This window comes from Gossypium arboreum, chromosome 3, assembly GCF_025698485.1.
Source record: "Gossypium arboreum isolate Shixiya-1 chromosome 3, ASM2569848v2, whole genome shotgun sequence".
In the NCBI taxonomy this organism is placed as follows: Eukaryota; Viridiplantae; Streptophyta; class Magnoliopsida; order Malvales; family Malvaceae; genus Gossypium; species Gossypium arboreum.
In genome coordinates, this window is record NC_069072.1 from 92,471,820 (window position 1) to 92,543,908 (window position 72,089).

Here is a 72,089-nt window from a genome sequence, read left to right on the forward strand (position 1 = left end):
GAAGATTAGATCCGTTTTTACTATTTTTATACTGAGGTAAGTTCATGTGTAAATAATGCAATATTGTATCATGTTTTAATACTTTATTAATGTATGAATTTCTATGTTTAATTGTTATAATGAGCGTATGAACGATATTATGGTCAATGAGAATGACATTGTGAACAATATTATGGTCAATGAGAATGACATTGTGAACGAGTTAGACGAAGATGTGACATCGAGAAAATCCCATTTGAACCTTTGGAATAGATTAGGATACGAGTTACATGTCACTAGGAACTATGTGATTTTGAGCTCATGATATTATGTGATATATGTAATGTTATCCGGGTGCTGGTCTTGTACGTCTACCAGTGGCTGGATAGCCCGGCATGTGTTGCAGGTACCTGTCAGCTTGTGTAAGCAGCCCATGTAGTTACGTCCTGACTGCCAGCTTGTGTGAGTAGGCCCGTGATTAACTCGGGAGCAAGCAATGTGTGATATGTGATATGAGGTAGCATATGGCTACATATGAAGCACTATGTGCAAGTTTTCCATGTATGCGATAGTATTCCAAGTGTTCAACGTGTAAATCAGTGGGTTATTCGACAAATAATTCAATGATGAGGAATTATGAGAATGCGTTACGAGTTGGTACAAGTATGTACGAAAAACACATATGAATGAGCTCGGTATGTGATGAACTTTTGGTAAGATTGAAAATGAATAAGTTATGCCTATGAAACTATAATGACATATATATAATTTATGTTACGTTAATTGTATAATATTCACAATTATACTGCTATTTATTTGCATGTGAACTTACTAAGCTTTATGCTTACTCCCTCTCTTTTCCATTTCTTATACTATCGCCAAGCTAGCTCAGGGATCGAAAGATGTCGGAGACTCAATCACACTATCAATTGGACATTTAGGTATAGTTAGTCTTAACATTTTGAGTATGGCATGTATAAGGACTTGGTCTTTTTGTTATATGTCATCTTGGTTTAGCCAAATGTGTTGGCTTATGATAATATTTGATTCATTTTGTATAAGGTCATGAGATATGACTTATAATGATTATTGGGTTGTTAGCTTATTTATTCAAGCATGCATGTGCCATGCAATTGTGATGTGGTTAGTGGTTGTGTGTATGTGATGAGATGTGTTGTGGCTATTAATGCTTGAAGATTTAATTGGGAATTGTTTAATATGATGATAACCATGACTTAAGTGAGAATTGGTAAGATGGGCTTGATAAAGTATGGTGTATTGTGCATGTATAAGCTAACATGATAATGCCATAATCATGTTTTGTTTGTGTATGTTTAAGTGCTCAATTATGCCATGTTAAGTGCCCTTGAAGGCATATATGTGTTTGTGCAAATAAGGGTGGCAATTGGCTTGGAAAATAGCCTCAAAGTTGTCCACATAGGTAGACACACGGGCATATGTCTAGGCCATGTGTGACACACGGTCTGCTCCATGGGCATGGATTTAACCGTGTGTCCCCTGCACCCTAATTAGGTAAAACAGAATGTCCAGTAGTAAACACACGGGCAAAGACACAGCTGCGTGTCTCAGCCGTGTGAAGGACACGGCCTCAGCACATGGGCGTGTGTGTTGGCTGTGTAAAGTCTGCACTTGATTTTGGAATTTAATTCACCACAAGGCCTAAGCACACGGGCGTGTGACTTGGCCGTGTGACCCTATTTTGTTGATGACGTCATAAAAAGAGAGTTACACGGGATGAGGACACGGGCGTGTCCCAAGTCACACGGGTGTGTCCCAAGTCACACGGGCCTACCCACACAGGCATGTAACCCTACAAAATAAGAAAATTTTCTAAGTGTTGTATTAGTTTCGAAAGTTCTCGGTTTAGTCCCGAGCCACACCCAATGTATGTTTTGGACCTCATAGGCCCATATAAGGGACGATATGTATGTTAATGAATGGTTTTAATTTGGGTGAAATTTTATGGCCCAATTTTGTATGAATATTTATGTTTGAATCCGACAACGCCTCAGACCCTGTCCTAGTGTTGGATACGAGTAAAAGGTGTTACAATGATCAAAAGGAAAATGATATTACTGCGAAGATGGGTGATAATCAAAATAATCAGCAGCTTCTTGCACCTCCTACTCCTCGTACTATGTATGATTATGCTAAGCCTACTTTGATTGGAGCTGAATTGAGTTTTATGAGAACCATCATTGCTATAAACAATTTTGAGCTACAGCCGAACACAATTTAGATGGTACAACAGTATGTTCAGTTTGATGGTTTGCAAGGTGAAGATTTGGATACTCATTTGGCTAACTTTTTAGAGATTTGTAACACTTTCAAGATCAATGGTGCTACTGATGATGCCATACACTTACGGTTGTTCCCATTCTCCTTGAGGATCAAGGTAAAATAGTGGTTAAATTTATTGCCACGAGGTTCTATCATGACTTAGGCTCAAATGACTGAAAATTTTTTGTTGAAGTACTTTCCCCTGACTAAAATAGCTAAGTTGAGGAACGACATCTCTTCTTTTGCTCAAATTCATTTTGAGACATCATATGATGCATGGGACAAATTTAAGGATCTGTTAAGAAGTGTCCTCATCATGAGTTACCTTTGTAGTTGCAAGTTCAAACCTTTTACAACAATTTCAATCCCTCGTCTAGGCAACTAATTGATGCAGGAGCTGGTGGAACACTAAATAATAAAACACCCGAGACAGCTCAAGGTAAGTAATAGAATTCAGATACTCAACCTGATAATGCCCAGAACTAATTCTATAGTATAGAAGCAAAGGAGAGATTTGAATCCATCTTCAAGGATCAACTGATGCTATCAGACAAAAGGCTTAGTTTAACGAATATTTATTGTACTACAGTGCTACCACTTATTCGGGAAACAGTGTATGAGTTGAAATGGAATTTATTTTGTGATGTTAGACCACTTTCAAAGGCTAAATTACTCCAGGAATTCCATTCAAACTTGACCTCATTCACTTTAACGAAGATTTATGTTTGAGAAAAAAAGGTATCTCTCACACCAAAAGTTATTAACGATATGTTTGAACTACACAATATCGACAACGATGATTATTCTACTATGTTGAAAAACGTTGATTGGGAGATGCTTAGAGAAGTCTTGTGGGAAGTTACAGTTCCTAGAACTAATTGGATAATCTCAAATTTTGGTACTCATACTTTTCAAAGGGAGTTTTTGAGCCCAACAGTAAAGGTATGGTGTAACACCCCAAACTCAGCCTGGAAGTTTGGCTCGAATCTGGCATGTCACATTGAAGTGTTTTTCGAAAACCATGTTTCCATTAAAAACCCTTCTTAATAATTAAAAACTTATACCCTTTTTAAACCTTGTTAGAAAACCTCAGCTGAATAACATTCTTAACAACTTTGTAAAAATTTCGGTAGTTGCGGAAGCTTAATTTAAAAACAATTACGGATACGTGATGTTTTGAACAACAGTAGTTGGTTTGGAAAACCGTGTTCTAATACTAGCAATTATAAGAACAATAAATAAAATTCCAAATTTCAAATCCAGAAAATTACAACGGCTTTACTACAACCCACATAAAAACATTTAAAAGTAATAATCAAAACTGTAACATAAACAATATGTATGGCTTCCTCCGAGCCCCTCGTAGCTCGATCCGTCTAAGGCTAGAAATTACCGAAGGTTAATAAACGGGTGAGTTTACGAAAACTCATGTGAAATCCCTACTATATAAAAGGAACAATCGGTCATATAAAAAATTAAAAGTTGGCCTGACCCTACTTACAGCCAAGATCAATTAAGCCTTAGCCCATTATAACGAGCATGCATGCAGATGGGCCTTAGCTATTACGAATAAGAAACATTATCGAACTAGAATCAAAATGAGAATTAGAATCGTAATCAAAATCGGTGTGACGTAATCAAAATCGTAATCGAATCGAATTAGGTAATGTAATCGAATCGATGTCGAATGTAATCGTAATCGAGCTAGAATCAGAATTAGGTAACAAAATCGTAATCGATGTCGATAATGTAATCGAATCGATGATCGCAATGTAATCGAATCGAATGTGAATGTAAACCCAACCCAATCCATCCGTATACACCTCTGTACCAACCTTACACCATGTGGGGAGACAACTCGAGCCACCCATCCGCTACACACCACAGAATTTGCAGCGGGGCTGCCAGATATTGTGACGAAGTCACCAAAACAAATATATGTGGCAAGGCCACCAGATTGCAGCGAGGCTGCCAGAACGCTTCCTCCATCAATATAACCCATATCCCATGCAACAGATATACATGTCATGGCATACAACATACAGAATCAGAATATCATGTCCATATTTGAATCAAACAATCACAGTCAAGTCATTCATATCACCAATATATATTCTCAATCAAACCACAACCACGCAATTAAGTCACCACTTGCCCACAAGGGCAAAAGCAATATTTAACACCCTAGGGGTAAAATGGTAATTTTACCCCACAAGGGTATCTCGGTAATTCTACCTTACAGGAATATTTCAGTAATTCTACCCTACAGGGGTATTTCGGTAATTCTACCTACAAGGGTATTTCGGTAATTCTACCCTACAAGGGTATTTTAGTAATTCTACCCTACAGGGGTATTTCAGTATTTCTACCCTACAGGGGTATTTCGGTATTTCTACCCTACAAGGGTATTTTGGCATTTCTACCCTACAAGGGTATTTCGATAATTTTGTAAATCGAGGGTAAAACGGTAATTCTATAAATCAATGGTACTTTGGTAATTTTACAAGTCAAGGGTACTTCAATAATTTTACAGGTCGAGGGTATTTCAGTAATTTCACAAATCAAGGGTATTTTGGTAATTTTACAAACTAGGGGTATTTTGATGATTTTACAAACTAGGGGTATTTTGGTAATTTTACAAACTAGGGGTATTTTGGTAATTTTACAAACCAGGGGTATTTTGGTAATTTTATAAACCAAGGGTATTTTGGTAATTTTATAAACTAGGGGTATTTTGGTAATTTTGTAAACCAAGGGTATTTTGGTAATTTTACAAACCAGGGGTATTTTGGTGATTTTATAAACCAAGGGTATTTTAGTAATTTTACAAACCAGGGGTATTTTGGTAATTTGGTAAACTAAAGTATTCTAAACAGCGATAACAATACGAATGGGCCTAAAGCCCTTTTTCGCCTAAATGGGCCCACAGTGCTCAGTATGGCCCTTTTAGCCAAATCTAGCCACGATATGAGATTCACCTAGCCTAGTCCAATATTTACTACACAATCAAACAACTTATCCAATTGGGCTCAGAGGCCCATTGGGCCCATATAGCCCCTTTCTACCATCGCGGCCAAGTAGCCATCCTACTGCCTAGAGTAGTGAGAAATACACACTTGATAGGAGACTGGAGTTAATCCGCGCTCCGAGCACTCTTAGCCGATGCCCAACCCAAACGAGCACGCCATAAAGCGAAAGGGATCAGCCAAGAAAGGTACCTTTACTCTCCTCATGGTTCTCTCTATTTAAAGCCAGCTTCGCATCCACTCTTATGTTAGCTTCTCGATGTGGGATCCCTCCATCATCAGAGTTTAAATTCAACACCAACTCTTGCCGCCACCTGTTAGCAAAATAAATGCTCTTTGATTGCCATGAGTTTGAACCACGGACCTCGTTGCCACCTCTATGACGCAACCTTCCCGCCTCTTATGTGGCGCTACTTTGCCACTAGACCACAAGGCTTTTGTGGCACAATTTCCCAACAATATTCTTAAGGCCTACATACTACACCTGTGGTTTGATTCACCTTAAACCAAAATTTTGCTAGAGTCCGATTTGAACCCGGACTTCTCCAACACTTCTCAAAGACACTTAACCACTAAAACAAGCCTTCATTAACAAAATTTACACCCACAACAAAATATTATAAGTCGCCTTCAACCGCTCCCATGCTCAAGGCCCAAAACTTCTAGGCCCAAATTCAGGGTGTTACAACTCTACCTCCCTTAAAGAAATTTCGTCCCTGAAATTTCCATCTAATAGGGTGGTCGTCTAACATCTACCCCACTACGCTATCATACAAGACTCTGATCCTACTATCACTATCACACTTCAACTAGAACTTGAAACATCTCATACATACAACACTTATTCACTGAAGCGGACACATATTTATCACACATATATACAATTTCTATATCCAAACATCATATGCACATAAAATAAATACCAAATTTAAATTCAGACCAATATCTAAAGAATCCACAGTATTTCAATTTTTAAACAGACAAAAGTATTCAGAAGACTTACGGATTCGGCACCGGAGACTCGGTGTGCCACACTTTTTTAGAGAAATACTTCAAACTGAGCACGTGGTTGAAAATAATTTTCTGAAATTCAACATTTGAAAACCCAATCCACAGCCGAGTTGTTGCAACCCAGGCTCTGATACCACTAAATGTAACACCCCAAACCCGGCCTGAAAGTTTGGCTCGAATCTGGCATGTCACATTGAAGTGTTTTTCGAAAACCATGTTTCCATTAAAAACCCTTCTTAATAATTAAAAACTTATACCCTTTTTAAACCTTGTTAGAAAACCTCAGTTGAATAACATTCTTAACAACTTTGTAAAAATTTTGGTAGTTGCGGAAGCTTAATTTAAAAACAATTATGGATACGTGATGTTTTGAACAACAGTAGTTGCTTTGGAAAACCTTGTTCTAATACTAGCAATTATAAGAACAATAATAAAATTCCAAATTTGAAATCCAGAAAATTACAACGGCTTTACTACAACCCACATAAAAACATTTAAAAGTAATAATCAAAACTATAACATAAACAATGTGTGTGGCTTCCTCCGAGCCCCTCGCAGCTCCGATCCGTCTAAGGCTGGAAATTACCTAAAAGGTTAATAAACGGGGTGAGTTTACGAAAACTCAGTGTGAAATCCCCTACTATATAAAAGGAATAGTCAGTCATATAGAAAAATTAAAAGTTGGCCCCAGCCCTATTTACAGTTTCAGTATCAATTAGGCCTTAGCCCATTATAACAGATAGTACCAGATGGGCCTTAGCCCATTACAGAATAAGAAACATTATTAGAACTAGAATCAAAATGAGAATCAGAATCAGGTAACAAAATCAAAATTAGAATCAGAATTAGAATTAGATAACAAAATCATAATCAAGATGTCGTAAGAGAATCGTAATCGTAATCGAGATTAGGTAATGTAATCGTAATCGTAATGTGAATGCAAACCCAACCCAATCCATCCGTATACACCCCCGTACCAACCTTACACCATGTGGGGAGACAACTCGAGCTACCCATCCGCTACACACCACAGAATTTGCAGCGAGGCTGCTAGATATTGTGACGAATCACCAGAACAGATATATGTGGCGAGGCCACCAGATTGCAGCGAGGCTGCTAGAACGCTTCCTCCATCAATATAACCCATATCCCATGCAACAGATATACATGTCATGGCATACAACATACAGAATCAGAATATCATGTCCATATTTGAATCAAACAATCACAGTCAAGTCATTCATACCACTAACATATATTCACAATCAAATCCGACAACCACACAGTCCAAGTCGGTCACTTGCCCACAAGGGCAAAACAGTCATTTAACACCCTAGGGGTAAAATGGTAATTTTACCCCATAAGGGTATCTTAGTAATTCTACCTTACAGGAGTATTTCAGTAATTCTACCCTACAGGGGTATTTCGGTATTTCTACCCTACAAGGGTATTTTGGTAATTCTACCCTATAAGGGTATTTCAGTAATTCTACCCTACAGGGGTATTTCAGTATTTCTACCCTACAGGGGTATTTCGGTATTTCTACCCTACAAGGGTATTTCGGCATTTCTACCCTACAAGGGTATTTCGGTAATTTTGTAAATCGAGGGTAAAACGGTAATTCTGTAAATCAATGGTACTTTGGTAATTTTAAAAGTCGAGGGTATTTTAATAATTTTACAAGTCGAGGGTATTTCAGTAATTTCACAAATCAGTGGTATTTTGGTAATTTTACAAACTAGGGGTATTTTGATAATTTTACAAACTAGGGGTATTTTGGTAATTTTACAAACTAGGGGTATTTAATAATTTTACAAACTAAGGGTATTTTGGTGATTTTGTAAACCAAGGGTACTTTGGTAATTTTACAAACTAGGGGTATTTTGGTGATTTTATAAACCAATGGTGTTTTAGTAATTTTACAAACCAAGGGTATTTTGGTAATTTTGTAAACCAATGGTATTTTGGTAATTTTACAAACTAGGGGTATTTTAGTGATTTTATAAACCAAGGGTATTTTAGTAATTTTACAAACCAGGGGTATTTTGGTGATTTTATAAACCAAGGGTATTTTAGTAATTTTACAAATCAGGGGTATTTTGGTAATTTTTGTGAACTAAAGTATTCTAAACAGGGATAACAATACGAATGGGCCTAAAGCCCTTTCTCCACCCAAATGGGCCCACACGCTCGTGTGGCCCTTTTAGCCGAAATCTAGCCACAGATATGAGATTCACTTAACCTAGTTTAATATTTACTACACAATCAAACAAATTATCCAATTGGGCCCGTAGGCCCATTGGGCCCACATGGCCCCTTTCGGCCCATCGCGGCCCAAAGTAGCCATCCTACAACTAGAGTAGTGAGAAATACACACCTGATAGGAGACTGGAGTTAATCCGCGCTCCGAGCACTCTTAGCCGATGCCCAACCCAAACGAGCACGCCATAAAGCGAAAGGGATCAGCCAAGAAAGGTGCCTTTACTCTTCTCATGGTTCTCTCTATTTAAAGCCAGCTTCGCATCCACTCTTATGTTAGCTTCCCGATGTGGGATCCCTCTATCATCAGAGTTTAAATTCAACACCAACTCTTGCCGCCACCTGTTAGCAAAATAAATGCTCTTCGATTGCCATGAGTTTCGAACCCTGGACCTCGTTGCCACCTCTATGACACAACCTTCCTACCTTTTATGTGGCGCTACTTTGCCACTAGACCACAAGGCTTTTTGTGGCACAATTTCCCCAACAATATTCTTAAGGCCTACCTACTACACCCAGGGTTTGATTCACCTTAAACTAAAATTTTTGCTAGAGTCCAGATTTGAACCCAGGACTTCTCCAACACTTCTCAGCACACTTAACCACTAAAACAAGCCTTCATTAACGAAATTTACACGCACAACAAAATATTATAAGCTGCCTTCAACCGCTCCCATGCTCAAGGCCCAAAACTTCTAGGCCCAAATTCAGGGTGTTACATATGGTACTATTTTATGCAATTTAGTCTTTTGCCCGTCTCACATAGTTCCACTATCATGATTGAAATGGTGCTTTTGTTATATGCTATTATGACAAAAAGGTCCATTAATGTGGGGAAAATTATCCTCAAAAAAATTTGAGAGTGTGCAACAAAGCGAGTTGGTTGCACTTATTTTCCATTATTAATCACTTTGTTATGCCTGCAATCTCACATCCCTCCAAAGATAGATGTTAAAGCGAGATACAACCAAGGATGTAACAGATGGAGATATTGCTAGAGAAGTGGGTGATGCTACTTGACAAAAGCAAACATAAATAGTTGATGACCCTTACAAAGCAAAGCAGCATAATTATCCTGACATTGCAGAACCAGTTTATAAGTCAAATACATAGCCATTTGACCTTCCAAACGTCATGATACTTAATGAACCAACTCCTTATCTTTGTTAGACCACTCCGACACCCACATTTCTATCATTTAGCACTGTTGCATAATTGGACCAATTTGTAATTATGGGCATGTTGCAGCACATGCAGTTACAATAGCAAGCTTACTAACGATATGCGAAAATACAGGACGACTCAATACAGGGTGCCTTTAAGAAACTTTCACGTAACCTTTTTGACTTTGTGCCTGAATTTCTAAATTTTATCTTTGCATCATATACTCCAACTTTGGATACTAGGCAAGAGGATTTTGTTACCCTAAATAGAGAAACGAGACATGAAGACGATCATATCAAACTGAAAATAATCTATGATAGTGACGGTTCTACCAATAAATTAGAGGGTTTGTTTTTCTTCTTTTATATCTTTAAGATTTTTAGACACTTTTTGAATTTAATTATTTTTTATTTTTCGCATAATAAATTTTTAAGTTGCAATTACGAATAAAATTGAACAAACTTGTAAATTATTTTCAAATGCTTCAAAGATGAAAAGTGTGATAATGCAAATGTTCATGACTAGGATAAGCTTTGGAAAGGGAAGGTTTGGTATTTAAGCAGTCAAATGATACTCACCTCCCTTTCTTGGGATCTAACCTGGTGCACAGTTCACATTCACTTCTTTGATATTTTCCCTTTTGTTGAATGCTTTTAAGCAATAAGGACATTGTTTCTCTTAGTAGAGGGACCATGCTATAATTTCTTTGATATTTTAATTTTCTTTTTTATATTTTTTGAAAATTGATTTTTCCATATAGGGGTGTTTTTGCGAAATTTGGCTCAAATTTTAGTTTTTACATAATTATGCTAACTCTGGTATGCATGAAATCCTTTTATTTTAAGTATTTCTCTGTTAACTAAGTTATGATAAGAATGCAAATCTCAGTGATTGTGTATAAGGTCAACCATGAAATTTATAATTTCTTAGAAGAACTAAGCATGCATGAAGGTTTTGAGTCTTTAGATTTGACTTAGTAATTCTCTTAAGGCAAAATCCTAGGAGGCATAGCAATTTTAAAATAATTTAAGCATATTTTTGTCTGGGTCATTTGAGCCTTTTCGAGCCTACCTAATTAAAATTATCCCTTGAAACCCACTTTTAAGTTTAATAGCCTATTCTTTTTAAACCTTACATTAACAAACCATCCCTTGTTTAAAATTACTCATCTTCATTTTTCTCACCAAATCTTATACTCAACTTGTTTTAGGGGATTTTTTGGGTTTAATTTTGGGGGAGTTAGAAAGAAGTATTGGGTGCTTACTTTATTGCTTAAAGTGTGTTTATAGTTGCATGCTCAGTAAAGTATCCTATGAAAAAAAAATTATTGCAAAGAAAAGGGTACTAGTGAGCACATACTTCCAAAGTAAGAAAAGGGGAAGAATTGAGTACTTTAGAGGCAAGGTTTATTTCAGAGGCCTAAAGTAAGCTGAGTTTGAGGTTGTCTAGCCTAAAAATAACCATATTTTTCCATACCTTGAACTAAGCCCCATTACAACATTGTTAAATACCTATTGACTTAAATTTTTATGTTTGCTACATTAGTAGAGAGGAAATACTAAGCTCAACATATGAAGACATAATTTAAACCTTAGGATTGTTGCTTAGCTTAATCAAGGGAAACAAAAATTGATTGAAAAGAACTTAGTGCACAATCATGAGGAGAAGGCATTCAATTCATGATCTTTGTTAGCACTTTAATACTTGAGAGAAATTGGATGATATATGTACTTAAGTTACATGTTCGCAAATTTTATTTGTTTTGCGCATAATTGTTTTGAAGTGTGGCCAAAATGGAGAATTAATTATACTAAGGGTGTTGGACTTATATGTTTTAGCATTTATCAAAGAGACATTGCTCAAAATGAGCAATGAATTAAGTTTGGGGGTGTGATAACTCTAAAATATATAGTCATAAAGGCCTTTTTACTTACAAATTCATGCAAGTCCAGGGTGTCTAATGATAAATTCTACTATAATTGTTCTAATTTCTGTTCATTGTTAAATTTGTTTGGAATAATTCACTTTGATAAATTTATGTGCTAAAACAGTTGATTTTCAAGCCATAAAAGTGTCTAATGGATTTAAAAGAGGGGAGGAATTGAAATGACATCCTAGAGAAAATAACCTCTCTCCATGTCGTCCGCCCTTTTTCCACAAAGCAAGGGTCGGTCACATTCCTAGAGAAAATCAAGGCATGCATTTGCTAAAAATAGATGGCCATAACAAGTATAAATAAGGGATATCTTTTCACTCATTTCGATCATCCCTCACTCATCATTCATTCTCCATTTCCACTCTTCTATTCCTTCCAACATTTCTTCACTTTCATAGAATTAAGAGAGTTTTTGAAAGCTTCCAATTTTTGACATTTTGAGAGTTTCAAGCTTAGTAGCCACGACAAGGAGAGAAGAGACAAGGAGGAGCAACAAGAGCAGTACTTCAGAGATCTACTGGAACCGACTTTAAATTTATCTTCCTTTTAATCTACTATTTTTATTCAATTTGATAAACATGATTGCAATTAAGTTTTATGCTTTCAATTTAACTAAAATGACTTAATTTAGTTTATACTAGAATGATTACAATTACTTAGCCTGTGTTGTTCATACTCTGCTAATGATGTTATATACATTAGTTGTTTTACTCATTCAATTAATATCATGATTATACTTTCTTATACATGCATAATTATAATAGCCCATTTTCAGTGAAATCGGAACAGTGGTTTCAGGACCACAAATCCGAGCCAGAAAAAAATTTATTTTAATATTATTGCATGATTTTCATTTTGGTAAGAATGTCATATGAAAATTCTGATAAGAAAATTTTATCGATTATGTGCTTAATTGTGGAATGGACCAAATTGCATAGAATGCAAAAGTTGAATTCTAATAGCTAGAAAGATTAAATAGCTATGGAATTCAAAATTTGAGGTCCTTATATGGCAATTAGACCATTAAAGAAAAGTTAGTAGATATTTTTGGTGATTCATCCATGAAAATTTTGAAAAGGATAAGGACTAAATTGGAAATGAGAAAAATTAAAAGATGATAACTAATTAATTAGAAAATATCATCTTATTTTCATCATCTTCATACCCAAATTCTATGAAAACCCTAGGAGAGAGAAATGAAACTAATCAAGCTTAATTAGGTATGTTTTCTTGTTCTGTTTTTAGTAATTTTTATATTTTTTGAGATCGGGATATATTAATTTATCTACTTTGGGGATTAATTTGAAAAGAACTCAAAGTACAGAAATTTTTCCATGGATGAATATGCTGAAATTTTGAAATTTATGGTAAAAAATGAAAGGTTGTTGATAGATAAACAACTTTTACAAAGAGAATTTTGATGAAATCGTGATTTAGGGACTAAACTGAAAAGTGGTAAAACCCATGGAAAAATTCTAAATTTTTTGAAATATAAGTGCTGTAAATGTTATATGAAAATTTCGGTTAGGCTTGGAATAAGGATTAAATTGTATGAATTTCAATTTTCCGAGCCTAGGGACAAAATTAGAATTTATGAAAAGTTTAGGAGCAAAATGATAATTTTGCCTAGGGTGTAAATTGAATTCAATTAAGTATGAAATGGATTAAATTGATGATTAAATTCATTTATATAGCTCAAGACAAATCAAATTCAAAGCTAGATCGAGGAAAAGAAAAATTTTGGATTAGTAGATTTTACACACAAACGATTGTTGAGGTAAGTTCGTGTAACCAAATTGTGTTTATTTTCATATTTGAAATGAATGTGGTATGTGATTGTATAAAATATATAAATGTTATAAATAAATGAAATAATCACATATTCAATCAAGTCCAGAAAATGTTAAGTTCCATTTGAATAATGAAATTCAATGGATATATGTAATTTCCTGTATTGAATATGGTCCTGCATATGTTGCGGACAAAATATAGCTCAGACGAGCAATCTTGTTATAGCCCTCTCGAGCATCTTGTTATATAGTTCATGCGAGCATCCTGATAGGTAGTGATTTTGCTTGTGTTGCACACTACCGCTTTGTGAGCATCCTGTTACGTGATTTGATTGGTTGTAATCCAGCATATAATGCGGACACAAACATAGCTCCACATGAGTGTCCTGATATAAGCTCTTATGGGCTTCTTGACATTGCTCAATTGAACTCCTTGTTACCTTATTCGAAGCTCCCTGATAATAACTCTTCGGAGTTACCTGTTAAGCTCAATGAGCTTCTTGTTATAAACTCTTTGAGTTTTCCTGTTTAGCCCGGATAAGTGTCCTGTTACATGGCTCAACTGAGAATCCTAATATGTGGCTCAAGAGTGTGCTCCCTGATTAAGTGCCCTAATGGGTACCCCTGATTATGAGTTGAAGGTTTACATTTTTGTACACCTTATGTGTACTACATAAGTATCCATCGCTATTTCAATAATTCAACGGACAACACTTCTAACATGAGAAATTATAAGATTAAAAGAGTTATATCTTGAATTCTTCTAAATATCTGAAAGAGTGTAGCATGATGGACTCATTCAAGTTTATTTGATGTACATATGAACTATGTAGCTAACTTGCTTATTTGAGTATATGTGATTAGGCAAATTGCAGATTTGTTGGGAATTATGTTATTGTATGCTTATTTGAATGAATATAATTGGTAAGTTTAATTCTTTTTATACGAACTTACTAAGCATTAAATGCTTACTAGGTTTTATTTTCCTCTGTTTTATAGTGCTAGGAAGCTCGAAAGGGTTAGAAATCGGTCGGAGTATCACCATAATATCCTTCAGCCGTTTTGGTATAAATAGCAATCTTTTTATGGTATAGTGGAATGTATAAGTTAGGCAAAATGATGAAATATTTTGGTTGTATCTAGCCATTGGAATGGGTGGTGTAAAGTATATTTTGATGCAATTATATATGGCCTAGTCATGTTTGATGAATGAATGGTTTTAAATTGCTATATATTATAACATAAATCTATAGTTATAATTATGTCGTTGGTAAGTTTAATCATATAAATAAATGAATTAATAAGTTATGCAAAAGACTTGTTTTTGACTGATTATTTTGTCTTGAATTGGTTGAAATGAGTATGTAAGCGTTGATGTAGGTTGTTGGAAAATTTGGGTGAGAAATAAAGCTAGGAAATGGCTCTATTTTGTCCACACGAGTAGACAAACGGCCGTGTGTCTTGACCGTGTGTGACACACAGCCTGACACATGAGCATGTGATTTGGCCGAATGTCCCCTACATCTTAAATTTGAGAAACAAAATGTTCAGAATTTGGCATACTGGCATGTGTCTCAGCCGTGTGTTATACATGGCCTAGAACACGGGCGTGTATCTTGGCCATGTGAACCCTGTACCTAATTTTTGAAAATTAAATTGATCACATGGCCTACTCACACGGGCGTGTGATTAGTCCTGTGGCACAAGTCAGAGAGTTACATGGGGTTGGACACGGCCTACAACACGGGTGTGTCTTATGGTCACACTGGTGTAACACCCCTTACCCGTACCAACTCCGGGATAGGGTTTGAGGCATTACTGGACTTAAACATTCACAAACATACAAAACTGGGTTACCAAATTTTCTCCCAAAATTAAAACTTTTCAAACACATGCATATTGTCCCTTATACAGGCCTTCAAAGCCTATAACATACATCGGGGTGGTTCGGGACTAAACTGAGAACTTTCGAAAGTCTTTGGGAAACTTAACAATTTTCTAGCTTTAGAGAGTCACACGCCCGTGTGGGTTGAGCCGTGTAGTCGCACATGTCCGTGTGGCTTGGGACATGCCCGTGTCTTCAGCCTGTGTAACTCTATGTTTATTACGCCAGCAACCGTTTAAGGGCACACGACCAAGGCACACATCCGTGGCCAAAGGCCGTGTCCTCTACACGGCTGAGACACACGACCATGTCTCTACCCGTGTGGTCAAGACTTAGGCTAATTTCCAAGCCTTTTTGTCATTTTTACATACACACACATACACGATTTAAGTGGCATTCATCATGTACATATGTCATATACTTCTTATACATACTGAACAAACACAATCACATAACCACATTATAAGACATTAACACATATCATGGATAAATAGGCTTACAAGCCAAAATCATTATAAGTCATATCTCATGGCTATAAACAACAAATCAATATAAACCAATACCTTTGGCTAATCACAACAATAGTCATCATAGAAAAACTAAGTCCCTATACATGTCACTCATTTGAAAACATTTAACATACACATATCAATACTCCACGGATAATGGCTCAATAGTGTGATGTTGCCTCTGATGATCTCCAACCCCAAGCTGACCTGAAAAAACTATAAGAAATGGAAAGGAGGGAGTAAGCTTTACGCTTAGTAAGCTCACGTGAAAATAATAAGCAATGCGATAACATGCTATTTTCATTATTTTTTCTATTTATTCAAATTCTAGATAAGTTATTTTCCTGAGTCACAGTCATTAAATTATTTATATCCAGAGCTACGGAACTCCAAATTAAGATCTGTTAATTTTTCCACAAATTAGACTCATATCTCTTCTTGTTATAAACTTTTTAGAATTTTTGGTCTAGCCAATAAGTATAGTTTATTATTCAAAGTCTCCCCTATTTTTCTATTTGATAGCTTTGACCATTCTTCACTAAACTTTATTTATCTCATAGTACGAGACTCAGATAATGTTACTGTCTCTTTTTCCTAGAAGTATACTAATTAAGGATTTCAGTCATATAAATTTTAACTCATAATTATTTTTTTACAATTTCTAGTGATTTTCCAAATTTGAGACAGGGGAGTCTGGAATCACTCCAACTCTGTCTCACAAGAACTAAAATATCTCATAATACAGAATTCTTTTGCTTTCATTGTTTCCTTTATGTGAAACTAGACTCATTAAGCTTTAATTTCATACTTTGTTAAGCTTCTAACTCAATTTCCACTATTTTTAGTGGATTTTCAAATTTAGACCAATGTTGCTGTCCAAATCTATTTTAGTACAATATAATGATCACTATCATAAGATCATTTCCAAACTATCATGAACTTACCATTTCATGGATCCCTTACTCATTTTTTCACAATGGAGCTCAATATAAAAGTTATTATTTCTCATGGGCACACTTAGTCATGCATTCCAAGTATAGGATAATTCCCTATCACATGTACTCAATCACCAAATTAGTCTCATGACAATGCACCATGTAAATTTGTCTTAGAAGAGCTCATCATTTATCATTTCATTGATATACATCATATTAATCCCGTTGAGTTTCTAGGAAATTTCGATGGATTATGCATTTACCGTTAATTCATAAGAATGATCATTTCATGTATGCACTCCCGCGAACCTTACATCTTACGGCGGGATTACTAGTCTAGGCTAAATCCCCCGTATCGTAAACTCATAAGGTGATGTCAGGATTACCAGTCCAAGCTAAATCCCTTATTGCGACAAACACCCTTACTGAGTTTGGATTTGAATTGCCAGTCCAAGCTAAATTCAGACCCTAACCGAATTACCCATCCGGGCTAAATCCAATGCACATATATTCTTCGAGAGGCTCGATCATCCAAAAGAACACCCGTCCAGGCTAGATCCTTTTCATAATTGAGATCAACGGATTACCCGTTCGGGCTAAATCCTTTCTGCAACACATACAGGATCTCCATTCTCTTGTAAATCATGGTTTATCCATCGAATTCCCTTTTTAACCTCAACTGAGACATTTTTCGACAAATCATTTTCAAAGATGCATTTTATGTTATTTCATGCCATCAATAAATGCACTTATTATGCACTCATAAATCATACAATTAGGCATGTTAGGAGTTTTCTTTAAGTTATCCAAACTTACTTGTCGAAATTTCATCAAGTACAATCGTGTAGCAATTCATACAACCCAGGTAATAGTAATTTAACACTCAATTCATGTAACAATAATTTGTCATTCAATTTCACATGACACAACAAGCATTACATTTTTCCATATCATACACACCATCCATCAACTTCTCTTAAACATATTAAATCATACAATTTATGTTATATCAATAGAGAATTACAATTCATGCATGGTATTGCATTATTATTAACACACAAACTTACCTCGATCTAAAAACGGCAATTTACCATTTTAGTCCAAAACCTTGTATTTTCCCGATTTAAGCCCGAATCTTGATTTCCTTGATCTATAATATCATATTTAGCCTAATAATTAGTCACATTAGTCATAAGGGTCCAAAAATCATATTTTTACAAATTTTCATTTTGACCCCTAAACTTTTGCATATTTTCACTTTTCCCCAAGGCTCGGAAATTAAATTTCATCCTATTTTCTTATGTTTTATGACATCTGATCATTTTTCCCTTCTATGGAAACATCAAATTCTCACTCTAACATGTACTTATGAACATTATGTATTTTTACCGATTATGTCATTTTACTTGTTTTCACGTAAAATTGCTTAGAAAAAGTTGTTTAACACAATTTCAAGCTTCATATTCTACCATTGAACATCAAAATACATGCATATCATTCATGGGTAAATTTTTAAACACAAACCCTAGCTCAAATAAATGGTAGAAATAGTTAAAACATGTTACCAGGACTTCAAAAATGTAAAGAACATTAAAAACGGGGCTCAGGATCACCTACAAATAAGCTTGGAAAGCTTGAAAACCCTATCCATGGTGTTTTTCATGATAAATTCGGCCATGAGGAAGAAGATGAGCAAATTTGGCTTATTTTGGCATTTTTAATTCATTTAATTACCAATTTACTAAAATGCCCTTAATGAAAACCTTTTAAAAACCTATCATACCATGTCCAATTTTGTCCACAAACTTCAAAATGGTCTAATTACCATTTAAGGACCTTTAAGTTAAAAACTCATAACAATTAGACACTTCTAATATGCAGAACTCAACTTTTGCACTTTTTACAATTTAGTCCTTTTGACCAAATTGAGTGCCCAAACGTCCAAATTTTCGAATGAAATTTTCACGAAATCATTCCATGAAGTAGTAGACCATAAAAATATAATAAAAATTAAATTTTCCTCATCGAATTTGTGGTCTTGAAACCACTATTCCTGACTAGGCCCAAAATCAGGATGTTACAACGGGCGTGTCCCTTGACCACACAGGCGTGTGTGCCTTGCATCTAGGAAAAATTTTAAAATTTCGTGAAAAATTTTCTGAGTTTCCAAATCATCCTTGATTCGATTCAAGTGTTTAAATTGGGCCTCGAGGGTCCATATAAGGGACAATATGATTAATTTCATATATGAACAGTAAATTACATGAATTGCATGAAATTATTCTGTAAAATCTAGTGATGCTCTGTAGCCCTATTCTAGCTACGAATACGGGTTATGGGTGTTACAATAATGTTGAAAAGTAATTTAATTAATTTATTAATCAAAACAAGATAATAATTAATGGACACAATACTTGAATTATGCATGTTTGGTTTCTTGGAAATTAAATTAGTAAGGGTATGTAGCAATATTGTTACATTGCATAGCTCCTAATTATGATGTTTTTTTTATGTAACTTCGGAGTTAATTGGACATAGAAGTATGCTAAAGAGACTTACGATTTAAATAGTATAACATTACAATTTATAAATTCTAAGTTACTAAAGATCCAAATTGCCACGGGAAAACCATAACATTTTCAACATTGTTCTTAATAATTCTAAGTTAAGTAAAAGTAATTGTTCTAGCTCATGCATGACATTGTGATCAAGTCTTATAAACTTGCTTGCTTATTATTCTGTATTACATTCTATCTTGCATATTTAGATTAATTTTAGGTAGATTAATTAGTTCACTCATCACACTCTTTATTTTTTCCTCACGTAACCAACTTGTTTAGTGTTAAGTTTACAACTTGTGATTCACATAATCAGTCCCTATGGAGATGATAATCTTCATTCACTACTTTGTTACTTGTTAACAACTGTGTACACTTGCACATCATTCAATAATTTTGCTATAGAGAGCCTTAATATTTTTTGTGAAAAAGAAAGGTAGAACCCTGAAATTGTGTATTGACTACTAGTAATTGAATAAAGTAACCATAAAAAACAAGTATTCACTTCCTTGAATTGATGATTTTTTTGATCAACTCAAAGGAGAAACCTTGTTTTCTAGAACTGATCTTCAATCGAGATATTATCAGCTCAGATTCAAGGAGTCAGAAGTGCCAAAAACTTATTTTTGAACACGATATAGAAACTAAGTTTTTGGTAATGTCATTCCGGTTTACCAATGCCCCTGTCACTTTTATAGATTTGATGAACATGATCGTTCAGCTGTATCTAGACCAGTTTGTTGTCATATTTATTGCTGATATCTTGATTTACTAGAAGAGTGAAAAAGATCATGATCAACATTTAAGGATTATGTTGCAAACTTTTCAGGAAAAGCAACTGTATGCCAAGTTTAGCAAATACAAATTCTGGTTACGAGAAGTAGGATTTCTAGGTTACGTGATATAAAGTGAAGGTATTTGAGTTAATTTGAGTAAAATCTCAGGCATCAATAATTAGAAGCCTGTAAAGAATGTCACTGAAGTAAGAAGTTTTCTGGATTTGGCAAGATACTATTGGTGATTCGTAAAAGGATTCTCAATGATAGCCCTTCCATTAACAAAATTGATATAGAAGAATGTTAGTTTCGTTTGGTCTGAAAAGTTCCAGTAGAGTTTTGAAAAGTTAAAGGCACTATTAGCTGAAGCTCCGATTTTAATCCAGCTTGAATCGGGGAAAGAATTTGTAGTGTTCAGCAACAGGACCTCAGTGGTTTAGGTTGTGTACTGATATAAGAAAAGAGAGTGATTACTTTTGTTTCCCAACAACCTAAGTTGCACGAGAAGAATTACCCTACTCATGACTTGGAACTTGCAGCTATAGTTTTTGCTCTGAAGATATGGAAACACTGCTTGTACGGAGAAAAATGTCACATTTTCAATGATCATAAAAGTATTAAGTACTTATTGACACAAAAAGAATTGAATTTGATACAACGTAGGCGGCTTGAGTTACTTAAAGACTACTATTTGATCATTGGCTATCACTTGGGAAAAGCTAATGTTGTGGCTAATGCTCTAATTCAAAAATCCCTGATTGCTTTAAAAGCGATGAATACTTGTTTAACTCTTGAGTGATATGGCTCTAATTTAGCTTTGTTGAGAGCTAAACATGTATCTCTTCAGAGAATTCGAGAGTTGTAAAAAGATGACATTAAGTTACAAGCGAAGCAGAAACTTGTTGAAAACAATCAAACCAATGAATTCAGCAAAGGTGATAACAGGAGTTTGTACTTTCAAAATCTTTTTTGTGTACCAAAAAATTAAAAATTGAAGCGAGATATTCTTCATGAAGCCCACACTAGTACTTATACAATGCATCCAAACAGCAATAAGATGTATAACGATTTGAAACTGTTATACTAGTTGCTAGGGATGAAAAGGGAGATCATTAAATACAGAACAAAATGTTTGGTATGTAAGCAAGTTAAAATAGAGCATTAGTTCCTGTCAGGATTATTACAATCTATAATGATTCATGAATAGAAATGCGACAAAATCACAATGGACTTCACGTAACATCCCGATTTAGGGCCTAGTTGGAATAGTGGTTTTGGGACCACAAAATTCGAGGTTGAGAAAATATTTTTATTATTATTTTAGTGTCATAGCTTGATTATTTTAGTGTATGAAAGTTTTGGTGAAGTAATTTTAGCGTTTGTGAGCCTAATTGTGAAAAAGGACTAAATCGCATTAAGTGCAAAAGTCCTATTTTAATAGCCAAAGGTGTCAAATTGCTAGAGAACCTAAATTGGGGGTATTTAAAGTGAAATTTGGCCATTAAACAAGTGATGGCTAGCCAAGGGAGACAAAGAAATAAGAAAGTCAACAATTTGGTGAAAGTAAGTGATAAGATTGACTAAAATAAGACAAATAGGAAAAAGTTGTAATTTTCTCATCTCTCCTTCTTTCTCCACCGATTTTCTTCAAGAAAATAGCCATGGAAGCTTAAAAATTTTTAGCAACCTTAAGCTCTTGCAAGTAAGTCTTCTTGGTTGTCTTTCTTGAAGTTTTTTTGTATTTTTGGAACCCCTAAAACTTAATCTAGCTATTAAGGGGACTATTTTGCAAAATGGTTGAGAGTCTAGAGTTTTACCATGAAAACATATGTGTTGATAACTAAAATTTTATGAAATAATATGAGTTATGGTTGTTAAATAAACAACCTTTGTGAAAGGATTTTTCATAAAAAAAAACCCTTAACAAGACCAATTTGTAAAAGTTATGAAATAGGTTGTAATGGTGTGAAATAGTAAAAATTTAGGATTTTTATAAGAGGAATAAATGGTCGGCTAGGCTTGGTTAATAAGGAAATTCGATAAAAATTGATTTCCGGACCCAAGGGTAAAATGGTCATTTTGCAAAAGTCTAGGGGCAAAATGGTCATTTTGCCCAAAATATGAAATGGTAGTGACTAGATTGATATGCTGATTTAAATGAATTAATTTTCTATATTTAGATCAAGAATTACAAAATTCGGGCCTAGACCGAGGAAAAGCCAAGCTAACGGACTAAACCGAAATAGTCGTTCACGTTTCGGTATGATAGGGTAAGTTCATGTGTAAGTAAATCAACATTATGTTATGTATTAAGTGCTTAATATTTCATGAATTGTATAATTGCTCTTGTAAGTATGAATAATATTATTCAATAAAGATTCGAAGTAATGAAAGTCTCGGTTGAACCTAGGGATGATTAGGATACATTGGTATGACATAGAGATATTGAAATTGCGTGTCAGACCATATCCGAGATATGGCATCACTATGAGACTCCATGTAAGACCATATCCTGGATATGGCATTGGTAAGGTGATATATATATATGAGATCCCCAAGTATCCTTTATGGATCCTGAAGGGTTCAATGGGTAAATAAAAAATGTGTATGAAAATGAAGTTATTTTGAGTAAACGGGCACATACGTAGCTCATAATTGTGAACTCCAGACCATAATGGTAATGATTGCATATTAACTATTGTGATTGATGGAACATATGTATATTGAGAAGTAGATGTGTGGCAATTATAGATGATGATTTCGTAGTAAGCCTCGGGCCAAATTGAGATGTGACCTAACGTATTTGCATGCTTAAAATTGTATTTCAATAGGCATGCCAAAGAATGAGCAAGTAAGTGATTATCTCACAAGATGGAAAAGGTATGTACGACAAAACTATGAGTAGTGAATTCAATGTATGATGAACATATGGTGATAATTATATAGGAATATGTTATGCTTATGCAATATAGATAACCTTGGGATTAATGATCCACCTTTATGATAAGATGATGTACTCTGAGATTCGGTAGAAATCATGTGTGATGTATACTAAGATTTGGTGAAGATCATGCATTAAGCTTTAGGGCCAAATTGAGTTATGGTGTAGTAAGACGCCTATAAATTACATGATAGACTATAGTGGGAGGGTTATGATTATTAACCCAATGCCAAGGCATGAAATCCGAGATTGTAAGATAAAAGAGTAAGCGCTTGGAATGAGTAAGAAGTAACCCTAAAGTTTAGTGAAAATTGTGTTAATAATATACTTATGAATGAATGGATAATAAATGAATGTAAATAGTTATTTAACATTTGCATACGACTTACCAAGTTTTAGAGCTTACTCCCCTTCCTTTCTTATCTCTTATAGGGTAATAGTGCTAGCTCGGGTTGGAGATCGCCGGAGATGCTATCACACTACCAAGCTACCATTTGAGGTATGAGTATTCAAGCACTTGAGTTTATGGCATGTATAGGGACTTGTATTTTGTAATTGTGTCATTGATAAAATGGTCAAGTGGACCAGCCTAGGATGGTTATGGTCCTAATTGTATATAGCCATGAATGATGGCTTATGTTAATTATTTGATTATGCAAGTGTCTACGCCATTGAGATGTAGCTTATAACTGCGTGTATATGATGAGTTATATTCATTGGGATGAATGCTCAATAGTTTAATTGAGGGGTGATGATATGATGTTTTAAGTATGTATGTTGTGTTATAAAGTTGCCATGATCTTGTCATGGTTGTGGATGATTAAGTGTCCAAAGGTGCCATGTTATTGGCCAAGGTAAGTAAGCTTGTGTGCATGATAACGAGGGCGGCAAAATAGCCTTGAAACATTTTTCCACACGAGTAGACATACAGGCGTGTGTCTAGGCCGTGTGTGACACACGGCCAACCCCATGAGCATGTTGTCTGGCCGTGTGTCCCTTGCACGTAAAAGGTGCAAGTTAGTATGCATGGTAGTAAACACGCGAGCAGAGACACGGCCGTGTGTCTCAGCCGTGTGAAGGGCACAGCCTAGTGCACTGGCGTGTGCCTTGGCTGTGTGCCCTAAATTGGATGCTGGCGTCAGAAACAGAATGTCAAAGTTTTTAGACACGGGCTAGGACACGGGCATGTCATGGCCGTATGAGGGACATAGGCCATAAACATGGGCGCGTGTCAAGCTGTGTGAAAACCCCTGTAAGTTCGAATTTAGAATTTGATTCACACGGGTATGGGACACGGGCATGTCCCTAGATGCTTAGACCGTGTATGTCACACGGGCCATCAACACGGTCATGTTATGATGACCACACAAGCATGTGCCCTGTTTCAAGGTTATTTTTCTAAAGTCGGTTAAGGACCCAAGCCAATCCCGAGTGGTTCTCAAGGGATGTTTGAGGCCTTGTAGGCCTTTGTTAAGGAGTTTAGTTAAAGTTTTAAATTTGATCAAGCCTTGGTGACTCGAAAATGATTGTATGCATGTGGTTAAGTATGGTAATGCCTCGTGCCCAGTCTCAGCCTCGGACTTAGGTAAGGGGTAAGGGGTGTTACACTTCATATCGGGATACCATCAATACCGAAAAAGAAAAATACAGTTTGGGTGATAGTTGATAAGTTGACCAAATTGAATCATTTCATTCCTATGAGAACCAACTATTCACTTGAGAAATTAGTTGAAATTTATATCTCTAAGACTGTGAGATTGCACGGTGTGCCTTTATCTATCATTTCAAACAAAGATCCAAGATTTACCTCCAGATTTTGGAATAAACTACATGCAGCTATGGCCATTAAGTTGATTTTTAGTATGACATTACACCTTCAGATCGATAGACAATCAAATTGAGTAATTCAAATACTCGAGGATATGCTTACATTGTGGTGTGATTGAATTTGAAGGAAGCTGGGAAAAACTTTTACCGTTGGTTGAGTTTGCCATAATAATAGCTATTAGTCGAGCATCAATATGACACCTTATTAAGCTTTGTATAGCTATAAATCTTGAACTCCTCTATGCTGGTCAAAGTTGAGTGAAAGAAAGTTGGCGAGAACAAATTTGAAATGTAAGACAAAAAAGAAAGCTAAGATTATTTGAGACTACTCGAAAGCTACTTCCGATCGATAAAAGACCTATGCTGATTTGAAAAGAAAAGACATTGAATTCAAGATTGGTGATAAGGTCTTATCGAAATTTTTTCATTGGAAATAAGGTTTTGCATTTTGGATGAAGAGGAAGCTCAGTCTGAGGTTTGTTGGACTATATGAAATTCTTGAGAGATTGGGTCTGTAACTTACCTACTAGCTCTACCTTCTGAACTGGATAAGATTCATAATTTTTTCTTGTATCACTATTATAAAGATATAGATATGATCCATTTCATGTGTTAACTCTCAACGAAATTGAGTTGCAGCCTGATTTGAAGTATGGTAAAGAACCGATTAAGATTTTAGCTCGAGAAAAAAAAGAGTTAAGACATAAACGTGTGGCATTAGTGAAAGTATTATGACATCATCACAGTATAGAAGAGGTTACTTGGGAGTCGGAGGAAACTATGAAATCTCAATACCCTCATCTTTTCTCAAGTAAATTTTGAGGATGAAATTTGTTCAGGGTAGAGAATTGTAAAAGCCCAATTCTCAATGGTATCGAAAAATATGATTCCGGAGTCCTATTTTCATAACCCAATTTCGTAAATATTAAATATGAATATTTATGGGATTAGTATAAAAGTATATTGATTTTCAGTCCATCGTTTTGTCAACTAAATAGTTAATTTAGGTGCAAGGGCTAAATTGTAAAACTCCTATCGCTATAGATTTTTAATTGGCCAAAGACTTAGGACTTAAATTGAAATTAGTCAAAGGTTCAAAATGGTAGATAAATCATTTTGTTATTTAAGATAGTGGATGATCATGTTCTCCACTAATAAGGTTAATTATAATTAAAGTAAACTAATAAAGTATTAGGTTAATTAATGTTTAATCAAGGTATAAAAGTTAAATTTAGTAGAGCAAAGTTTTTCATCTTCTTCATTTTTTCTTCTTGTTGCCAATGGAAGAAAAACCTAAGGAAAAATACTAAAGAAATTTGGCCATTGATTTTAAGGTAAATTCAAATCATTTTCTTATGATTTTTATGAATTTAGGGTAATAAGAGCTTAATTTAGCTATCCCATATACTAATTTGTAAAATTGTTAAAGTTTTAGAAAGTTTCCATTATTGATTTCTTGAAGAATTAGGCTTGAAATTGATAGATTTTTAGCATAGATTATGAAAGGATTATATTGTAATGTTCAATTATTAGTTTTGTACATAGGAAAGTGAATAAAATGTATAATTTGTGTTAAATTTAGTATAAATAGAAAATATAGGGTCCCTAATGAATGTATGCAAAGTCGGATTTTAAACTGAAGCTAAGAATTGGAAGTTATGGCTATTTTGAATTCAAGGACTAAATTGAATAAAATGTAAACTTTTAGGGTATCAAAAATGAGGTTATATAGGTTCATTCATGTCATGACATAATATGAAAATTTTTGGTATTGATGGATTGTATAAAATAATTGTTTAGATCAAGAACCGAATCAAAGCGGAGTTAATAGAGGAAAAGCTAAAATTGTTGATTAGTCCTTGAAGAATCAACTTGTTTGGTGTTTTGATTAGGTAAGTTCATATGGAATTTATTTACTTAGGTTGTTATGAATTTGATTTGTATATATATTTGTGTGTATGTGTGTGTTTGATTATGGATTAATTAGTTGTGAATTGGTATGAAGGGCTAGAATTGGACTTAATTGAAATGTAACATTTATATGTGTAAAAGATGCCTGTGTAAAATTAGTAAAGGTTAAGATACAATTGTCATTCTAATAGGGTATTATGTGTGCTTGCAAGAGATTTATTATAGATGTTATCGAGGTCCATCATTTGTAGTAGATTCTCAAGTATTATGTGACACAAGTTTAGCTCGAGCGAGTAACCTAATATGTCATTATAAAGGTTTAGCCTAAACAAGTAACCTGATATGTATATATTCAACTCAAACGAGCAAATGGTGTGGTGTAGATACTTGTGTATCCAAGCCTGTTTACTAGGGTTCATCGGGCGAAACGGTTTATATGAAATTGAGAAATTGAAATGGGATGAAATGAACTTGATATTTAGATGGAAAAAATGAATTAAGCATGAAAATTTGATTGGAGTAATGCCTTCGACATGTATGGGAATGACATAGATTGAGGTAGAAATGGTAGCTTTATATTTAAATGTATGAGATGTCATGAATTGATTTTGATTAGATTAAGATTATATTTAGTATTGGCAAAATCTAAGGTGAAGCTTGGATGTATGTTTAATATATGCTTTATGTAGTTTCATAATAAGGTTATTTAGTTTTAAATGGTACGAAGGAAATGATAGGTAAAGTGGTGGTAAACTTGCATGGTATAGTTGTTATGTTTTAGTGTCATTTGAATTTTTTAAGTTTAATTGATGAATAGGGATTGAATATCATGATAAGAGGTTGAATTTTCTTGTTTGAACTTGCTTGGCATGTTTTGATATGTTTAAATCAAGTAGAAATGGTCTTTGGGTGAACATGTTGAAAGGTTTTTTGTTGGAGACCACGGAGTAGGTACCAAAATGTGCATTTTGCCAAAAAAAATAGTGGCCACATCTCGACAACTAACATCCCTCGCTGCAATGATATATGACAATAAGTGATGTAGTGACAAAAAAAGGTAGTAATTCCCGACATGACATATTGGTTGCCATCATCACGTCGTGGAATTGTTGAAGTCGCGATGTCGACTCTAAATTTTTAAAAATTTATAATTTTGTCCTAATTCATGTACATTTTAACAAAAGAGCTTTTGTAAGCCCATAAAAACTCAGAAATGATTATAATATATATTTAGAATGAGAATGACACCTTGTTTGCATATATGATTGATTGAATTTTGCTAAATTGTCTGAAATTGCTTCGGTAATGTTTGTAATATTTTGTTGCTCAGATCTACCGATCGAGTCAGCCCAGGGGTGTTACATGTTTACTAAGGGAAAAGTATTTAAATTAATAACAATTGGACTTATAAATTACAATATGTGTGTCAAATGAACATGAATAAAGTGGGAAATTAAAAGAAGAGTAACGAAGTGTATCATTAACTAAGAATGGACTTAAGTGTGAATGTAAAGTTAAATGAGAAGTTTATAAGTCCTATTTATAAGTCCTAATCTGACTAAAGGGGTTAATGATTTAGAGATTCTAGTAGGAATACTTAATAATTGAGAAAATGATCTATTACATAGTAGTTACCTTAAATACCTTGGTTATACCAAAAAAATTTGAAATTACCTTAATAGTGTAAAGTGATTAAATGAACAAATATACCCTTGCATCTTAATGTACAAATCAATAAGTGAAAAGAACTATACTCTCATTAATAAGCATTAGCTTATACAAAGTAAAGATATTGATTTACATAAGACTGAACACTAAATGTAAGAGATGGTAAAGTAGGATATCCTAGTGTATTTTCTAAGATATTCTAGCTTAATGCATTAGTGGTTTAAACTCATAAGTGAAAGATCTTTTCGTGAAGTTGTGACCATGTCATGGAGGATCATATTCCCATACGAGGTTTGAAGAATATAGAGAGTTTAGTTTTTTTTTTATCATTGTATTAGAAGAGTTTGCAATGAAATGTAATTAGGCTAAGTGTATCTTACAATAAATTTGTAAGCTTCACAAAATGTATGAATGTTTTTAATCATATCAAAGTAATCTTAAGTGTGTATATGATTTGATCATGTTTTCAAGTTGATTTTAAGCTCAAATGTATTTTTGATATTTCTCTAAAATCAATAGAAACTTAATGGTATGTTGTTGGAATGTTTGAGGAGTGTTTTGGTTTAGTTAAAAGTGTTTTTGGGTTGCTCTACTACAATTTCATGACATCGTCCTTGCAACATTACGACATTGAGCATACAGAGAGTGGTGTCATGGCATCACCCCTGTAACACCCATTACTCGTACCCGAGACCGAGACAAGGTACGGGGCATTACCGTACATAAACATGGTATTTTCAAAAAATAGGGCTATAAAATTTCATCTCCAATTTGAAACTAATCAAACAAAATCACATTGTCCCAAGTATGGACCTACAAGGTCTAAAACACGCATTAAAAGCGATCCGGGACTAAATCAAGAAATTTAGAAAACTTTAGGGAATTTCTAGGTTTAAGCCTCACACGCCCATGTGGAGGCAATGCACACGCCCATGTGCATACATGAATATATTATAATGCATACATGAATATACATTTTTTAGTACATTAAGAGTCTACTTCGAGTTACACGAACTTACCTGGTAATTGTTTCGGATTCGTATTTCAGAAATTCTGAAACCTTTCATTTTCCATGGTCAACCTCCGGAATTGGTTCCTCGAGGTCTGTATCAGTAAAAATAAATTATTAATACATCACACTATTCATTTTAGGCCTAAATTTCGCCCCCGGGCAAAATGACCAATTCGCCCCTAACCTTTCACACTTTTACAAATTAGTCCCTGGGCTCATATAATGAAATGCATGAAATTTCTAAGTCACCCAAGCCTAGAAAAATATTTTTCTTGCTTATACAAGCCCACATTTTCCTTCATTTCACATTTTTCTACCCATTTTTACAACTTTTACAACATGGTCCTTTAAGCCATTTCCATGAAAACTACTGAGTAAAAGTTGTTTACCATCTTCTAAACTCTCATATTCCTCCATAAATCATCAAAACACAAGATCTCATGCATGGGTAAATTTCTAAACATGAACCCTAGCTTAAAATATGGGTAGAAATAGAGAGAGCATGTTACGAAGATCTTAAAAACATAAAGAACATAAAAAACGGGGCTAGGGAACACTTACTATTGAGCTTGAAAATGTCAAAACCCTAGCTTATGGAACCCTTAAAATTTTCGGCAGTTATGGAGAAGATGATGGCTGATTTTAGCTTTCATTTCCCCTTTTTATTTCATTTATTACCAAATGACCAAAATGCCCTTCCTTGCTAACCTTTCAAAATTTTCCATCCATGCCCATTTTTGTCCAAAAACTTAAAAATTGGGCAAATTTCTATTTAAGGCCTCCTAATTAATAATCCATAGCAATTTCATACTAATTACTTCTAGAACCCAAGTTTTACAATTTATTCAATTTGGTCCCTAATTTCCAATTAGACACTTTATTCTTAAAATTTCTTCATGAAAATTTCACACATGCATGCTTTCATGTCCTAGACCTCAAAATGATCATAAAATAAATATTTTTACGTTAGATTTGTGGTCTCAAAACTACTATTCTGACTAGGCCCTATTTTAGGATGTTACAACCCCTCACAATGTTGCAACATTGATCATCTATATAGTGGCGTTGCGATGTTAGGTATTACAACATTGTGGCATTATACAATACCACAACATCACATACCACATCATCTCTTATTGCACTATTTTGGTACAATTTGACTTATGGTGGCTTGTTTTGGGTCTCGGACACCTCTGACCACTCTCAAACCTTTTTTAAATGATCTTAAAATGTTTCTAAAGCCCCCAATTGATCTTCAAACTCATTTATATATATAAAATTTAAGATTTATCCTTATTTGTTTGAAAACTATATTGAAAAATAGTAACAAGTTAATGGGAAATAATACTTTCTTATGTTGATGAAGATGGAATTGATTGAGAGAGAGTTGTTGTGATTGTAGGGATGGATATTTAGCAACTTGAACTATGTTTAGGAGAATAATCTTTTGAAAAATTGACTAGCTGATTGTGGGTTTATTTAAAGGGACTATCATTCTCCATGACATAAAAAATATTGAGCATCCAATTTTTTTATAAAAGAACTTCTCCTTAAATGTATTTTTAAGACTAATTGATTGTTCAGGAAAAGATTTTACATAGCCTTCAAGAGGAATGTTTTCCAAGTGCAAGAGGATCGTGCAAGGATCTTGTAAGCATCCACAATGCATACCCAAAATGTTGTAATTGTAGGTGATCCTAGGGTACCGGATTTATATTGGTGATTGTACTTTGTTTCACATAGTGAAATTATTCTCTAAGCTTTCATGTTGTAGATGTAACTGATTATTATTGAATTGTGGAAACAATTACTTTATGTCTTTCTTTAATTGTTATACACATTCGTTTAAGATGTCACACAAAAAGTTATAACACACAATTCAATACCTGCTAAGCACCAAACCTTTTAACAATTAGGCTCCCTTTGGATAAATATGGAGATTAAAAGTAATTGTGGAAATGAGATTATTTATTGTAGCAATGAAATTGAATAATGTGACAATAAAATTAAAATCAGTGGTGAGAAATATGTTTAGATTCAAACATAGTGGTGATAGTGAAATCAAAATCGAAAATGACCATTAAAAATATTAAATTGAAATATATGAATATATAATAAATTATTAAATAATGTTTTAAAATTAAATACTAAATACTAAATTATATTTACTTATGTTAAATGCAATTAAAAATACATTTATTTTTAAATAAATGTATAAAAATATATATTAAAATTATGTTATATTAAATCTTAATTAAAATAGTATTATATTAAAATAATATTAAAGTGAGAGGTAAAATGATTAATAACTGGTTGGATGCAATGGTAAAGCACATTGCATTCCTAAGGGGTGAACCAAGATTCAAAGCATGGAAACAATATTATTGAGAAAGATAGTCACGAACTTTGAACATGGACCGTAAAAAAAAAAAGTGAGAGATAAAATGAGAATTGCATTATTTATAGGTATGAAGGGGTAGGTAGGGGCTTTGGTCTCCCTCTCAAATGGAAATTTGTTATTTAAGTCTCAATCTATCAGATGATTGAATTAAAATTTAATTTTTTTGTAAAATTGCATTTTAATCTCCTAAAAATAGAAAATGAACTATGGTTAATCCTTTTAAAATGATGAAAATAACAAACTACTAAACTATATAATTATGTTTTGATTTCTCAAAAATTTACTATTCAAATCCAAACCTATAATTTTTTTTTTAATTCCCCCTGCACTAGACCTCCAATCATCATATGAAAATTGTACCGGAACTCTCGCGCAATCAGCTTGCGTTGCAAGTGAAAAAGAAACTGCCTAAAAATTATAATGCAAGCAAAGGGAACCCACAATCATAACGTGAGAACATAAATGTTTTTTTCAATATAACAATGGACATTGTACAGAGTTATAGAGCTCAAAAAAGAGAATGAAATAAAGCTAGAATTACACATACCTTAGAAGAACAAGTGATATTATGTGGGAGCTTGTTTCAAAATGAAGGTGATCATGTGTTCATTTATATTTAGGGAATTCTTTACTTGGTCTATTTAATTTGTTGGTTTGTTCCTTGCCTCATAGTATGAAGTATGAAACTTTCTCTAAAAACTTTTGTGTCTCTTTTAAAATGGAAATATAATACGAATCTTGTAGCTTGTTTTCATTGATTTGTATATAGAGGGGGCTATATTGAAGCAAGGAATACTAAACTTGCTACCTTCATTCCTTGGAGTTACAATCTACTACGACTATGTAGAAAAAAGCTTGGTGTACGAGTAAGGATCAAGCACTACACCACAGATAAAGCATTCAAGCTGCAAATATCATCGCTTTAGCCTTTAGAGATGAGAGCTCTTAAATCATTATTTCAAGGTAAATTTACGTATACTAAAATAGTTTAATTTAGTTTATGTGCTAAAATTTTGAATTTTTCTAAACATTTGAGGTTTGATAAAAGTATTAATGGTGATTCTTTTTCATATATATGATTTAAAATCGGATAAAGCATATATTTTTAATAGGAACAATTTTTTTACCTTAATTTATTAAGGGCAAATTTCATCATTAGTCACTAAATTATGGGTAAATTTTTATTTTTCTCACTTAACTAAAAAAATTTATAATTTGGTCACTAAACTATTCAAACTTTTAAGTTCTTGAACTATTCAAAAGTTTTTATTTAAGTCACTGTGTTCTTAATTTTTTTTTTTTAAGTTCCATCAGTGAACTCCAAGCGACAAGTCGATACTAGTACGGTGGATCAGTACCCATCAATCAGTAGAATATACCTTAGATCCAAGTCGATCTAATAGTTTCGGAGATAAAAAAAAAGTTGTTCTAATTTTGGTTCGCAGATTTGTGACGTCCAAAATTGTTTCACAGGAAAACAAACCGAAATGTATAAGAGAAGAGTAAAGAGAGCTTTCTATTGGAGCAGGTAGTGCAAACAAAGAAAGCCATAAAACATTCATTTTAATAGTAAACTTTTGAATAGCTCAATGATCAAATTGTAACTAACAATCCAGTAACCAAAACAAAAACTTACTCATATTTTAGTGACTAATAGTGTAGTTTGCCCTCTTATTTATAGATTGAGATTATTAAATTAAGAAATTCATATTATTTTCTTTTAAGTTATAATTAATATAATCAATGATTATAAGCTTTCAACTAAATAACTTTATTAATTAACTTATACTTCATTTTTTTCCAAAAATACATTAGTATTTAAAAGGCATTTTGTAACATTGTTTTGGATTAAATTATCAAAAAATCCTTTTTAAAAAAATTACAAAAATAGATCAAAATTTGAAAATTTACAGGAATGAGCCAAATTTGGTAAAACGCTTTCAGCTAGAAACTTTTTTAGGGGAAAAAACGTCTTTTAACTGGAATCACTTTTTTGTCACATCAAAACTAAAAGTGACAAGATCAATTTTTTTTTTAAATTTTTGGTGTCAAGAAATAAAACTTACAAAATAGGTATTTATATAGATCTAAAATCTCATTTCTCTTGTTTTCTTAAGCAATGTGGGATATGAGATATGTGTATATATAGACTCATTAATAGGTTTGCAGCTTGTTCCTAAATAATGTAAGATTGCTTCCTCTTTTAACTAACAAATGTTACACTATATTTTATAATTTTTGTACTTATAGAGTTCAAAAATTTTATTGATAATGTAAAATTTTATGTTTTCATTTGTTTTAGAAAATTTTTATATGTTCATAGAAGTATTTATATTTTACATAATTTATTATAATAATTTATTTTGAATAAAATAAACTGGTGTATTAAACTGGTGTATGCACCCTAAAAGAAGAATTGAGGAAAACCTCAAACCAGGTTGTTAATTAATTACGAAACCATAACAAGCTTGAATACCAAGCCTCCAATGCACACAAATCAATTCAGAAATTATGCATTTTAATAAACAAAACTTTCGTTAATTTTAATAAACAAAACTTTCGTGCAACGAGAGGAAAGATAGAACAGTATCGCAGGGGAGCAGGATTTCAAAAGAACAAGACAGTTCACTATCTTGCAATTAACAACCCTCGTGTTAAATCAAACTTTATTTCCGCATTGCTTATAAAAATAAGAGAAATAAGATTTTATGTTTATATCAAGTCTATTCTTTTAAGTTTTAATTTTCACATTAATAGGTGAGATTAAAAAATTAAAAAAAATAATGTTATCACTTTGACTATTGATATAGCTAAAAATATTTTCAGTTAAAAGTAATTTATCAAAATCGATTAATTCAAGTAAATTTTTAAAATTTAATCTATTTCCATAATTTTTTAAAATAAGAGCTTTTTTTTATAATTCTGCCATTGTTTTGTTTTTAATATAAAAAACCCTTAACAATTAATATATTCCAATAGCTACAATTATAATCCATGGTTAAAATTTAGTATTAGGACTCGTTAATAAAGTGAAAAGAGAGTTCACCATTAAACATGGGATTCCGAAGTTACACTCTTACCAAGAAAATGCCTAAATAATTTTACCATTTCTCAACATGGTTTTAAAGATTTTTACCATACATAAAAGAAAAAATAAAAAAAGGATTAAAGCAAGCGGAGAGCATTCCTAGGGTGGTTTAAGAGATCCTGTCATCTGCTAATTCAACCTTAATTGGCACTCAAAGAGAAATTAGTTTGGTTCCTGGGAAGTTAAAGCTTGTGAATTACGAGCTCTTTAAGCTGACATTGAGGCAAGTATAAACTCGGGAAGCCTTTAAGAAAAGAATAACATAATTCCCGGTGTTCAATAATAGAGAAATGCAACGTATCAAGGCACATAAACTAGATGCCATCCCTAGTAGACAAGACAAATCTTTGTAAAGATTGCTGAATATTTCATAAAATAATTTGTCCCCTTCACAAAAGAAACAAGATTGTTGAGAATGTAAATTAGAAGAAAGTGATTTGTCCTAATGTCCCGTATACTTTTCAAGGCATCAACTCCAACCTATATATGTAGTCCTCACATCTAATCATCAGCAACAACCCTCAACATCTTTCATTATCTATCGTTTTTTCATTGTTATTTTCATCCTTTTGGTATCAAATATGGGAGAACAGAGGCAATTTTTTCGTTTTCGATTGCCTTGGCTCTCGGCAGCTGCTGCTCCCCGTCCTGTTGCTACTCCTCGTCCCGCTGCTGAACCGCAGCCTCAATCACAAGCCCCTTCCCAGCCCACCGTTTCCATCCCAATCCAACGACCACCCTTTCGGCCTGCAGGGATCACCCCAGTGCGGACCCCTTCCATCCAGGTTCAACCACCACCACCACCGCCACCACCACCAAAAACTGAACCTCAGCCAGTGGCTTCTCGTGAAAAAGTTCAAACTCGACCGCAATCCCATGCTCCCACACCAGCAAGGGCTGCAGCTATGTCTTCAGCTCGCATTGCTCCGCAGCCCGCAGTTCCGAAGCAACAATCTCCACCCCGTTTGGCCTCTCAGCCAACCGGCCAAACATCTTCACAGCCCCCTTCTCCATCACGTAGAGCCACCCAAGTGCAAACCTTGTCTCCACCAAGAAGATCAACAATGGCTACACAAGTAGCGTCTCAGCCACCAAGTTCTACTCAACCCACTTTTAAACCATTTGGTGTTGCTGTAAAGCCTTCAGTGGAATCAAACCAACTAAAAGATGTTGCACCAATAACTGCTGCGGCTAAAGAAAAGCCTAAGGAAATGGAAATAAGAAAGAAGGTAGGTGAAGAACGCAGGAAAGCTACAAAAAAGGGTTCAACACATGAAGAGCCAACAACAGTCACTACTAAACTTGTTGCGGCAGCAAGCGAAGCTGGGACGACAACCAGAGAGCTATTTGGGGCTGTACTGGAAAAAGGAAAAAGACACCTGGAAAAGCAAGAAGATACAGAAAGAAAGAATACATTAACAAGCTCAAGCAGTGATGAAAAGCAAATCAAAACAGTGAGTTCAACATATCCAAAAGGTGGTAGCAGGCCCAGTAATTCTCATGAAACGCATGTTGATTCTAAATCGGAGAAAGTTCCCCTCCACAAAGAGATAAGGGAAGATATCTCCAAGTTTGTTCATGCACTTGTCACTGGGAAACCAAAGCTGTATACGGATGAAAAATCGGTGAATGTTGTAACGCTAGCAGGAGAAAATAGTGGAGCATCTTTTCGCTGCATCTCAGAATCTACCACAAAGGATGGGGAAGATAGGTCTAAGGGAAGAAAGCCTGTGGGTTCAGTGATCGAAGATGATGTGGCACAAAAAGCATATGTGAATAGTAACACACAAAGCATCAATAATTCAATTATGTTGGAAAGTCGTCTGGAGGGAAGAAATCCCGGCGTTCATCTGGAGTTTTTCGATGATGGAAAGGAGCTACGCCAGGTGAAGTTGGTTAATTTGTTTTTTTTTTTCATTAAAGCCGATTAAATAAAAACTGAATTTGAGAGGATTAATATTAAAATTATATTTATAAAAAAGTAATAATTAAGTTCTACGTAAACTGTTTATGGTTAAGACTTGAATTCAATTTCATTTTAATTATTTTATTTAAACATTTAATATAAAAATAAAAACAACATCATATTAATATTAAATTCCTAATTTAAAAAACTAAGTAATTCCCACTCCTAATGTAAGTAAACCAATTTATGTAATAAAATTTAAATATGTAAAAATATTAAAATAATAGTTTGATTAAAGTGATAATTGTTAGTGGGGTTGCTCAAAATTTAATATTTACAATAATTTATTGATTTTTGAAATAAAAATATCCACTTAGTAACATAACTTATTTAAAATATAAAATTTTATTTTAGTGAATTGATGTTAAATTATTTAAAGATAAACTTAAATAAATAAAGATTATACTAAATGAAAGTTATGAAAGATGATAGAGCAATCATGAGTGAAAAAGAGAGAAAGTTTGATACTTTGAATCGTATCTTTAATGAAATAAAATTGTCTTACTTTCAAATCAAAATACATTACATCTTTATATTGCTAATGACTAGGGCTCATTTCTAGAATCTTAGAATCAAGTTCTTTTCGCTAATGATATATAACTAACTAAGAGTCTTCAATGAAATAAAATTGTCTTACTTTCTAATCAATATTTATTACATCTTTGTAGTTCTAAACATACATAAGCCGCAACCTTATATTCTTTTTATTAAAAGTTATGATAATAATTTATTTGCTCTCAAATTTTATCAAAAATTATTTTACCCTTTCCTTTAAAAAAATTATTGTTTGATAATTTTATTGATATGACATATACGTGATTTTTTTATATTTTTATATGTCACGTTAGCAATTAATTATTTTTAAAATTTAAAAGTATTTTATATTTTCATACTTTTTAATATTTTTTTAATTTTAAAATAATTAATTTTTATGTGTCATCTACATAGCAAAATTAATAAATGTTTATTTTTCTATGTGATTTGATAAATTAACGTAAAATTAAAAAATAAAAATAAAATAAAAATAAGTTGAAAGATTAAAAATTAATATATCTTAAAAAATATTAATCTAATTAAATTTTAATGGAATATTTTCAAATTATAATTTGATTTGAGTGTTATAGTTCCAAATTTTAAAATAAGATGTCCAAATAAATTTGAAACAAGCAGTTATCCTTTAATTTTAGAGTATTAATTTGGTGACAATATATCAAATAATTTTTCTTAAATGAAATAAGAATATAAAAATTTTAAAAATTACCTCTTTAAACGAAATTAAAATAAAAAAATTAATTACGATTCTTTACAAAAGTACAAATTTTTCATTATTTTACGAAGATAAGTATATACCCTCGGCTCAATTGAAAAATTTTTTATAGCCCTTTTTCAGAATTAAATTATTCAATTTAATCCTTTTAATATTTTATTAAATAAAAATTGTAATTTTATTCTTTTTAAAATTTATAATTTAATTTAAATATTTTTAATACTTAAATTATAATGGTACTTTAAATAAAATTTCTATTTGTCTTATTAACAAAGACTGCTTAATTACTCAGATAATCGATTTCTACCGTTAATGAATCCAAATACCCAAAATCATCGAACCAACCCCACAATTTGGTTCTTACCACTTGTCACTTCCCAGACCTCATTTTCATCCATAAATACTGCCCCATTTGGCTGCAAACCTCCCATTTCAACAACTTCATCCGGGACCTCTCTTTGCCAACTACCAATTCTCACTGCCTGTCCTTTCTATAGCAGAAGCATTCTTCAATGGCTGGAAGGAGCAAGGTTTTAGTCATTGGAGGCACTGGGTACATCGGAAAGTTCATTGTTGAAGCCAGTGTGAAAGAGGGTCATCCCACTTTTGCTTTAGTAAGAGAGGGTTCAGTTTCAGACCCAGTTAAGGGAAAGGTTATTAACAATTTCAAGAACTTAGGGGTTCATCTGTTGTATGTAAGTATAATTTCACTTCATTCGTGGCTGCGAAGCTTTCTGGTTGTAATCTTATTTTTGTTAGTTTGATGTTTTGTACGGGCATGCAGGGGGATCTTTACGATCATGAGAGTCTGGTTAAGGCAATAAAGCAAGCTGATGTGGTGATATCCGCGGTAGGTTCGATGCAGTTAGCAGATCAAGTTAAGATCATTGCTGCCATTAAAGAAGCTGGGAATGTGAAGGTTAGTATTTCCCAGTTAATTTACTTAGATTGTTGGTTATTGAGAATAACTTACTTGATAGCACTGATTTCACAGCTGTAATATCCCCATTCTGCAATCATCACATTTGATGACCTCGTACTTGGGAAATTTGCAGGCACTTAACTCATTATTGTTGTTTAGGTAGAAGGCACTAATTAATTTATGAGTACCATTTGGCATTTACACAATAAATGTAGCAACGAGCAGAGAGCAGTTTACTTTCAAGTTCTTCATCCTAATGGTTTCTAATTTGTTTGATCAGAGGTTTTTCCCATCGGAATTCGGAAATGATGTGGACCGGGTTCATGCTGTAGAGCCAGCGAAAACAGCATTCGCAACCAAGGCTCAAATCCGGCGTGCTATTGAGGCTGAGGGAATCCCCTACACCTATGTGTCCAGTAACTGCTTTGCAGGCTATTTTCTTCCTGGTTTGTCACAGCCAGGAGCCACTACTCCCCCAAGAGACAAGTTGGTGATCCCAGGCGATGGACATCCTAAAGGTAAATAGTACTTATCAGCTCATCAATATCAGCATCTTTTCATTTTCAAGTATTTTAACATAGGGAAGCCCGAAACCATCCATAGATTAAGGTGATATGATGCATCCTACTCTGTTTGCAGCTGTTTTCAACCATGAAAGTGATATTGGAACATACACAATCAAAGCTGTTGATGACCCCAGAACACTGAATAAGATCCTATACATTAGGCCTCCTAAAAACACCTATTCATTTAATGAGATTGTTGCCTTGTGGGAGAAATTGATTGGCAAAACCCTTGAGAAAACATATGTTCCAGAGGACCAACTTCTCAAACAGATCAAAGGTTGGTGAAATCCCCTGCTCTTTGTTCTTATTCAAACCATGGCTAATTAAAGGATGTTGCCAGCAGGCTATTCTTTCAGTTCAAACCAATTTACTGCTTTGTTATTTCATTTTCAAAATGTGAAGGCTAATTGGTGTTGTTTGGTTTTCATCAATTCTTGCAGAGGCTACATTTCCATACAGTGTTGGATTGGCAATCAGACATTCAGTCTTTGTGAGGGGTGATCATACCAACTTTGAGATCGAACCGTCATTCGGAGTTGAGGCTTCTGAGCTGTACCCTGATGTGAAATATACTACTGTGGAGGAATATCTGAGCCGTTTGGTTTGAGACAGAAAATGAATCATATGCTCCTTGTTATTAAACTAATACTAGCAATAATTGAGAAACTATCACCGACTGGTATATGCGTGTATGCATAAGTTTCTTGTTATCATTCAGCAGAATGTGAACCATACTGTTCTAAATTACTATATAATATATGAGGAGAATCTGTTTGCCTACTTGCTTATATAATTCCCATATTAACATTGAATTTGAAAACTTGATTGGAATTGTTCTAGCAATCATGGGAAATTCAGACAAGGGCCAAATCAGCTTGGGAGCTCCTTAAAATAAACGCTGACAAACATCGTTTTATCTTTTAATCACAGTATGTTTTGAAGTCTCATAAAAATGAAAGGTGTTACATTCAATGATAAATGTATCATGGTGAAATTTTTACTAAGAGTCTGAATACATTTAAAAAAAATAGTCAAATTAGTCTTTCTAGTTTAGATTAAAGAGCAAATTAGTCTTTCTATTAAAAATTTTATAAGTCAACATGAGGTAAACGAGTAACTATCCTCTGTCAACTACCAATTTGCTCTTCAACTTATTCTACAATGACTATTTTTTTTTTTTTTGAGTAAAGATAGTAAAAGGCAATTTTACTCTGAATACCTCTATCTTACTTTTACTCGCATTCAATATACAAGTCGCTGCTTGGCAAGTCTGAACTTGTCGACAAACATAAAATCCTTCAGTCATTCAGCTTCACCTACTCTACCGAGATTTTCATCATCTGTTTACCTACCACTAGAAATCAACTTTAAAAAGAACGAAACATTCATAAAATAAATAAATAAATATGTAAATTTTGTGCAGTGGGTTTCTGTGTACAAGGTAAGAAATCTGAAAGTCTGCCTTCTTTTACATGTTTTCTTGTAAAAGTTGGAAAAAGAAAAACATACACTTCCTTTGTATAGTTCATCATTGATTTAATCTGACCCTGATAACAAACCCATTGCTTTTCGAAGTACTTTGATGACCCAGCCTCCAAATTCCAGGAGGCAGCTCCACTTCTGTTGCTCTGTTGCTGCTTCCAATCGACTCACAGATATGGTTCCATTACTTACTTGTTTCACTCCATATCCAATCATTTTCCTATGATCCTTTACCCCCTCAGTTCCCTTACCTGAAAAATAGAGAACAAAAAACAAGTTAAAAACATAAAAAATACAGAGTGAAATGAAAGAAGGCTTGAGCTCTTACGATTGAATTCAAAGCTGTGTTTGGAGGATTCTGACCAGAGAACAAGGGTAGGGGTAATAATTGTAAGAGCAGTCCAGGAGAAGAATATGACGACGAAGATTCTTCCACTCATGTTTTTCCAGGGAAAATAAGTAGTGATTCAGTTGTTGAAGGGGTTTATTTAAGGGGGGAAAGAGAGACATAAATCCTTTAACAAATTAGCTGGCCATGTTTAAGGAACTATGTTATTATAACAACTTCATTATATAATATTCAAATTGCAGTATTGTTTTCTTAAACTAATCAAAGTCAAGTACAAGAGAACATCAAACATTGTGGATTATAAGGTGGATCAGTTGTTGGAGAGTTGTTAATTTATGACCATGATATTAAGCATCCCATCTGGCATCATTGAGAACCTGATAATTGGCAATTTAAAAGCTTTAGAGATTCCTGGTACATGACTAATGGGCCTACAGCAACCCTTCCAGAGTTGAAGTTGTCGGACAGGCTAAACTACTAAGACAGATTTTGGGTTTTATAACTTCACTCACTTAACCTATTAGTCTTTAATTAGGGTTGACAAAACTCATTTTTATTAGAAAAAATAGAATTTTTTTCGAATTTTGAGTTATTTAAATTTTTAATTAATTTAAAGAAGTAATTCAGTTTTTGAGTTCAAGTCGAATTAAATTTTACAATTCGAATAATCCAAATTACAAATTGATATAAATACCACTTGGGTCCCTAATAGTTTCAGTAAATGCACAAAGTGATCCCTCTAAAAAGTTACAAGAAAATTCAAAATATTTATAAAATATATTTTTTCTAAAAGTTTATAAATAAATATTCAAAAATTTAAAATTTACTAAAATAATCTTAAATATATATAAATGCTAATATATATATATTGTTTAAAATTCAAAATGATAAATTTGAAGCCTTAAACAAGTAAATTATCAAATCAAATTTATTATAAAATTATCCCAGTTTTTTTCTCTCATTTTATTTTTAAATAGTTTTAGTTTTTTTCTCTCATTTTATTTTCAAAGAGTTTTCAAATATGCATGGTCTTTTATGTTCTTTAACTTGGAATTTAATCATATTGTCAACAAAATTTCAACGTGGTCAGTTTATTTTTCTAATTTAATTCGAACAAATTTATTTGACTTAACTCAATAAGAATATCATTTCACTCAACTCGAATCAAAAATATTTTAAATCAAGTTAGAATAATAAAATAGGACATATCAACTTGACTAACTAAAATTTTTTTCACTTGATTCGATAGGATGTTGACCTCTATTCATAACAATCAAGTAAACCCTTATCTTCCAAATTTGTAAGTACACATTATTTGTGCATAAAATAACAATCTATATAATTGTTTTCAAATTTTATTTTATTAATATATTTAATAGATGAAAGCATTTTTAAAATATTTTTATTGTACTTAAGATTTAGTATGCGTGATTTATTTGAATGAAAGATAAAATATGATGATCAATACATTTACTTGATCCTATAGAATTGGGTTAGATTCGAGACTCAACTCATGTTAATAGACTGAGTCAGCCAAAGCCAGTACCAAAAGAAAAAAAAACCTAAAGATGCCCAGCTGAAGAAGGCCCACATTGCGCTTGAAGCATCATTTCTCCTGTAACACCCCTTACCCGTATTCGACACCAGAATAGGGTATGAGGTGTTACCAGACATAAACTCACACAATCATACAAAACCGGGCCATAAAATTTTTCCCAAATTTAAAACTTTTCATTCACATGCATATCATCCCTTAAATGGGCCTTTGAGGCCCAAAACATACATTAGGTGTGGTTCGAGACTAAACCGAGAACTCTCAGAACTTATACAATACTTAGAAAATTTTCCTATTTTGGAGGGTCACACGCTCGTGTGGGTAGGTTGTGTGGTCTCACATGCCCGTATGGCTTGGGACACGCCCGTGTCCTCAACCCGTGTAACTCTCTGTTTATGACGTCATCAACTAAATTGAGGTTACACGGCCAAGTCAAACGCCCGTGTGCTTAGGCTGTGGCCTTTATACAATTGAGACACATGGTCGTGTCTCTGCCCGTGTGCTTACTACTGAGCATTCTGTTTTACCAAATTAGGGTACAGGGGACACACGACCAGATCACACACCCGTGTGCCTACCTGTGTGGACAACTTTGAGGCTATTTTCCGAGCCAGTTGCCACCCTTATTTGCACATACACATACATGACTTCAAAGGCATTTAACATGGCATAAGTGAGCACTTAAACATACACAAACAAAACATGGCCGTGTTCATTTCATCTTTACTTATACATGCATAAGACTTCATACTTTGTCAAGCCCAACTTACCAATTCTCATTTAAGCCATATTTATCATCATACTAAATAAATCCAAATTAAATTATCAAGCATTCATAACCACAACACATCACCATTGCATGGGCACATGTATACTTAAATAAATAGACTTACAACCCAATAATCAATATGAGCCACATCTCATGGCCTTATACAAAATGAATCAAATATCAATATAAGCCAATTTACATGGCTTCACATTACATCAAACCCTTAACCATTACAAGTCAATTGGCTAAATCGTAATGACACATTCACAATTGACTAAGTCCCTATACATGCCATAAACTTAAAAGGTTTGTATTCATTTTTACCCACGATGATAGCTTGATAGTGTGATGGCATCTCTGGTGGTCTCCAACCCGAGCTAGCTAAATTAACCTATAAGACATGGGAAATGAAGGGGGGTAAGCTATATAATATAGCTTAGTAAGTTCATATGCAAATAATAAACAACTATTAACATTCATTTACTTTATCCATCCATAAGAGTACTATAATTTCAATTGGCATTAGATTTTAAGATTTCTATTTATTCATTCATAGTGCTTACTCCTTTAACTTATAAACACCATTTACATGCCTTGGCATTAGCCTAACCACTATAGTCTTCCCATTATAACAAATCATGTAAAACCCCTAACCCGTATCCGTCGCCGGATTAGGGTTACGAGATATTACCAGACGGGACACAAAATTTCAAACATTCACATTTACACATATGTTATAATCACAAAACTAAAACATAAATTTGTTTAAACATTAAGCACATATTTTAAATCAATACAATTATCAATAAAATTCAAAGTCATATAAAATATGTGCGGCATTGGCTTTTAGAAACACAATCAATATACATTAGTATATTATATCATATCGCCTTATAACATAGTATAATATTCATTATTATATAAGATAAAGCTAACATTATAACATGGCCATAAATATTCCTTTTACAATTCAATTTCATGCGCATATTACCAAATTAAAATGGACCATTTTAATCAATATTACCAAATCAAAACATACTAAGATATATATTCAAAATACTAACTAACCATACATAATTTATTCGGTCATTAATATACATACAAATAATTCACACCATTTCTATATGACTTAATAAACCAAATTTATAAATATTAATGCCAAATCAAAATATGCCAATTTCACAAGTTATACACCATGCTAAAATATCATACACATGTCCAATTCTACTCTTATCTATTCAACTAATAAAAATCCACCTATACATATTCATAAATTTTCAATTAACAAATGAGTCTATATAGCCATTTCACCTATAATTTATATTCAATATTTTACCTCTTATACCATCATTGCCGAATCACAAAGTTGATTGTAACCATCTCATATATTTTCATCTTATAACCGAATACACAAGTACATTACAACAATTTCCAAACCAATTCATGATATAAATTATACTTCTCAAAAATAAATCATTAATGAAATATATATATATATATATATATGTCCAAAACATAAATCGTACATACCACATGGAAAACATATCAAAATAACTCCTACCATTTTCGGATATAACAAAATATCTTTTGTAACACCCCAAACCCGGCCCAGACGTTATGGCCGAATCTGACGTGTCACATTGAAGTTTTTAAGAAAACCCATGCCTCTTTCAACGTCCTTCTTAGTGTTTTAAAAGATAGTCTTTGCTAAGTTAATAAAGTGAATGGAAGCTATGCACCAGGTAGGTATCTGAAACAGAGGAGGTGAGCCATGAAGGCTGCTTAAGTACCAAACTCTTGATTGGATCCAATCCTAGACATGCCCAAAACCATCGCCATACTTTGGTGCTAGGTTAGGTTTTGAGAAAAATGAGTTGGAATTCATTTAAGTAGATATTTTTGATAAACCGATTAATTGTATCGTTGCGTTATTTTGAAAACAATTATCATTTTGGAAACGCGCCCTAGGTCTAACTCATATTGTTATCAGAAAAATATAGGGTATAAAATAAAATAATCCCAGAAAAATAATTAAAATGGCCTTATTACAACCCAAAACCAAATAATAATATTAATAAGATAAAACTTATAAAGAAATAAATCGGCTACTTATTGTAATTAAAAGAAACAGAAACAGTATTGTGGCCATTTTCGAGTCCCTCGCAGCTCCAAACCATCTAAGCTTAGGGATTACCTGCACAGTTAGAAATTGGGTGAGTTTACGAAAACTCAGTGTGTAATCCCAATAACAAACAATGTAACACCCCTAACTCGTGACCGACGCTGGTGTCGGACACGAGGGTTTAACGAGACAAATCCTCTTAAAGTACCGACCAATTTGGCATTTCTGGACAGGCTGGAAAACTGCATCACCGTCGCCTTAAAAATCATATCTCGAGTTCCAAAACTCGGAAACTGGTTTCGTAAATTTTCCCTGAATTTAGACTCATATACCCATCCATGTATTTATTTTTAGAATTTTTGGTTGGGCCAATTGGTACAGTTTATTAGTTAAAGTCACCCATGTTACAGGGATCGACTGCTCTGACCTCCGCACGTTACAACTTGAATATCTTTCTGTACAGGGCTTTAATACTGGTGCCGTTTGTTTCTAATGAAACTGAACTCAAAATGGAATCTGTACATATAAGGCATGACTCCTAATTCTTTCTGGATAATTTATGGTAAATTTTCAAAGTCACGACAGGGGACCCAGAAATTGTTCTGGCCCTGTCTCACGAGAACTTTAATATTTCTCAGTATACTGCTCATATGGTCGTTTCGTTTCGTCCATATAAAAATAGATTCATCAAGGTTCAATTTTATAATTTATTCACTATTTAATTCTACTTCTACTATTTTTAGTGATTTTTCAATCTCATCTCACTGCTGCTGTCTGCAACAGTTACTGCAGTAGACTATGCCAATTTCATGAATTTTTCCTTGGCCTTAATCATCCATCATACATGACACAAATTATGGCCACCTTAACAAAATTTGAGTTTCTAAGACTCGTGGCTATAGGTTCTAACATCCCACTCGACGACCACATAGGCCATTTTCACATGGCTTAAAGTTTACAACCCACAATTCGACAAAATATAATAGCCTATACATGCCAAATGTTCTTCAACAACAAAAAACAATACCACAAGATTTCAGCCGGTGTGATGACTTCAACGACGGTTCCGAGCACGCAACAATACGAGTCCAAGAGACCTAAAATGGGTGACAAGAAAACACCGAGTGAGTTTACAACTCAGTAAGTCATAAGCATTCGTCAATCCACTGATAAAGTTACTACTACATGTACAACAAATGAGGCTAGGTACTCGTCCATATCGAATCTATACCATAATACCTCGGACCTTTCGGTCCAATCTCGTACCAATTCATACATCCACATTTCATATTCTACACAACAAGATAATCAAAGCATTTTTACACATTAACTCATTTTCCAGCACAACCATACAATTTCAATCATCACATAGATTTAAGGCTTACCAAATTCAACCCCAAGCATGAACGTATTACCTATTCGTCATGAGCTCAAGGTACTTACCGATCCGCTGTCCATACTCACTCGATGGAGACACACCCTCCATATAATTGTTCGATTGGAGATATTTATATATATATATAGAGTACGCACACACGTGCTTAATACTCGATTTCGCACACTTAGTGCCATGCGATTTAAGCCCGCACACATAGTGCCATGCCCTTGAGCTCGCACACTTAGTGCCATATATTTCCAGCATGCACACTTAGTGCCATATATTTCCAGCACGCACACTTAGTGCCAATCTCGTCACCGTACACACGTATTGCCCGCACACTTAGTGCCGAAAGCAAACTTTCTACACATTTCACTATTTCTTTTACATTCAACAATTGTCATCACTCCATACACATACATTTTCATTTATATATATATATCATCCCGTTAAACACAATTGCATAAATTTTACAATCATTTAAGCAATATCAAATACGTGCTTAATGACTTACCTCGTGTTGGGTAAAATAGTTCCAAGTCGGCTACTCGATGACCTTCGTCTTTCCCTTGCTTGATTCTCCTTCTTTAACTCCTTGAGCTTAATCAATAAATCACTAGTTTAACCATCTTGCTAAACATTCATAATTCAACTACACATGCATATGTATGCTTGTATATTCGGCAACCATTCTTACTAATCGCCCATTTGGTCGATTATACACCTAACCGAATATGCACCAAAAACTTGATTCAACATTACCTACATACTCACTTTAATGGCCGAATATATATATATGTACAATGTCAACTAACATCTTTTAATCACCTAATTTCATCTCATGAACATTTAATCAAATTTTCCCAATCTAGCATATATTTTCACATCCATTTGTAACATCATGTACAAACACATATACACATATATCAAAACACAAATTTTTACCTATCATGCAACAAGCATAAATCGCACTTATGAGCACGCCATGGCGAATACATCCCACACCATCCCCTTTCAATTTTTGGTCATGGTTAAACAAAGAAAACTCCATGTCTTACTCAAGAATGCTAAAAGAAATTTCAAGAGTAGTCAATCCATCATTACATGTATCATCAACAAGCTTCACATTTAGCATGCAATGGCTTTAACACAATATCAACCTTGGCCAAATACCATTTCCATGGCATAACAAGGATTTGAACCATGGGCTAACATGAACATCAAGTTAGTAACTAAAACATGCATGAATCTCATGACACAACCTCAAACATACCTTAATCTTGACACAAGTATGACCAAATCTCCTTCTAGTTCTCTTCTAAACCAAGCATGAAGCAAAAATCCTTCCTTTTTCCCTTAGTATTTTCAGCCAAGATTTTGAGAATGGATGAACAATTTTTTCCTTTCTTTTCCTCTACTCACGGCAACAAAGGGGGGCATCCATGCTCATTTTTTTTTCATTTCTTTATTTTTTCTACATAATCCACTAACTAAACATGTTGGAAACATGTTCCTTGCCCATATTCTTGTCATGGCCGGCCACTCACCTTAGGAAGTGGGTTATTTGACATGCAAGGACAACTATTTTCCCACATGTATTAATAGGCCACCTTACAATTGCCTAGCACATTTCTAAATTTTCTCACATAAGTCCTATTTGATAAAAATTCACTTACTATTAACAAAATCCAAACACGAAATTTTCACACATGCATATATACATATAATGAGCATCAATTATGATGGTTAATTATTATTATGACTCGGTTTGGTGGTCCCGAAACCACTTTCCGACTAGGGTCGATTTAGGGATGTCACAACTCTCCCCCACTTAGAAATTTTCGTCCCCGAAAATCTTACCGTAAATAGGCTCGGGTATCGCTCTTTCATAGAGTCCTCAAGTTCCCAAGTGGCTTCTTCCATTCCGTGTTTATGCCACAACACCTTCACTAACGGGATTTTCCTATTGCGCAACTCTTTTACTTCACGCCTCATAATGCGAACCGGTTCCTCTTCATAGCTCAAATTAGGTGAATCTCAATCTCGATGGAGCAATTACGTGCGATGGATCGACCTATATCGTCAAGCATCGAGACATGAAAACGCTAGAATCCTTTCGAGCTCGGGGGCAAAATTAATCGATATGCTGTGGCCCAACTCGTTCGGATACTTCATATGGCCCGATAAACCTCGGACTCAATTTGCCCTTACGACCAAATCTAAGCACCTTCTTCCAAGGTGAAACTTTGAGAAAGACCTTGTCTCCAACCTGATATTCAATATCTTTTCTTTTCAAATCCGCATACGACTTTTGGCGATCCGGCGACTTTCAAACTTTCACGAATTACTCGAACTTTTGCTCGGCATCCTTAACCAAATCAACCTCAAGAATTTACCTTCACTAAGTTCATCCAGAATAATGGGGTACGGCATTTACGATCGTATAAAGCCTCGTAAGGCGCCATCTTAATACTTGATTGAAAGCTATTGTTGTAGGCGAATTCAATCAAAGGTAAATACCGTTCCCATGAACCACTAAACTCAAGGATGCAACATCTCAACATATCCTCGAGTATTTGAATTATCCGTTCGGATTGACCATCAGTTTGGGGATGAAAAGCGGTGCTAAAATGCAGCTTGGTACCCAAAGCATCTTGTAATTTCTTCCAAAATCGCGACGTAAATCTTGGGTCTCTATCCGACACGATAGAAATAGGCACCCGTGTAATCTCACAACTGAGAAACGTACAATTCCGCTAATTTGTCCATTGAAAAATCCGTGACGACGGGATAAAGTGAGCCGACTTAGTTAGTCTATCGACAACGACCCAAATCGCATCCTTCTTACTCATCGACAATGGCGGTCCGGATACAAAGTCCATTGTGACTCGATCCCATTTCCATTCGGTACCATGATCGGTGAAGTAATCCCGATGGCACTTGATGTTCCGCTTTCACTTGTTGACATATCGACACCTTGAAACAAATTGAAATGTCTCGTTTCACACCGCCACCAAAATTGGTGTTTCGGTCATTGTACATTTTAGTACTACCGGGTGGATTGACATTCGACTACAATAGGCTTCATTTAGAATTATCAAAATAAGTTCAATTCTTTGGAACACATGACGACTTCGAACCTCAAACAATCGTCATCATCAATTTGAAACTCGATTCCTTGTTCGTAACACACTCACCCGCTTTTGCAAGCAACTCCTCATCAACTTTCGAGCTTCCCGAATTTGATGAGCCAACAATGGTTTGGCCTTTAATTCGCTACTAACACATTGTCGGGTAGAATAGACAAGTGTACATTCATCGTCAGTAAAGCAAGCGGTGATTTCGACTTAAGGCATCCGCAACCACATTGGCCTTTCCCGGTGATAATCAATAACGAAGTTCATAATCTTTTAACAACTCGAGCCATCGTCTTTGTCGCAGATTTAAGTCTCTTTGAGTCATCAAATATTTGAGACTTTTGTGATCCGAATACACTTGGCACTTCTCACCAAATAAGTAATGTCGCCATATCTTTAAGGCGAATACGATGGCAGCCAATTCGAGGTCATGGGTTGGATAATTTTTCTCATGTGGCTTTAATTGTCTCGACGATAGGCCACAACTCGACCTTCTTGCATCAATACGCAACCTAACCCAAGTAGGGAGGCATCACTATAGATGACAAACTCTTTGCCGATTCGGCTGTACTAGAACTGGAGCTTTCGTCAAATGGGTTTTCAATTGGTCGAAACTTTTCTGACACTTTTCCGTCCATTCAAATTTGACATCTTTCTGAAGCAGTTTTGTCATGGGTGTGGCTATCATCGAGAATCCTTTCACAAACCGTCGGTAGTAACCGCAAGCCCCAAAAAGCTCCTAACGGTAACATTCCTTGGAGGTTTCCAATTGACTATGGTCGAAATTTTGTTCAGTCCACCACGACACCGATGCGGACACCACGTGCCCCAAAAGATAACCTCTTTCAACCAAAATTCACATTTATTGAACTTTATGATAACTCGCTTATCTCGTAAGATTTGCAACACTAGCCTCGGTGTTCAAAGATGTTCGGTTTCATCTTTCGAATAGACCAAAATGTCATCGATAAATACAACTACGAACCGATCCAAGTATGGCTTGAAAATTCTATTCATTAAATCCATAAACACCGCAGGGCATTAGTGAGCCCAAACGGCATCACCAAGAATTCGTAGTGACCGTACCTCGCTCTAAAAGCGGTTTTGGGTATGTCCGATTCTCGGACCCTCAACCGATAGTACCCGACCTCAAATCTATCTTTGAAAACACCGAGGCTCCCTTTAATTGATCAAACAAATCGTCAATTCGTGGCAATGGATATTTATTCTTTATCGTCACTTTATTGAGTTGACGATAGTCGATGCACAACCTCATGGTTCCGTCCTTCTTCTTCACAAACAATACAAAAGCGCCCATGGAGAAAAACTCGGTCGAGCGAAACCTCTATCCGTCAATTCTTGCAATTGAACCTTCAATTCCTTTAATTCCGTTAATGCCATACGACACGGGGCTATTGAAATCGGCGTAGTACCTGCACAACTTCGATGTCGAATTCCACTTCTCGAACCGGTGGCAATCCCAGAACTCCTCGGGAAAAACATCTGAATACTCACAAACCACTGGTACCGATTCGAGTTTCCTTTCCGTCTCTTTACTCCCAAACACATACGCAAGGTATGTTTCACACCCTTTTCACATATCTTCGACGGTCATAGAAGATATTATTGCGCACTCCTTTTAAATCAAGAGACTCGACTCGGACTACCTCATTATTTGCACTCCTCAAATTAATGGTTTTCCTTTTGCAGTCCACCTTGCATCATGTACGGTCACCAATCCATACCAAGAATAACATCAATTCATGAAATGGTAGAAGCATCGGATCGGTAGGAAAACAGATTCTCGAATTATTAGGGGCATCTCTTGCACACTTTATCAACAAGCACGTATTGACCCAAAGGGTTTGACACTGAATTACGAACTCAAGAGACTCAACGGTAGAGTCTTACTAGATGCTAAGGTTTCACATACATATGAGTGAGTAGAGCCGGGTCAATCAATGCAATCACAATAGTATCAAAGAGAGTAAAAGTACCAAAGTGATAACGTCGGGGAGGATGCCTCCTCTCGTGCTGGATGGCATATGCTCTAGCAGAGCACGGGTCTCGGATCGGACGGCCAGATTAGAGGCTCCTCTCGATTACCACCCCTACCTCCAGAGATTCTCGGGGCCTACCTCCACCGTCGTTCCACTAGGTCTTGCACCTTGCGTCTTATTCCTCTCATCTAGCTCCGTACAATCTCTAATGAAGTGGTCCTTGAACCGCATCCATAACAGCCCTATTAATGACTTACCCCAACATTCACCTAGGTGTCGTCTTCCACATTGGGGGCATTTAGGTCTCTCTTGACGATTATTGCCCACACTAGCTATCAAGTAGCTCGGGAGTCCGTCAATGGTCGGGCTCTAATGGAAATTCCCGATCGTCCTCGACTTTCTTGGTGTCCTCCCCGAACCTCTTTACAGCCGAGAACGGAGCTTTACTCGTCGATCTTTTACGGTAATCTCTTGCTTCAAATTCAGCCTTCTTCTTCTCCTCCCAAGTTCTTCCGCCTTGCGAGCTCGTTCGACTAGTGTCACGAACTCCTTTATCTCCAAAATTCCCACTAGTAACTTTAACTCTTCATTCAATCCTTCTTCAAATCTTTTGCACATCGCAACCTCATCAGCCACACACTCCCGAGCATACCGACTAAGTCTTACGAACTCATGTTCAGATTCGACATCTGATCATCCGGCCTTGCTTGAGTTCCAAGAATTCCTTACGCTTCTAATCGATGAACCGTTGACTAATGTATTTCTTTGAAATTGGATTGGAAGAAATCCCAAGTAACTCGTTCATTTGGGACTATGGAAATTAAAGTCCTCCACCAATAGTAAGTCGAGTCTCATAACAAGGATATAGCACACCTAAGACATTCGTCGGGTGTGCATGATGATCATCTAACACTCTAATGGTGTTATCGAGCGAACTCTACTTTTCAAGATCATCAAGAACTATGGCCTTGAACTCCTCGCCCCACGCTTCCTAATCAAGTCCACGGTGGTTTACTCAGCCTCACGGGATCGAGAATGGAGGCATTGCGAGCTCTTGGGGTGGAGTATTTAAATTCGGGAATGGTTGGACAGTAGGGTTGGTTCGGGCATATTATGCGACCCACTCATTCATCATAGTGAAGAAGGCTTGTTTCGCCTTCATTTTGATTATTCGCGGATGATCGAGGCTCAACAGCGGTGTCCCTTGCGCAGAGCAGCCGCTACACTTTCAACGTCATCCGCCAAGGGTCTCTCTACCCGGTTCCATCGCTAATCAAAACAAAAATTTCAACCGTCAGAAGTCATCACATTATTAAGCACTATCAATTTGGCATGTATAGCTAGACTCACACGCGCTATGGTAGTCCTAGAACCGACTAAACCATAGCTCTGATACCAATAAAATTGTAACACCCCTAACTCGTGACCGACGCTGGTGTCGGACACGAGGGTTTAACGAGACAAATCCTCTTAAAGTACCGACCAATTTGGCATTTCTGGACAGGCTGGAAAACTGCATCACCGTCGCCTTAAAAATCATATCTCGAGTTCCAAAACTCGGAAACTGGTTTCGTAAATTTTCCCTGAATTTAGACTCATATACCCATCCATGTATTTATTTTTAGAATTTTTGGTTGGGCCAATTGGTACAGTTTATTAGTTAAAGTCACCCATGTTACAGGGATCGACTGCTCTGACCTCCGCACGTTACAACTTGAATATCTTTCTGTACAGGGCTTTAATACTGGTGCCGTTTGTTTCTAATGAAACTGAACTCAAAATGGAATCTGTACATATAAGGCATGACTCCTAATTCTTTCTGGATAATTTATGGTAAATTTTCAAAGTCACGACAGGGGACCCAGAAATTGTTCTGGCCCTGTCTCACGAGAACTTTAATATTTCTCAGTATACTGCTCATATGGTCGTTTCGTTTCGTCCATATAAAAATAGATTCATCAAGGTTCAATTTTATAATTTATTCACTATTTAATTCTACTTCTACTATTTTTAGTGATTTTTCAATCTCATCTCACTGCTGCTGTCTGCAACAGTTACTGCAGAGACTATGCCAATTTCATGAATTTTTCCTTGGCCTTAATCATCCATCATACATGACACAAATTATGGCCACCTTAACAAAATTTGAGTTTCTAAGACTCGTGGCTATAGGTTCTAACATCCCACTCGACGACCACATAGGCCATTTTCACATGGCTTAAAGTTTACAACCCACAATTCGACAAAATATAATAGCCTATACATGCCAAATGTTCTTCAACAACAAAAACAATACCACAAGATTTCAGCCGGTGTGATGACTTCAACGACGGTTCCGAGCACGCAACAATACGAGTCCAAGAGACCTAAAATGGGTGACAAGAAAACACCGAGTGAGTTTACAACTCAGTAAGTCATAAGCATTCGTCAATCCACTGATAAAGTTACTACTACATGTACAACAAATGAGGCTAGGTACTCGTCCATATCGAATCTATACTATAATACCTCGGACCTTTCGTCCAATCTCGTACCAATTCATACATCCACATTTCATATTCTACACAACAAGATAATCAAAGCATTTTTACACATTAACTCATTTTCCAGCACAACCATACAATTTCAATCATCACATAGATTTAAGGCTTACCAAATTCAACCCCAAGCATGAACGTATTACCTATTCGTCATGAGCTCAAGGTACTTACCCGATCCGCTGTCCATACTCACTCGATGGAGACACACCCTCCATATAATTGTTCGATTGGAGATATTTATATATATATATAGAGTATGCGCACACAGTGCTTAATACTCGATTTCGCACACTTAGTGCCATGCGATTTAAGCCCGCACACATAGTGCCATGCCCTTCGAGCTCGCACACTTAGTGCCATATATTTCCAGCATGCACACTTAGTGCCATATATTTCCAGCACGCACACTTAGTGCCAATCTCGTCACCGTATACACGTATTGTTCAAGACACTTAGTGCCGAAAGCAAACTTTCTACACATTTCACTATTTCTTTTACATTCAACAATTGTCATCACTCCATACACATACATTTTCATTTATATATATATATCATCCCGTTAAACACAATTGCATAAATTTTACAATCATTTAAGCAATATCAAATACGTGCTTAATGACTTACCTCGTGTTGGGTAAAATAGTTCCAAGTCGGCTACTCGATGACCTTCGTCTTTCCCTTGCTTGATTCTCCTTCTTTAACTCCTTGAGCTTAATCAATAAATCACTAGTTTAACCATCTTGCTAAACATTCATAATTCAACTACACATGCATATGTATGCTTGTATATTCGCAACCATTCTTACTAATCGCCCATTTGGTCGATTATACACCTAACCGAATATGCACCAAAAACTTGATTCAACATTACCTACATACTCACTTTAATGGCGAATATATATATATGTACAATGTCAACTAACATCTTTTAATCACCTAATTTCATCTCATGAACATTTAATCAAATTTTCCCAATCTAGCATATATTTTCACATCCATTTGTAACATCATGTACAAACACATATACACATATATCAAAACACAAATTTTTACCTATCATGCAACAAGCATAAATCGCACTTATGAGCACGCCATGGCGAATACATCCCACACCATCCCCTTTCAATTTTTGGTCATGGTTAAACAAAGAAAACTCCATGTCTTACTCAAGAATGCTAAAAGAAATTTCAAGAGTAGTCAATCCATCATTACATGTATCATCAACAAGCTTCACATTTAGCATGCAATGGCTTTAACACAATATCAACCTTGGCCAAATACCATTTCCATGGCATAACAAGGATTTGAACCATGGGCTAACATGAACATCAAGTTAGTAACTAAAACATGCATGAATCTCATGACACAACCTCAAACATACCTTAATCTTGACACAAGTATGACCAAATCTCCTTCTAGTTCTCTTCTAAACCAAGCATGAAGCAAAAATCCTTCCTTTTTCCCTTAGTATTTTCAGCCAAGATTTTGAGAATGGATGAACAATTTTTTTTTCCTTTCTTTTTCCTCTACTCACGGCAACAAAGGGGGGGGCATCCATGCTCATTTTTTTTTCATTTCTTTATTTTTTCTACATAATCCACTAACTAAACATGTTGGAAACATGTTCCTTGCCCATATTCTTGTCATGGCCGGCCACTCACCTTAGGAAGTGGGTTATTTGACATGCAAGGACAACTATTTTCCCACATGTATTAATAGGCCACCTTACAATTGCCTAGCACATTTCTAAATTTTCTCACATAAGTCCTATTTGATAAAAATTCACTTACTATTAACAAAATCCAAACACGAAATTTTCACACATGCATATATACATATAATGAGCATCAATTATGATGGTTAATTATTATTATGACTCGGTTTGGTGGTCCCGAAACCACTTTCCGACTAGGGTCGATTTAGGGATGTCACAAACAAACAGTGAAAACACAGTATCAGTACAATTTGGGCCAAAGCCCTATTTAGTCTTGACATATACTGGGCCGAAGCCTTTCGTTTAACGGTTACTGGGCCAAAGCCTTTTCATAAATCATATCACTGGGCCGAAGCCTTTTCATAAATCATATCACTGGGCCGAAGCCTTTACTATAAACGGTATGGCCCTTAGGCCCATTTCAATATCACATGTAATGTCAATGGATGTATGTAAGCCCATTTCAATATCACATAAAATACCAATGAATGTATGCAAGCCCATTTGGGGAGACTACTCGACCCACCATCCGCTACTCTCCACCCGTACCAACCAAGCTCTCCATGTGGGGAATAACTCAACCCACCCAACCAAACTCTCCTTGGCAAGATAGCTACTTTATCATATAACCGAGGCCTAGCCTCTTTTTAATAATCGGGCAAAGCCCTTTCTAATAAATCAAGCGAGCTCTTTTGAATGGCGGGCAGAGCCCTTTAGCACTTCCTCCATCAATATAACCCATATCCCATGCAATATGTCATGTATGCGTAATGTCATGCCCATATTTGAATCAAACAATCACAGTCAAGTCACTCATATCACCAACATATATTCACAATCAAATCCACAACCACACACGGTAAGTCACCACTTGCCCACAAGGGCAAAACAGTCATTTTTCATATTATAAGGGTATTTTCGTAATTTTACCAAATATCAGGGTTTTCCGTGTTCATTACAATTGTCAATATTTCTGAGTGTTTAAACAATGATCTTTAACCCACTTTATCAAATTCGAGCTTTTGGGCCCAAAACCCCTAATGGGCCCTACGAATGCTGATTTAACTTACTTAACCCAAATTTTACAACAATACTAACCGTGTTAACATGCAACTTTTCCAAATTCCATTTTTTTATCAATTTTACCCAAATGGGCCCAAAAGTCCATTGGGCCCAATTCCAGCCCATTGAGGCCCAACTTACCATTGTGCACAAAATTGAGTTCTTACCTGTTCCATCGATCCAAACACTGATCTTATCGTATTTATCGCATCTATACCCAAACACAACATTACAAGTTCCCAAAATACTGATATTTTAACATTTCGGCTTCTCAGCAAATATTAATCTAAGCTATTACGAGGGTTAGTACACACTTGTTACGGGTTGAAGTTGAAACGTTTCCATAATCAATCACCTACGATAACCACCACCTGTCACTCAAACTTAACTATTCCAATATCAATATATGTAAATCCTAAGCACATCAGTCATACGGAACATAAGGGCGTATTCATCATTTTACCATACAAGGGTATTACGGTCACTTTATCCTACAGGGGCTTTACGGTCTTTTTACCTATTAAGGGTATTTTAGTCATTTCATCCTACAAGGGTGTTTTGGTAAATCTACAAACCAAGGGTATTTCAGTAATTTTGTAAACCAATGGTATTCCTATAATTTTTAAAAAAGTCAAGGGTATTTCTGTAATTTTGTAAATTAGGGGTATTTTGGTAATTTTACAAATTGAGGGTATTTCGGTAATTTCTCAAACCAGTGGTATTTTGGTAATTCTATCCTACAGAGGTATTTCAGTAATTTCACAATCGAGGGTAAAACGGTAATTCTGTAAATCGAGGGTACTTTGGTAATTATACAAATTGAGGATATTTTATTAATTTGATAAACTAAAGTATTCTAAACAGGGATAACAATATGAATGGGCCTAAAGCCTATTCTCGGCCTAAATGGGCCCACACGCTAATGTGACCCTTTTAGCCCAAATCTAGCCACAAATATGAGATTCACCTAGCCTAGTCCAATATTTACTACACAATCAAACAAACTTATCCAATTGGGCCCGTAGGCCCATTGGGCCCACATGGCCCTTTTCGGCCCAACGCGGCCCGAAGTAGCCATCCTACAGCTAGAGTAGTGAGAAATACACACCTGATAGGAGACTGGAGTTAATCCACGCTCCGAGCACTCTTAGTCGATGCCCAACCCAAACGAGCACGCCATACAGCGAAAGGGATCAGCGAAGAAAGGTACCTTTACTCTCCTCATGGTTCCCTCTATTTAAAGCCAGCTTCGCATCCACTCTTATGTTAGCTTCCCGATATGGGATCCCTCCAACATCAGAGTTTAAATTCAACACCAACTCTTGCCGCCCCTTGTTAGCAAAATAAATGCTCCTTGCTTGCCATGGGATTCGAACCCATGCCTCCCTTCAGATGCTCCACACGTTACTTGCCACTAAGCCACAAGGCTTTTTGTGTCATATTTTATCCCTAATTAATTATAAGGTCTAAAGGCCAAAGTCCAGGTTCCCGTAAAAAAACCAAAATAAATTGTAAGAGCCAAAGCTTGAACCCAGGCTCCCATACAACCTTAATGACGCCACAACCACTAGACTACAAGCTTCCTTGTGTCATTTATTTAACACAATAATTTAAAAGCCCTCATCCAAGCATCCAGGTTTTTTTTCTCTTAATACCAAAATTTTTACTAAAGCCCAAGTTTGAACCCAAGATTTCTCTAACACTTCTCAGGGCCATTAACCACCAAAGCAGACATTTAATTGTGTCATTTCATTACACAATTAAATACCTATATACAACCTCCTTACGGACCCACACTCAAGGCTCAATACTTCTAGGCCCAAATTCGGGGTGTTACATCTTTTAATACCAAATCATATATAACACCTTAACCAAACATAATAACCAAATTCACATATATACTTTATCTTAGTATGAACCACATCCAAATCAACCAAACATATCTATGTATATATCATGGCCGATTCAATCATATCACATCCAAATTCATCGGCCATTATTAATGCACATAACACATATCACAAATACTATTCATTTATGACACATAGCATTATAACCAAAATGAACTTAAACCATAATCAAACATAACTGAATTCAAGCATAGAAGTTAAGCCATTTTCGCATGGCTTAAATTATACATAAACCAAAATCCAATATTTCAAAAATATGATCCAGCCTATACATGCCATAGAATCGAAAGTTCACTTATAAAAATACTGAATACAATCGATAGTGTGATAGACTTTGCTGACGATCCCTTAGCTCGTAAATTGACTCCAAAATCTATAAAAAAAGGAAAACAAATACACACATAGAGTAAGCTATCATAGCTTAGTAAGTCATAATCAAGTAATAATCAAATGAACATTTTTATTTAATCAACTAAACCAAATTAAATAATCTTTAATCAAGTACACATTTTTCATGCTTGAAACTCATATATCATCACATGAACGATATTTAATTATAGTAACTTGGCCGAATACACATAAGTTCATAAGCATATATAATTCTCAATTTCATAATGCATATTTCATTTGTTCATCTCAAGTATATACTTACCTTATCCTTCAAATCAACTAACTTAGCACATAGCTGACATTTTAGCTCGATATCACATTTGATCTTAACTTGATATTGCCCATTGAACCATTTAGAATTGAATAGGATACTCGGATAATCACATATATCGAACAATGCCAACGTCCCAAACGTGGTCTTACATGCTATCTCATATCGATGCCACTGTCTTAGACAGGGTCTTACACGAATCCAATACGATATCGATGTCCAATACATGGCTTACACGTAACCACATATATTAATGTTAACATCCCAGACGTGGTCTTACACAAAAACACATATATCAATGCCAACGTCCTAGACGTGGTCTTACACGAAAACACATATAACGATGCCAATGTCCCAGACGTGGTCTTACACGAAAACACATATATTGATGCCAAAGTCCCAGACGTTGTCTTACATGAAAACACATATCGAAATCCTATGGTTCGTACGGGGCTTTTAGACGTCATAACTCAGTCGAAACAAATTCGTTAACATAGCTCCCAAGCTTATTTACATTCGGCTAACATATATATATTTATTTAAGATTAACAATGTCTATTTGCTTATAAACTACCTCGGATGATGAAAAATGAAACGGGATGACTAGTCGACAACTTTGGTTTTCCCCCTATCCAAATCCGATTTCTTTGGTTCTTGATCTTGATTAAGCTATCAATAATGGCCGAACCTATGGAAGCTTTATTTCTTTTTCTTTTCTTTATATTCGGTCATGCAAAGTGTGTGAACACTTTTATTTTATTTTATGTTTTATTATTACATGTTATTATACATTTTACAAATATAACCTTTATTAATTAAAATAAAACCATTATAACTTAAGGTCTTTACCTTCCATTACTTATTATCATGGACAAATTTCATATTAAATACCTCAACTTACAAAGACAAACCTAATTCGATCCTTACACATTAAACCATTAAATTTTCATTTTACGTGATTAAGCCCTTTTTATCAAATCGACACTCAAATGACAAAATTAAATCACAAAAATTTCACATATATAAAGTCAGATATAATAAACACAAAACATAATTTTAAAACATTTTTTTTACTTGGATTCGTGGTCTCGAAACCAACGTTCTTATTAGGGTCTAAATTGGGCTGTTACAACTCTCCCCTTAGGGATTTTCGTCCCCAAAAATCTTACCGGTGAATAGGTTCAGATAATGCTCTTTCATTGCATCGTCTGGCTCCCACGTTGCTTCCTCAACTTCGTGTTTATGCCACAGTACTTTAACTAACAGAATTTTCTTATTTAGCAATTCTTTAACCTCGCGAGCTAGAATGCGAATCAGTTCTTCCTCATACGTCATATCGGACTTAATTTCAATCTCTGATGGACTAATCACATGTGAGGGATCAGATCGATATCTACGAAGCATCAAAACATGGAATACATTGTGGATCTTCTCTAACTCAGGTGGCAACAATAGTCTATAAGTAACAGGCCCAACACGCTTTATAATCTCATACTGCCCAATAAATCTCAGACTCAATTTGCCTTCACGACTGAATCTGGGTATTTTCTTCCATGGTGAGACTTTCGAAAATACTTTATCTCCAATCTGAAACTCTATATCTTTTCGTTTCAAGTCCGCATACAATTTTTGACGATCTGATGCTGTCTTCAGACTTTCACGGATTACTTTCACTTTCTGTTTAGTCTTTCTGTTCAAATTGACCCCGTGTATCTTATTTTCACTGAGCTCAGTCTAATACAATGGTGTACGACATTTACGACCGTACAAAGCTTCGCAAGGTGCCATTTTGATACTCGATTGAAAGCTATTATTGTACACAAATTCAATCAGAGGTAAATATCATTCCCACGTACCTTCAAACTCGAGAATGCAACATCTCAACATATCCTTAAGTATCTGAATGATTCTTTCAGACTGACCATCTGTTTGCGGATGGAAAGCAGTGCTGAAATGTAATTTCGTACCTAACGCATCTTACAGTTTCTTCCAAAACCGTGATGTAAACCTCAGATATTTATCCGTAACAATAGAAATAGGTACACCATGTAATCTCAGAATCTGATAAACATACAATTCAGCTAGCTTCTCAAGCAAGTAATCTGTGCGGGCCGGAACAAAATGAGCTGATTTAGTCAACCTATCTACAATAACCCAGATTGCATCTTTCTTGCTCGGTGTCAATGGTAAACCGGATACAAAATCCATCGTGGCTCTGTTCCATTTCCACTCAGGTATCATAATCAGCGGAAGCAACCCAGAAGGTACTTGATGCTTGGCTTTTACTTGCTGACAGACTAAACATTTCGAAACAAAGTCAGAAATGTCTCCTTTCATACCATGCCACCAGTAAAGCTATTTCAGATCATTATACATCTTCGTACTACCCAAGTGAACAGATAATCGACTGCTGTGAGCTTCGTTCAAAATCATTTGAATCAACTCTGAATTTCTCGGGGCACATATTCGGTTTCTGAACCTCAAATAACACTCAGCATCAACTCTGAACTCTAAATCAATATTTGAATTACATTAAGCTCGCTTTGCTAACAAATCATCATCTACTTTCTGCGTATCACAAATTTGTTGAACAAATAATGGTCTTGCTTTTAATTCAGCTATTATCAAACCATCATCAGACATAGCCATATGCGCGTTCATTGTATGCAAAGCAAACAATGATTTTCGACTTAAAGCATCAGCAACAACATTAGCTTTTCTTCGATGATAATCAATCACAAGCTCATAGTCTTTTAGCAACTCTAACCATCAATACTGTCTCAAATTCAGATCTCTCTGAGTCATCAAATATTTTAGGCTTTTGTGATCAAAATAAACATGACATTTCTCACTGAACAGATAGTGACGCCATATCTTCAATGCAAACACAATAGCTGCCAATTCCAAATCGTGTGTCGGATAATTCTTTTCATGTGGCTTTAACTGTCTCGAGGCATAAGCCATGACTTTGCCTTCCTGCATAAAAACACAGACCAAACCATTTAAAGATGCATCACTATAGATAACAAATTCTTTACCCGATTCTGGCTGAACTAGCACTGGAGCTTCAATCAAAAGGGCTTTCAACTGATCAAAGCTTTTCTAGCACTTTTCTGACCACTCAAACTTAACATCTTTCTGAAGTAGCTTTGTTATCGGGGTTGCAATCATGAAGCAACCTTTCACGAACTATCTATAGTAACTAGCAAGTCCCAGAAAACTTCAGACTTCAAAAATATTTTTCGGAGGTTTCCAATCAAGTATAGCTGAAATTTTACTCGGATCAACCCGAATACCTGATGCTGATACAACATGTCCTAGAAAACTGACTTCACATAACCATAACTCACATTTACTAAACTTTGCATACAACTGTTTATCTCGCAAAGTCTGTAACACAAGTTTTAAATGTTCGGCATGCTTGGTTTCATCACGGAAATATATCAAAATGCCATATATGAACACAACCATAAATCTATCTAGATACTGTCTGAAGATCCGGTTCATTAAATCCATGAAAATAGCAGGTGAATTAGTGAGTCCAAAAGGCTTAACTAAAAACTAATAGTGTCCGTACCTCATTTGAAAAGTAGTCTTTGGCACATAGGAGTCTTTAACTCTCAATTGGTAGTAACCCGATCTCAAATCCATCTTCGAAAACACTGTAGCCCCTTTCAGTTGATCAAATAGGTTATCAATCTATGGCAACGAATATTTATTCTTGATAGTCACCTTATTGAGCTGTCTATAGTCTATGCACATTCTCATAGTTCCGTCTTTCTTTTTCACAAATAAAACTTGTGCACCCCAGGGAGAGAAACTCGGTCGCACAAAACCTCTATTTGTCAGTTCTTGCAATTGAGCTTTCAATTCTTTTAATTCAGTAGGTGCCATTCTGTATGGAGTTATCCATATCGGAGTCGTCCCTGGCATTAACTCAATACCAAACTCTACTTCTTGAATAGGTTGCAAACCCGATAATTCTTCAGGAAACACATCAGGATACTCGCACACAACTGGTACTGATTAAATCTTTCTTTCAGCCACTTTATTATCAAGCACATATACAAAGTAAGCTTCACAACCCTTTCTCACATACTTTTGAGCTAACATCGAAGATATTATTGTTGGTAAACCATTCAGGTCATTAGATTCAATCCAAATAATCTCATCATTCTGGCACCACAAATCAATAGTCTTTCTTTTGCAATTTACAACCGCATCATGCAAAGTCAACCAATCCATACTGTGACAGCCCAAAATTGACCCTAGTCGGGAAGTGGTTTAGGGACCACTAAACCGAGTCACCGAAATGTTTGAACGTAATATTTATTGTCTAGAATATGTATTTACGAATGTGTAAAAATTTCAAGCTTCGGTTTAGTCGATTGCATGTGAATTCAGTTAGTAGGACTTGTATGTCACTTTTGAAAAATGATAGGCTAATCTATAAGGACCTAATAGTACATGTAGTCAAAAGGGAGGACTTGCATGTCAAAATCCCCCCCCAAGTGCTAGTGGCCGGCCATGACAAGGAAGCATGGGCAAGACATGTCATGAAACATGTTGGGTGAGTGTTTTATGTTAAATAAATAAAATAAGGTGCATGAGTAATAAAAAAAAAAGTGTGTGTGTGAAGGCTTTCCTCCCTCCCCATTGCCGCAAGTGAGAAGAAAACAAAAAAAAGCTTTGTTCATCTTTTTTTTTCCATCCTTTTGGCCGAAAATCTCAAGGAGAAGAAAGGGTCCTTGCTCATGGTTGGTTTGGAATAGGTTGGCCATCCTTGTAGCTACATTAAGGTATGTTTAATATGGTGCCATGAGATTCATGCATGTTCTTAGTTGCTAGTTTTAGTTCTAATTAGTCCATGATTCAAAACCTTGCTATGTCATGGGGATGATAGTATGAAATGAAAATTTGAGATAAGTAAGGTTAAATTTGATTTGGTAAAATCGGCCATATGGGTGTATATGTTTGTAAAATATATTTTCTTTGTTAACTCCTTACAATCGGTTGTAGGAGTAATATTGGCTTATAAGGTTGAGTTGATTCATGATGTTGTATGTTAGGATTAAAATACTTGAGACTAGATTAGCTTAATGGTGACCATGCATTCGCCTTGAAGCATTAAACAAATGTTGGTTGAGATTTTGATATTTTGAACAAAGATAGTTGTGAAATGGGGTGAAAACCATTAAGCTATACACATAAAAATCCAGCAAGAAGATTAAACTACTAAATGTATTCATTTTAGATCAAGACATCAAAGAGGGAGAACCAAGCAAAGGCAAAGAAAAGATAATCGAGTAGTAGATTGGGAATCATTTCATCCGATATAAGGTAAGTCATTAAGCACTTATTTGTACTAATTTAAAGGGTCGTAATGTCCAAGTAATGATGCTGAATGGAATGGTAGAATATATATATAAACATGTATGTATGTGGTGATAAAAATATTGAATTGAAAGAAAAGAGGTGAGATGTATTGAATGATCGGTTTCGGCACTAAGTGTGCGGGTGTAAACATTTATAATCACAAATTGGCACTAAGTGTGCGGGTTCAAATTATACAGCACTAAGTGTGCAAGTTTGATTATATAGCACTAAGTGTGCGAGTTCGACTATTAAGCACTAAGTGTGCGGGCTTATTGCACATCCTCTAATAAACGTACATGTTCTATGTATGCGGCCTTACCGAGTCAATCATGGACAGTGATGCGAGTAAACACCTTGAGCTCATGAGGAATGGACATTTTATTTATATTTGGAATTTTGGTTTGGTAAGTCTTGATCTATGTGGTGATTATGCTCGAAAATAAATGCATGCAATGTCATATGGCGTAATGTATGAAATATCAAGTAGGGCTTGGTATGTGACCAAACCGAAATGCCTAAAGAATTATAGTACCGTTTGGGGTGTGGATGGAGGATTTTAATCCGCATTAATTATTTTCTTTTATGGTATATTATTACTGAACGGCAATATAATGCTTATGGCTTACTGAGTTATATACTCACCCGGTGTTTGCTTGTCACCATTTTAGGTTTCTCGGACTCGTCCTTTTTGCGTGCTCGTGATCGTCATTGGAGTCATCACACCGGCTATCAACTTTTGGTATTTTTTTTGTGTAGTCGGTTTAGGAGAACATTTTGGCATGTATAGGCTAATATGCTTTGTTGAACTTTGGTATGTAAAATTTTAGCCATGCGAAAATGGCATAAATGCTCGGTTGGATTTAGTTCTCCAATGTTAAGTCACAAGTCTTGGTAATTCGATTTCCATGCCTTATGCCATGGTTGATTATTTTGGGGTTAAAATGCATGTTATGGCAATAGTGTAGTAGGGAGATGTTGGATAATGATTAGCCTCTGGTATGGCTAGTCATGATCATGATTTGTGACATGTATGATGAATTACTAGTTAGATCAAAGGGAAATCATGAAATAGGCATAGTTGCTTTAGTGACAGGTGCTGGCAGCAGCAGTAACGTGAGATTGAAAATTCACTAAAAATAGTAGGAATGGTATTAAATAGTAAATAAATTATGTAAATGTACCTTGATGAATCTACTTTTATATAGAAGAAACGAAATGGTCATATGAGTTATAAGTTAACAGATATTAAAGTTCTTGTGAAACAGGGCCAGAACAGTTTCTGGATCCCTGTCCTGACTTTGGAAAATCAATGTAAATTAACCAGAGATAATTAGGAGTCATGCCATATATGTGTAGATTCCTCTCTGAGTCTAGTTTCTATAGAAACAAACGGCATCAGTATTGAAGCCCTGTACAGGGAGATATCCAATTCGTAATGCACAAAGGTCAGTGTAGTCGATCCCTGCAACAGGGGAGACTTTAACTAATAAACTGTACTAATTGGCTTGACCAAAAATTCTAGAAAAAAATATGTAGATGGAAATATGAGTCTAGTTTCATGAAAAAATTGCAAAACTGATTTTCGAGTTGTAAAACTCAAGTTATGAATTTTGGAGCGACTAGTACACAGATTGGCAGCTTGTCTAGAAACTCTCAATAAGTGGGTTGAAGTCTGTTAACACCTCGTGTTCGACTCCGGCGACGGTCTCGGGTTCGGGGTGTTACATTTTTATTGGTATCAGAGCTATGGTTTAGTCGGTTCTAGGACTACCATAGCGCGTATGAGTCTAGCTATACATGCCTTAATGTTAATGTTTAAATGTGTGATGACTTCGACGGTTAAAATTTTTGTTTTGATTAGTAAATGGATCCGGTGTAGAGAGAACCTTGGCGGATGACGTTGAAAGTGTAGCGGCTGCTCCTGCACAAGGGACGCCGCTGTTGAACCTCAGTCATCTGCAAATAATCAAGGTGAGGAGGCAAAACAAGCCTTCTTTACCATGATGAATGAGTGGGTAGCATAATACGCCCGAACCAATCCATTGTCCAACAATTCCCGAATTTAAATAATCCACCCTAAGGGCTCTGTAATGCCATCGATTCTTGATCCTATGAGGCCGAGTAAGCCACCAGAGACTTGATTAGAAAGCGGGGCTGAGGAGTTTAAGGCCATAGTTACCGATGATGCCGAAAGAGCCGAGTTCGCTTGATAACACCATTCGGTGTTTGATGGTATCATGCACACCGATGAATGTCTAAAGTGTGCTATATCCTTGTTGCGAGACTCACTTACTATTGGTGGAGGACTTTGATCTCCATAGTCCCAAATGAGCGAAGTTACTTGGGATTTCTTTCAAAGCGAAATTTGAAAGAAGTATATTAGTCAACGGTTCATCGATCAAAAGCGTAAGGAATTCTTGGAACTCAAGCAAGGCCGTATGACAGTACCTGAATACGAACATGAGTTCGTAAGACTTAGTCGGTATGCTCGGGAGTGTGTGGCCGATGAGGTTGCTATGTGCAAAAGATTTGAAGAAGGATTGAATGAAGATTTAAAACTACTAGTGGGCATTTTGGAGATAAAGGAGTTCGTGACGCTGGTCGAACGAGCCTGCAAGGCGGAAGAACTCGGAAATGAGAAGAAGAAGGCTGAATTTGAAGCTAAAGACTATCGTAAGAGATCGATGGGTAAAGCTCCGTTCTCGACTGTAAAGAAGTTCAGGGAGGACACTAATAAATCGAGGACGACTGCGGGAATTTCCATTAGAGCACGACCATCGACGGACTCCCGAGCTACTTCGGTGGCTAGTGTGGGCAATAATCGTCAAGAGAGACCTGAATGCCCCCAATGTGAAAGACGACACCTAGGTGAATGTTGGGGTAAGTCTGTTAATCGGGCCTGTTACGGATGTGATTCGAAGGACCACTTCATTAGAGATTGCACGGAGCTAGATGAGAAGAATAAGATGCAAGGTGCAAGATCGAGTGGGGCGACTAGAGGTAGACCCCGAGGATTTCAAGAGGTAGGGGTGGTAATCGAGAGGAGCCACCGACACTACTGTTCGATCCGAGACCCGTGCTCTGCTAGAGCATATGCCATCCGCGCACGACGAGGAGGCATCCTAACTCGACGTTATCACCGGTACTTTTACTCTCTTTGATACTAGTGTGATTGCATTGATTGACCCCGGCTCTACTCATTCATATGTATGTGAAACTTTAGCATCCAAGAAGACTCTACATTGAGAGTCTATCGAGTTCGTAATTCGAGTGTCAAACCCTTTGGGTCAATACGTACTGTTGATAAAGTGTGCAAGAGATGCCCCTAATAATTCGAGAATCTGTTTTCCTACCGATCCGATGCTTCTACCATTTGATGAATTCGATGTTATTCTTGGTATGGATTGGTCGATCAGACATGATGCGTTGGTGGATCGCAAAAGGAAAACCATTGATTTGAGGAGTGCAAATAATGAGGTAGTCCGAGTCGAGTCATCGATTTAAAAGGAGTGCCGCGATAATATCTTCTATGACCGCCGGAGATATGTGAAAAGGGTGTGAAACATACCTTGCGTATGTGTTTGAAAGTAAAGAGACGGAAAAGAAACTCGAATCGGTACCAGTGGTTTGTGAGTATTCGATGTTTTTCGGAGGAGTTACCGGATTGCCACCGGTTCGAGAAGTGGAATTTGGCATCGGTTGTACCGGTACTACGCCAATCTCAATAGCTCCGATCGTATGGCATTAACAGAGTTAAAGGAATTGAAGGTCCAATTGCAAGAATTGACGGATAGAGGTTTCGCTCGACCGAAGTTTTCTCCATGGGGCGCACCAAGATTGTTTGTGAAAAGAAGGACGGAAGCATGAGGTTGTGCATCGACTATCGCCAACTCAATAAAGTGACGATAAAGAATAAATATCCGCTGCCACTAATTGACGATTTGTTTGATCAATTAAAGGGAGCCTCGGTGTTTTCAAAGATAGATTTGAGGTCGGGGTACTATCAGTTGAGGGTCCGAGAATCGGACATACCCAAAACCGCTTTTAGAACGAGGTACGGTCACTACGAATTCTTGGTGATGCCGTTTGGGCTCACTAATGCCCGCGGTGTTTATGGATTTAATGAATAGAATTTTCAGCCATACTTGGATCGGTTCGTAGTTGTATTTATCGATGACATTTTGGTCTATTCGAGAGAAACCGAACATCTTGAACACCTGAGGCTAGTGTTGCAAATCTTACGAGATAAGCATTTATACGCAAAGTTCAGTAAATGTGAATTTTGGTTGAAAGAGGTTAGCTTTTTGGGGCACGTGGTGTCCGTCATCGGGTGTCAGGGTGGACCCGAACAAAATTTCGGCCATAGTCGATTGGAAACCACCAAGGAATGTTACCGGTTAGAAGCTTTTGGGGCTTGCCGGTTATTACCGACGATTTGTAAAGGTTTCTCGACGATAGCCACGCCAATGACGGTTACTCCAAAAGGATGTTAAGTTCGAATGGATGGAGAAATGTCGAAAAGTTTCGATCAACTGAAAGCTTATTTGATGAAGCCCCAATTCTAGTGCAACCCGAATCGGGCAAAGAGTTTGTCATTTAGAGTGACGCATCCCTACTTGGGTTGGGTTGCGATTGATGCAAGAAGGGCGAGTTGTGGCCTATGCGTCGAGACAATTAAAGCCACATGAGAAAAATTATCCGACCCATGATCTCGAATTGGTCGCCATCGTATTCGCCTTAAAGATATGGCGACATTACTTAATTGGTGAGAAGTGCCATGTATTCGGATCACAAAAGTCTCAAATATTTGATGACTCAAAGAGACTTAAATGCGACAAAGACGTTGGCTCGAGTTGTTAAAGGATTATGAGTTGGTCATTGACTATCACCCGAAAGGCTAATGTGGTTGCGGATGCCTTAAGTCGTAAATCACTATTTGCATTGTGAGCGATGAATGTACACTTGTCTGTTCTACCCGACAATGTGTTAGTAGCTGAATTGAAAGCCAAACCATTATTGATACGTCAAATTCGTGAAGCTCAGAAAGTCGACGATGAGTTGGTTGCAAAACGGGATGAGTGTGTTCCGAACAAGGAATCGAAATTTCAGATTGACGACGATGATTGCTTGACGTTCAAGGGTCGATTATGTATTCCAAGGAATTCAGAACTTGTTTCGATGATTTTGAACGAGGCTCACAGTAGTCGAATGTCAATCCACCCGGGGAGTACGAAAATGTACAACGACACGAGACACCGCTTTGGTGGCATGGTATGAAACGAGACATTTCCAACTTTGTTTGAAGTGCTTAGTATGTCGCAAGTAAAGGCGGAACATCAAGTGCCCACGGGTTTGCTTCAGCCAATCATGATACCTGAATGGAAATGGGAACGAGTCACGATGGATTTTGTATCTGGCTTGCCAGTGTCGGCAAGCAAGAAAGATGCAATTTGGGTCGTCGTTTATAGATTGACTAAGTCGGCTCACTTTATCCCCGTACGTACGGATTTTTCATTGGATAAGCTAGCTGAATTGTATGTTTCTCAGATTGTGAGATTACACGGGGTACCGATTTCAATTGTGTCGGACAGAGATCCGAGATTCACCTCACGATTTTGGAAGAAATTGCAAGAAGCTTTGGGTACCAAGCTGCATTTTAGCACCGCTTTTCATCCCCAAACCGATGGTCAATCCGAGCGGATAATTCAGATACTTGAGGATATGTTGAGATGTTGTATCCTCGAGTTTAATGGTTCATGGGAACGGTATTTACCCTTGATTGAATTCGCCACAACAATAGTTTTCGGTCAAGCATTAAGATGGCGCCTTACGAGGCTTTGTATGGTCGTAAATGCCGTACACCATTGTTTTGGACTGAGCTCGGTGAAAGCAAAATTTTCGGGGTGGATTGGATTAGAGATGCTGAGCAAAAAGTTCGAGTAATTCGTGAAAGTTTGAAGGCTGCTTCGAATCGTCAGAAGTCGTACACGGATTTAAAACGAAGAGATATTGAGTATCAGGTGGGAGACAAAGTGTTTCTTAAGGTATCACCCTGGAAAAAGATACTCAGATTTGGCCGTAAGGGCAAATTGAGTCCGAGATTTATTGGGCCATATGAGATCTCCGAACGAGTCGGCCCAGTAGCGTATAGGTTGCTTTTACCCCCTAAACTCGAAAGGATCCACAACGTTTTCCATGTTTCGATGCTTCGACGTTACCGATCCGATCCTTCGCATGTAATAAACCCCTCCGAGATTGAAATTCAAACCGATATGAGTTATGAAGAAGAACCGATTCGTATCCTAGCTCGTGAAGTGAAGGAGTTGCGAAACAAAA

At 35.6% G+C, this 72,089-nt stretch overlaps 3 protein-coding genes, 2 long non-coding RNA genes and 1 other non-coding gene across 6 annotated transcripts; 2 read left to right on the top strand and 4 right to left on the bottom strand.

The window, feature by feature from the left end:
* Window positions 1-2,497: 2,497 nt before the first annotated feature.
* Window positions 2,498-2,603, bottom strand: LOC128291016 (small nucleolar RNA R71). Its single transcript, XR_008280795.1, has one exon. It is a non-coding gene; the product is annotated as a small nucleolar RNA R71 (small nucleolar RNA).
* Window positions 2,604-6,700: 4,097 nt separating this feature from the next.
* On the bottom strand, window positions 6,701-8,798 carry LOC128290483 (uncharacterized). Its single transcript, XR_008280341.1, has 2 exons — window positions 8,695-8,798; window positions 6,701-6,903 (listed from the first exon to the last, which is right to left on the bottom strand). It is a non-coding gene; the product is annotated as an uncharacterized LOC128290483 (long non-coding RNA).
* Window positions 8,799-15,811: 7,013 nt separating this feature from the next.
* Window positions 15,812-32,574, bottom strand: LOC128290158 (uncharacterized). Its single transcript, XR_008279798.1, has 3 exons — window positions 32,437-32,574; window positions 29,496-29,580; window positions 15,812-16,076 (listed from the first exon to the last, which is right to left on the bottom strand). It is a non-coding gene; the product is annotated as an uncharacterized LOC128290158 (long non-coding RNA).
* A 2,791-nt stretch (window positions 32,575-35,365) lies between these two features.
* LOC128279252 (uncharacterized) lies at window positions 35,366-36,981 on the top strand. The gene has a single exon (XM_053025783.1). It carries the CDS (start codon window positions 35,559-35,561, stop codon window positions 36,906-36,908), a length of 1,350 nt encoding a protein of 449 aa, XP_052881743.1. The 5' UTR covers window positions 35,366-35,558; the 3' UTR covers window positions 36,909-36,981.
* A 1,540-nt stretch (window positions 36,982-38,521) lies between these two features.
* On the top strand, window positions 38,522-40,491 carry LOC108460470 (eugenol synthase 2-like). Its single transcript, XM_053025784.1, has 5 exons — window positions 38,522-38,905; window positions 38,995-39,129; window positions 39,413-39,650; window positions 39,772-39,975; window positions 40,139-40,491. The coding sequence occupies exons 1-5, from the start codon at window positions 38,723-38,725 to the stop codon at window positions 40,303-40,305; spliced, it is 927 nt and encodes a 308-aa protein (XP_052881744.1). The 5' UTR covers window positions 38,522-38,722; the 3' UTR covers window positions 40,306-40,491.
* A 411-nt stretch (window positions 40,492-40,902) lies between these two features.
* On the bottom strand, window positions 40,903-41,891 carry LOC108486965 (uncharacterized). Its single transcript, XM_017791135.2, has 2 exons — window positions 41,509-41,891; window positions 40,903-41,431 (listed from the first exon to the last, which is right to left on the bottom strand). The coding sequence occupies exons 1-2, from the start codon at window positions 41,618-41,620 to the stop codon at window positions 41,235-41,237; spliced, it is 309 nt and encodes a 102-aa protein (XP_017646624.1). The 5' UTR covers window positions 41,621-41,891; the 3' UTR covers window positions 40,903-41,234.
* Window positions 41,892-72,089: the final 30,198 nt, after the last annotated feature.

Bases quoted from the DNA above. Each gene is read 5' to 3' on its own strand.
- LOC128279252 (XM_053025783.1), top strand. From the start codon at position 35,559: ATGGGAGAACAGAGGCAATTTTTTCGTTTTCGATTGCCTTGGCTCTCG.
- LOC108460470 (XM_053025784.1), top strand. From the start codon at position 38,723: ATGGCTGGAAGGAGCAAGGTTTTAGTCATTGGAGGCACTGGGTACATC. The intron at 38,906-38,994 runs GTAAGTATAATT...ACGGGCATGCAG, and splicing joins TAGGGGTTCATCTGTTGTAT to GGGGATCTTTACGATCATGA. The intron at 39,976-40,138 runs GTTGGTGAAATC...CAATTCTTGCAG, and splicing joins ACTTCTCAAACAGATCAAAG to AGGCTACATTTCCATACAGT.
- LOC108486965 (XM_017791135.2), bottom strand. From the start codon at position 41,620: ATGAGTGGAAGAATCTTCGTCGTCATATTCTTCTCCTGGACTGCTCTT. The intron at 41,432-41,508 runs GTAAGAGCTCAA...TCTATTTTTCAG, and splicing joins ACACAGCTTTGAATTCAATC to GTAAGGGAACTGAGGGGGTA.